Source organism: Elephas maximus, chromosome 1 (assembly GCF_024166365.1).
Source record: "Elephas maximus indicus isolate mEleMax1 chromosome 1, mEleMax1 primary haplotype, whole genome shotgun sequence".
Taxonomy (NCBI): Eukaryota; Metazoa; Chordata; class Mammalia; order Proboscidea; family Elephantidae; genus Elephas; species Elephas maximus.
In genome coordinates this window covers 20,814,174-20,885,651 of record NC_064819.1, presented here as the reverse complement: position 1 = coordinate 20,885,651, position 71,478 = coordinate 20,814,174, and the positions used below count along the sequence as shown (strand labels likewise).

Below are 71,478 nucleotides of genomic sequence, written 5' to 3'. Positions count from 1 at the left end.
GAACCAGGGCTCAAGCCATGAGTCACCTAAAATCTCAGAAATCTCAGTTTCTTCATCTGCAAAATGGGAATAATATTTCTGTCCTGAAATTTTTCTATCAACCGAATGAGATACTGAATGGGGAAGCACTTTGTAATACCTAATGTTCTAAATCCTTACGGTTTTCACTGGCCAGTTTTTTCAGAAGTAGAGCACCAAGTCCTTCCTCTCCATCTGTCTTAGTCTGGAAGCTCTGCCTAAACCCATTCACCATGGGTGACCCTGATGATATTTGAAATCCCTGGAGAAGGACATCATGCTTGGTAGAGTACAGGGTTAGCGGAGAAGAGGAAGACCATCAATGAGATGGACTGACACAGTGGCTGCAACCATGGACTCAAAAAGAGCAGCCATTGTAAGGATGGCACAGGACTGGGCAACGTTTCCTTCTGTTGTTCATTGGGTTGCTGTGACTCAAAACCGAATTGACAGCACCTAACAACAGCAGCAGCAATATTCTGAACAGGTTGAGGGGCTGTGGTTATTATTAGTAATACCACTTATCAGAGTGTGCTTTCTCCGACTAGTGCCCTTAACTGGCCAAGCTTCTGGGAGTAACTCTTGTTCATTGCATTGAGCCTGGCAAGCCCTATTCTCCCTGCACCCTTCTTCTCTCCACCTACAATCTGGACGCTCTTCCCACCATCTGTCCCTCAGCACTTGTTTCCAGGCACTCAGGTGCCTCTATGTAGGAAAGGCTCTGGGAAGGGTTCCTTGAGGCCCTTCCCCTTGATCCCCTTCCGCTCAGGCAACTAAAGCTCAGACAGGGAACTTGCATGAAGTCACAAAGGGACTCCACCAGGAAGAGAAATGTTTCATTCGCTTCTGTCTTAAAAGCCTTCATTCTTGGTGAGCTGTATCTTCACTTGTAGAGACGTCTGAGAGAAACCACACCTTGAGCTTAATCAGCCACCCCTTCACAATTGGCTCACCTTTAACTGACATCCAGTGGGCAGCAAGGCTCTCAGGAAAGAAAGGGCCTGAGTCTCCTTGCAGGTGGTGACAGGGCACAGATTACCTCCCAGCCTTTACTCTGGGACAAGGGAGGAGGGGGTGTCCGAACCATATCTGGTGGGCATATGACAAGAATGGTACCCCTGGTAGGATCAAGCCTGGAGAGAAGCCAGAAGGAAAAAAATCACCCATCAGGAAAATTCCTCCACAGAGTCACCTGGGACAGTTGCTCCTGGAACTCCTAGTAACAACTTTCCACCTGGCAAGGAGGTCTCATATCCATACTAGGCAGAGCCTCGGGGAAGCATCTACTCCCATTCTCAACTTACGGATGAGGAAACTGAGGCTCAAAGAGAAGAAGGGAATTATATTTCTAGGTTCGGAGCCAGTCTTCAACCTGCATTTCAGGGGTTCCATCTATGTCTATGTACAATGATGCCTGGAACACAGTAGGCCTTCAGTAAATGTTAGCTGACAGAGTGGAAGAAAAACCCACAGTGGTGCTGTGGAAAGGTTAGGACATTCATAATTTAGAATCCAAATATCTGTTGTCTGAATGGAAGAAAAAAGCAGGACAAGGGCGTGGAGACACTATAACCTTGTAAAGTAACGCACTCACTAGTCTAGGCCAATCCGTCATGAGCTAGTTACAGACTGCTAGGTGCGCACACGGCACAGCGGTGGTTCGGTGGGAGAGGTCTTGCCTGTTACGTAGGTCCAAATCCCAGCCAGTGCACCCCATGTGCAGCCATCACCCCTTTGTCAGCGGAGGCTTGCATGTTGCTATGATGCTGAACAGGTTTCAGCAGAGCTTCCAGACTAAGACAGACTAGGAAGAAAGGCCTGACGATCTCCTTCTGGAAATCAGCCACTGAAAACCCTATGGAGCACAACTGTCTGATCCACAACCAATCATGAGATGGCACAGGATCAGGCAGCATTTCCTACCGTTGTGCATGGGGTCACCATGAAACAGGCTGACTCAGTGGCAATGAACAACAAACAAGCATGCGTAAGAACTACACCAGGCCCTGGGTTCTTGGCTTCATTTCACTCTCTGCTCCGACGCAGACTCATGAAGCATTCCATATTTTTTTTGGAGCCCTGGTGGCACAGTGGTTAAGAGCTTGGATGCTAACCAAAAGGTCGGCGGTTCAAATGTTCCAACCGCTCCTTGGAAACTCTATGGGGCAGTTCTACTCTGTCCTAGAAGTTCACTATGAGTCTGAATCGACTCAATGGCTATGGGTTTTCTTACTCTTACACCACTCCTGATTTTCAAGATGTCCGCCTCCACACCCCTGCCCCGTAGCTGTATCACCGCCATATTGTATCTATTTCGTTGCAGCCACACCCCTCTCCAGGGATGGGTTGCATTTGCCCTTGTCATTGCTCAAGGACAGAATCCTTCCTTCTTCAGGCCTTTCCCTCTTTCATGAATGCATCCAGCCATTCAGTAATTCATCAAACATTTTGTTGGTGCTGTTGTTAATTGCTAGGGACTTGAACTTACTGAACACGAATATGCCAGACAATACTAGTATCATTTCACATGAAAAAAATTACTGAAAAGGACACAGTGTGTTAGGTCTTTCATAAAAAGTCAAGATCCTAAAATGAAATCATGTCCAAGCAACAAGGCCAGCAGTAAAAAGTTTGAGTTTTTATTAATGTATTATTATGATTTATTAATTATATTCCTGTCTCGAATTTTCCCTCAGTCCCCAGGATGGAATCAATAAATGGCAACATTTTTTCCGTCTGAGGTTTTTAAAGCACAGTACAAAAGCCGGGGGTTTTAATTTCACATGCATTAGTTTCTGGGTCTTGGGTCCTTTTTTTTTTTTTTTCCTTTTCCCTTAAAGCAGATAAATGAGGTTCTAAACTTAGGATAATAAGGCTTAACAGTGAGGCGCTTTTTAAAAAGTGAATCATTTCTCAGTTCTCCTTTGCTAATCTCTCTTGGTAACATTAATTATGAGTTTGTGCGGCGTGCCCCAAGGCGAGCACCGCTTTCCCAGGACAATTAAAGTTGCTTAATTATTAAAAACTGTGTGTGCTGCTCCCCAGAGAGAAAGAGGCAGCCAGGCCCGGCTCCCACAGCCCCCCACAGGACTGACCGGACACTCTGTGGGAAACTGGGCTTCTTTCCCTCGCCATTGTCTTTCAATATAATCTATGAAAATCCCCTCCGCCCGCCACAGCCATCCCCTCCCACCCCAGGATGAATGATTTAAAGGCCAGTCCTGGCTAATTCCAGCCTGCAGGCTTCTCACCACCTCAGGGCTTGGACTCTAGCTTCGCCATACCCTGACGGAAGAGGCCCTTGGGCCAGGGAGAGGCCAGGAGAGACAATACGGCCTGGGATCTGGCACTGGAATGAGGCCCTACCGAATGGAGGGTGTTGGAAACCCCTCAGCCCATGGTTTGGAGTGGGTTTCTCTGGGTCTCGTACCTCCTCATGCCTTCTGCCTCATGGAAGCGGGGCAGGCTGCACAGAAAAGGCACCACACACATGGAAAAAGGGTGGAGGAGCTGGGGCACCATGGCTAGACTGCCTGTGTAGCAAACATTACCAAAAGTGGAGACTGACTTGTTACAGACTTTTCTCTAGGTTGAGCCCCAGGCAGAGAATGAAGAACTTGGAGGTCACCCTGGGTTCGGCTGTCAACACCACAGAGTGACCCTGGGCAAGTCATTCTCGCATCTGAGACTTACCTCCATAGTCCAAGGCAGCCTATGATCTCCACCAGCCTCCAAGTTCTGACACCTTGGTAAGTCTAACACTTCATGAAAAGGAAAACTCAAATCTTCCATTTCACTTCCTATTAGCTTCAGGGGACAAAACAGAGAGGAAGCCCTGCCCTTCCGGAGGCAACATTCTCTACTCCTATTCGTTGTCAGGTCCAGCTCCTTTGTTTTCCATGAGAGGAAGCTGAGACTGGAAAGAAGATACTGGTCCTTGAGTCTCCCAGCAAGTCACTGTGAGAGACAGGGCCCAGACCTCCTGAGCGCCAGCCGGGGGGGACTTCCATTGGCTGCTGCTATCCATCTCCTTCCTCCTCCTTTGCTTTCTCCCCTTCTGCTATATTTAGTTCCTCCCCATGCCCAGCCCTCTCCCTGGGCTCCAAGTCTCTGAGGAAGTAATGTCCAGTAGAAATATGCTGGTCACAAATGCAAGCCACAAATGTAATTTCACAGTTTCTAGTTGCTACGCTGAAAAGGGAGCTTTGGTAGTTCCGCGGTAGAATTCTCTTCTTCTGTGTAGGAGACCTGGGTTCGACTCCCAACCAATGTACCTCATGTGCAGCCATCACCCATCTGTCAGTAGAGGCTTACGTGCTGCTATGATGCTGAACAGGTTTCAGTGGAGCTTCTGGACTAAAATAAACAAGGAAGAAAGGCCTGGTGATCCACTTCTGAAAAAATCAGCCAGTGAAAAGCCTATGGATCTCAATGCCACTGATCCTGGGGATAGCATAGGGAGAAATCAAAAAACCTGTTGCCATCAAGTCGATTCCGACTCATATTGACCCCATAGGACAGGCAGCGTTTATTTCTGTTGTGCATGGGGTCACCATGAGTTGGGGGCCAACTCAACAGCAGCTAACAATAACATTTATAAAAGTAAAAAGAAATAGGTGAAATTCATTTTAATGGTATATTTTATTTAGCCAATATATCCAAAATGTTATCCTTTCAACATGTAAAAAATATAAGAAATTATTAAGATATTTCACATGCTTTTTTTAATGAAATCTTAAAAATAAGGTGAGTAGTTTACATTTACAGTATGTCTCAGTTCGGATTAGCCACATTTCAAATGCTTAAAAGCCATCTGTGACTCATGGCTACTGGACTGGACAGCGTAGTAAGGCCCCTCCCATCTCTAACTCTTGATCCCTCTTCAATATTTTCAGGGACAGAAGGGTCCCTTACATGCACACAGCTTGGCATGGGGAGGCTGGAACGTGTGTACTTAAACATGGTGGCCACTCCCCCCATATATTGACACCATGGAAAACTGTGTAGTCCAAAAAAAGGCAGCCTACAATCTCCAGGGGCCTCCATGTTCTGATACTTTGATGAGTCTAACACCTCCTGGAAAGGAAAACTCAAATTTTCCATTTTGCTTCCTATTTTCATTAGTTCATTCAGTTTATATGGAAAAAGAAAACAAGGGTACTCTTTTCCTGACTTATACGGAAAAAAAAGGAACTTGTATGTAAAGAACCCCAAGATACATCGTTAAGTGAAAAAAGGCAAGAGAGAAACCAAAAAAAAAAAAAGAACCAAACCAAACCCATTGCTGTGGAGTCGATTCCGACTCATAACAACCCCACTGTCACCGAGGAGGGCCTGGTGGATTTGAACTGCCGACCTTTCGGTTAGCAGCCATAGCCCTTAACCATTACGCCACCAGGGTTTCCTAAGACACAAACAGCATATATGAAATTCTACCACTGCAGAAGATGTATGTATTTGGCTGTACACACATAAAATACCTCTAGAAGGAGTCACAAAAAACTAAGAACTTTGGTGCGAACCAGACGGGTGGAAGGCAAGCATGGGACTTGGCCCTGCATGTACGTTTATACTTTTTAAACTTGGAAATGGGTGGACACATTACTTATTCAAAAATTAAAATGAGGACTCCAGTTAATGGGCACACCATTGGCTCATGAGGTCTTAGGTACCCTTAGGTCTTGCAGAGCACCTGTCCCCACTTCCCATCCCAGGGCATCCCATACAACCCGTTGCCGTCGAGTCGATTCTGACTCCTAACGACCCTATAGGACAGAGTAGAACTGCTCTATAGAGTTTCCAAGGAGCGCCTGGGTGGATTCGAACAGCTGACCTTTTGGTTAGCAGCTGTAGCTCTTAACCATTATGCCACCCAGGGCATCAGGAGGAGCCAATTCAGGTGTCTGTTGTTAGTGCTGCTCTACATTAGGAAGCGGGTGGGCTTGGCAGAAGCCCAGGGCAGAGAGACATGATATCAAGTGACTGTAAAGGTCTCTTTTGTTTCCGGGAAGGCAGTGGTTTCCACTCAGCATGTCCGCCCCCTTCAGTCCGCTGTCTCTGGGACCCCTTCACCACCTGCTTCCAAGGGCATCGTACCTCCCCGGGAAGAGCTTCCGGCCTTGAAGTGGGGCCGGGAGGAAGGCGCTGTCTGGGAACAGCACCATCCTCTCAGGGGTTTAACAAAGAAGGCCATTTCCAGAGGCATGATGCTACCCTGCCACCAAACCAAAAGAGCAAACCTACTGCTGTTAAGCCAGCTGCCCTGAAATACTGACATCTGCATCCTGGGCATGACACCGGGCAATGGAGCTAAGCAACCAGAGCAGAGAATGTCTGCCTGTGTGTGTCCACCTGTGTGCATCCGTGACCCAGGCGCTGGCATTCAATCACTCACTTGTTCATTTTTCTTTTGACACGTATTTGCAGAGTCCCTGCTATACTATGGTCACTGTGTTATGCCCTTGGGATAACTCCAGGACAAGACAGACCAGGTCCCTGCTCTCATGGAATTTATAGTTCAGCGGGAGAAACAGACAGTAACTAAAAAACAGTCCACACCTTCCTGTTGTGATACATGGTTTAGTCTGGGCAGCCAGGACTGGTTGCACTCATTTCTTAGACTTATTTAAGCCGAGTCTAAGAAACATATAAATCCAGAGATGATAAGATGTGACAAGTGGACTTTATATGGACAATGGCCCCAAAGACCAGACTGTTAACTGCCCTGTGTCTTTGAAGGAGCCCTGGTGGCACAGTGGTTTGGTGTCCTTGAAAAAAAACATACCTCCTTACATTTTTTTTTGAACTAAAGTTGTTTTTTTTTTTAATTTTCAAAAATAAAAACACTACAAAAAACACTTGTATTTTCTTTTTTTTTACCCAGATGATTCACCCACTGTTAACACTTCATCCTATTTGCTTCATCAATTTTCTCTCTCTCTCTCCATATTTCATAAAGGTGAAGGGCCTGAGCTCTCCACTCTGAAGGAACTAATATCAAGTTCATTCCTGGGGTGAAAGGGATGAACGCCTGCACCCTTTAATTATGTCTGCATACTTTTTTTTTTTTTACCTTATACCTTCAGGTCTTTTTTTCCCATTCACCCAATCAAGGCACCTCAGCACTGGCAGCCATCTCAGAGTGTATCTAGTCGCATGGTTGCTAAACCTGGCTGATCGTCACGTGGGAAGCTTTTCAAAATACGATTTTCAGGCTCTGAGCCCAGAAATGCTGATTCAGCAGGTCTGGGGCCTCCTCCCGGTCCAGTTATTGATTCTGCAGGTCCCACGCTCAGAGGGGTGGTCCCCTGGGGCTGGCAAGGCCTGGGGAGTGAGTCAGTTGCTTGTGCTTGGCAACCGCCCGTCCTCGGGTAAATTTATCGTTCTCATTAAGGGGATGGCTTTTAAAACCTGCTGAGAGGACCAAGACTCGTTATTGTGTTCTGTGAGCATTTGCTGGCTCCCTGAATGCAGGTCTGACTGGCCAGGAGAGGGCTTCTGGGCTGGCTCAGCTCCATCTCATCAAGAAGAAGGAATTCTCCTGGGGCGAGGAAGCATTCTCTGTGTTGGCCACGCTTGCCTTCGGGATGCTTCCCTGGAGCCACTGGGAAAGCTGACCAGCCAGAAACTTACGCCCCCCCAGGCTCTTGTGGGTCTGGGCTGTTGAAATGAGGCAGACAGAGGAGAGAGAAGCTGTGGAGAAACACCACTGACAGCCCCTCCCCTGCCCACACACCAGGCCTGGCTGAAGAGAATTGAGACCCATTGCGGTCAAGTCAATTCTGACTCATAGTGACCTTAGAGAGCGGAGTAGAACTGCCCCACAGGGTTTCCCTGGCTGTAAATTATGGAAGTGGACTGCCACATCTTTCTCTCATGGAGCTACTGGTGGATTTGAACTGCTGACCTCTTGGTTAACAGCTGAGCGCTTAACCACTACACCACCAGGGCTCCTCAGAGGGTTGAGGCCTTGGGCATTTCTTTAGGAAAACACTTTAATTTTCATTTTCAAATTTCAAGACGTGCCTGGAAATGGTAATACCCGTGTACTCCATGTACCCAAGACTTCGTTCACTCAGGCAGGATCTCATGGGCTCCTTGTAGCTGCTCTGGGATTATTCTTCCATTTTATAACTCAGCAAATGGAGCTCAGAAAGGGGGTGTGGTTCCGAACTATTTAGGATCATGTTTGTGATGTACCCTCAAACTGCACAGGCAAATTGTGTGTGTGTGTGTGTGTGTGTGTACAGCCAAGCCTCAGTGTGTGTGGATGGATGTCTTCCAACCCTTCATTCCTTGGCTTATCCAAGCCGTCGCTGATGTAGGCCGAGTTTTGTTGCTGAACCTTGAGTCTCTCTGAGTGGGGCAGGAGAGGCAGAGAAAAATCAGTGAAGCAGCCAAGTTCTGCTCCAGCTGCGCTGCCTGACAAAAGTAGCCTCTGGCCAGGCCAGCTCACTGGAGCACAGCTGTAGGCACAGGCAGGTGCAGTCAGCCTCTCAGCCTTGGGTGAGTCAGCCTCAGGCGAGCCCAAGTCAGGGAGCAGCACCTCATGCTGACAGAGTGCTCAGTTCCGTGCTCCTGACTCATTCGGCTCCTCTCAGCAGCATGCTTGGGACTTCCCCCTCTGCCTGCCCTATATGCTTCTCTCTCCCCACTCCACTCTGTGTGGCTGGTTTATTTCCTTTTACTCCAGTTACCCACACTCTGGATGGGGTCACTCCGCCCCACACTGGGGCTTCTTCTTGAGTTTCTGTGCAAACACTGGGGCCTTGCAACCCTATCCCTTCCGCCATGAAGCACTGAGATTCATAGGAGGCCAAAACTGTGTCCAATCTGGCCCCTTCCTCCTCTTCCCTGGCACTCAGTATATCCCAGGCAGATAGCAGGCACTATAGGAATGAGGAAGAGGGAGAGAAGATGGGGACCCTGGAGTGGAAGAGAAAGGACAAGGAAGAAAGGGAGGGAGGTAGGGAAGAAAGAAGACAGAAGGGAGGAAGGTAGGGAGGAAGGAAGGCTACAATAAGACTGCAATAAAATCCAGTTCTTGATTGACCCACTACATCAGGTCTCTCCCCAGGACCCATTCCAAGAAAGTCTCCTCATCAAACCCAGTTCAGAACTACTATCCTTCCCCCATGACCCATCACTCTAGTATTTCTCTTGTGAGGGAAGAGTGTGAACTAACCCAAGAGCGTGAACTAAGCCAAGAGTATGAACTAAGCTAAGACTGTGAGCAAAGCTAAGAGTGTGAACTAAGCCAAGAGTGTGAACTAAGCCAAGAGTGTGAACTAAGCCAAGGGTATGAACTAAGCCAAGAGAGTGAGCTAAGCCAAGAATGTGAACTAAGCTAAGAGTGTGAACTAAGCCAAGACTGTGAACTAAGCCAAGAGTGTGAACTAAATGCACTTTATGGAAGGTTCTCCATATGTAAGAAGCCACCCACCTAGCACACAGAATGAATAACTTATGGATTGAATGAATAAACATCTCTGAATATCCAAATCTAGCCTCTTCTCCAAGACCCAGAGCCAAAAGCCACCTCTCAATGAAGCCTTCCTAGGTTTCTATAACTGGGAGAGATCTCTCCTCCTCTGAAGCTGCACAGTATTTTGTCCATCCTCCTTCAGCTGACAAACTGCAGTTTTCCACCCTGTGGTACAGCCAATTTGTATATATAACGGGGTGAGATAAAGGAAACAGCAAAGGCTTTGGAGTCAGACTTTCCCAAGTCCAAATCACAGCTCCCCCTCTTACTAGCTGTGTGAATTTGGAGAAGTTGCTTAACCCTTCTTATCAGTTTCTTCATGTGTGAAATCAGGACAGTAACTATGTCGCAAGTTACCTGTAGGTGTTAGCAATGTGGTAGAAACTAATAAAGTTCACCAGTATCTCCAGATTTCCTTTCCTTACGACTCATGAAAGGATTACACTTCTCTGCCCCACCTGAAGCTAGGTGCAGCACTGTGACTTGCTCTGGACAACGAAATGGGAGGAGAAGTGGTGCGTTACTTCCAGGCAGAAGCAGTTAAAAGCCAGTGCACAATTTCTCATGCTCTCTTCCCCTGCTGCAGTAGATTCTAAAGACTCATGTTGAGATGGTATTATCTTAAGATGGTGAAGCACCCATCAGATTGGATCCCTGAATGGCTACCATGAACAGACTCCCTCCCCCTCCCCTAGTACTGAGAATACAGCATTTGTAAGAAATAAACCTTTATTGCTGCCAGCCACTGGGATTTGGGGATTATTTATTACCACAGCATTAGGTAACCTATCCTGACTAATCCAAGTCATAACGTATGTAGGACCCTTAGCACGTCTCTGACACATACCCAATGAAACCAATGCATAGTGTTTGATAAATATGTCATGACTGGAGGAATATATAAACAATTGAACAAATGAATGAACCAGTAAATATGTACAGACTAGAGCTACTTTCTCTAAGGAAAGTTTGTGACAACTCTACTGGATATTTTGTGGTTAATTCAAATGTCTTATGTAGAGACCGCTGGTGGTCAAATTACTCCTGTGCAATGAAATGACTGTCTTTTTATACTGTCTTTTCCTGCCTATGCAAGGGTGTAACGTCACCCATGCAACCCCCACACATCTCCCTGGATACCACCCTGCACCCTTAATCGAGGGCTGATGGGAGCTGGGGTCCCCAGCTCAGGAGTGTTTGCCATGGAAGATCCCACCTGGAGAGTCAGACTCTCAACAAAATAACCCGTGAGAGTCCCTTCAGACTCCTCACCACCCACAAGGCACAGCACATCTGGGAGAAGAGGCTGAGGACAGGGGCTCAGGTGTTCTCCCATCCTGCAAACTGAGTAGGACTTGCAGGGTGGCTCCTTACTACAACTGAGACTAGCCCAGCTGAGAATCCAGAAAGGGGCTGATATGAGCCGTCCCTACCAAGGGTATGGTGATTTGTGGCTCAGCAAGTATTTCCACCTCCAGCATCTGCTGTCATGCAGACAGAAACTTGGTGAGTTGCCTGGATTGGAATCATTATTGCCCCCATTTTACGGCAAAGAAAACTAAGGCTCAGAGCAGGGAGATGAATTTTTTAAGACACTCCATCACATGGACAGGAGATAGATTCAGTCTCTGATACCAGGAGCTTGCTTGCTCATAATTTTTCTCTGGCCATTAAAGGGAGGCTGAGAGGCTTTTCTGACTTCTTCACAGCACTTTAAGGACATCCTTTTCCTCCTGCTGATACCTACTGCTTGATGAAGCAGGCATATAGCATATGTTCACCCCAAACATCCTCAAAGACTGCTCCCCACAGTATAAGAGAGAGAGAAGAAATGCCATCCCAGAAACCACTGCAGCACCAGGGAAGAAGAGAAAAGATCTCTCTGGAAGCACTGAGCTCCTGGTCCCCCTGAAAAGGGAGGTGTGCACACCAGAGGCAGCCAGCAGCAGCAGTATAATCATAGTCACTGATGAGTGGGTTTGAGGCCATAGCGGGAACCAGCAAGTGTCAAGTCCAAAGGACAAGGTAAAGTGGAGCTGAGAGAGCAAAAGCCAAGTCACGTGGCGGAAGGGTGGGTGTAAGAACAGGCCCCGGGGAAACCTGCGGGTGCTGGGGCTCTCCCTTCTGTGGTGTTTGTGTGGGCCTGAGGACAGGCGTGGCAGCTACAGGGACCCTGAGGGCAGGGTGTTCCTGCCTGCAGTTTCCTTTTCTGGCTGATAAAGGGGTTGGCTCTATCAACCACTGGCTTGCCCCTGGCTCTGACATGAAATGGTTTTCATGAACTGAAAGCCTTTTGATTCCCCATCTCTAGACCCCTGAGGGCTGTGACTCATCCAGATTCAGAGTTAACCAACAAGCCCCCGAGAGGCCACTGCACTACCTCCTTTAGTCCTCACCATGCACTGAGGAAGCAGCTCACTTCCACCTTCCAATGAGGAGATGGAGGCTCTGAGAGGTGAAGGTATGTTCCCAAGCCCCACAACTAGTAAATGGAGAAGCCCAGATCTGAATCCAGTCCTAGCGTAGTTGTTAGGTGCCACCGAGTCGACTCCAACTCATGGAGACCTTACGCACAACAGAGCAAAATGTTGCCTGGTCCTGCACCATCTTCATAGTCATTGGTATATTTGAGCCCATAGTTGTGGCCATCGTGTCAATCCATCTCACTGAGGATGCCCTCATTCTTGCTGACCCCTCTACTTTACCAAACATGATCTCCTTTTCTAGCAACTGGTCCTTCCTGATGACATGTGCAAAGTAAGCAAGCCAAAGGAGCATTCTGGTTGTCTTTCTTCTAAGACCGATTTGTTCATTCTTCTGGTAGTCCATGGTATATTCAATATTCTTTGCCAACACCACAATTCAAATGCATCAAGTCTTCTTTGGTCTTCTTTTTTCATTGTCCAGCCTCCACATATATGTGAGATGATTGAAAAGACCATGGCTTGGGTCAGGTGCACCTTAGTCCTACCTGGCTACAAATCACAGGCTGTCTTTACTGCATCATGCTGCCCCTTCTCCCTCCCCCCTCCACGCCAGTGCAGATACACCTAGACAACAATCCACTTTTACAAGTCAGCCTCTTACAACAACAGAGAACTAAAAAGGAGCAGAGATAAGAGAGAGTTCCATCTCTCTCCTTTGCCCAAAGAGAATAAGCACTAATATAGAGTGCAATGGTGCAGAAAGTCATTTGCCCCAATACCCTTGCCAGGAAAAAAACCAGATAACCCTTATTTGCAAGTACGGTTGAATATTAACTAGCACCCAAGGGCGCTGTCCAGTTCAAGCAAGACAAAGTCCTTCCCTTTAACTCAGAAGCTCAGAACAGAGCAAAAGGAGTCTTAGCATGCACCACACCGCAACGCTTGCACACTTGAGAGGTCCCTACAAAGGAGTTCCAACAAGCTGCAGCACAAATGCACAGAGGACCGGGAGAAGCACATAAGAGCTCAACCCTCATGTCCAGCTACGAGTCTCCGAACCTGCAAGAGAACTGTTTACACTCTGTATTAGTGCACATGGTTCATATGCTTGGCTGTTAACTCAAAGGTTGGAAGTTCAAGTCCACCCAGAGATGTCTCAAAAGATAGGCCTGGCAATCTACTTCCAAAAAATCAGCCATTGAAAAACCGGTGGAGGAGGACAAATATTACATGAGATCACTTATATAAAAAGATAGAGAATGGCAAATGCATAGAGACCAAAGTTTGTTAGTGGTTACCAGGGCGGTAGAGAGGGGAAAAATGGGGGGATAATGGTGATGGAAAAATCCCATTGATTAAGGGTAGGGTTGCACAGCCGATTATTGTAATTACTGTCAATAAGTTGTATACCTGTAAAAAATTGAATTGGCAAAAGCATATGATAGATATATTTACAACAATGACAAAAAAAGAATAGCTGTTGAGGCTACTGATGTACAATCAAACACCTCATGGGATCTGGTTCCTTGGTTTTGGTGTTTAGGGTTATGGCTTCATGGGACATCCCAGTTAATTGGCCTAATAACATGTTTAGTGCTTCTGTTCTACCTCCTGGTTCATTGTGTAGTGTCTGGGGTCTTAAAAGCTTGCAAACAGCCATCCAAGGCACGACATTGGTCTTTACACACTTGGAGCAACAGAAGAAGAAGAAGAAGAAGAGTGAGAAATAGAAGGATGATATGGAATGTGTGACTAATTGCTTTCGTAAATAACTGCCTCCTTTGCCACGAGACCAGAAGAACTGGATGGTGCCCAACTACCATGGCTGAACATTTTGATCAAAGATTCTACAGAAGAATCCTGATTAAAAGGGAGCAAATGCAGAACAGAATTTCAAATTCGCATGGGCTCCAGACTTTCTGGAGCCATGGAGGCTGGATGAACCCCTGAAATTACTGTCCTGAGATAATCTTTAAGCCCTAAACCAAAAATATCCCCTGAAGTCATTTAAAACTGAGCAATAGTTTAGCTTAGCTAGTAAAAAAGATCTGCCTTGAGCATTATAGTCTCCTAAGAACTATCTGTATGGAATCAAATTGACAACAGCAACTCGAAAAATTACATGGGAACCTTAGGAGACAGTGAGTTTATGAGGGAGGAAAAATTCAGAAAAAGGGGGTGAAAATGGTTGTACAACTCCAAGAACGTAAGCAATGTCACCACATTGTACACGTAGACACTGTTGAATTGGTGTATGTTTTGCTGTGTGTATTCTCAGTGACAATAACAAAATAAATAAAATTTAGAAAGAAAAGAAAATCCCATGGAGCACAGTTCTGCTCTGACACACATGGGGTCACCATGAGTCAGAATCAACTTGACGGTAACTGAGTTTTTTTGTTTGTTTTCATTTCTTAGTGCTGCCATGACAAAGGGGGTGGCTTAAAACATCGGAAATTTCTTGTCTCACAGTTCCGGAGGCTAGAAGTCCAAACTGTGTCATGTTTCCTCTGAATTCTAGAATCTCAGGGGAAGATACTTTTGTGCCTCTCCCCATTTCTGGCCGCTCCAGGAGTTTTTTAGCTTGTATACGTATCTCCACACATTCATCCTTCCTCTGTCTGTCTCCTTGGACACAACCCACCCTGCTTCAGTATGACTTCATGTTCACATAACTAATAACATATTCAAAGACCCTATTTCCAAAGAAGGTCACCTTCACAGGTACCAGGGGTTAGGACCTCAACATACCTTTTGGGGGGGACATGATTCAGTTCACAACACACCCTGTGTCTGCTTGGATGCCAATTCTAGGAAGCAATTTCGTTTCTGCAGGAGCCTGTGCAAGGTTCTCTCTCACCCTTGCCCTCCCCGGCCGTGAGCAGGCAGAGCCCCAGTATCACGATGCCTTTGGAGAGGCAGGGGCCCCCTCTTGGCTGTTCAAGATGGGAGCCAACCCTTCCAGGTGCAGCAGAGTTTCTGTCTCTTGCTGTAGACCCTTGGGCCCTCAGTGGTATTCCTACCTCTGCCATCTGCCCATGGCAAGGAGTCATGTAGTACTGAGCCTGTGGCCATTTTTGCTGTGGACACAATGGGGTGGGATGGCGAGCAAGGCGGTGACAGATCTCAGGTGGTGCTAAATGAGCACTTCGGCCATTTCGGAAACATGACACCACCTTCTCAATCCTCAGTTACCATCAGTGGCCAACCTGTCTTTCCAACTAGGTCATAAAAATAAGTCACATAGAACAGATATATGCACACCCATGTTTACTGCAGCACTGTTCACAATAGCAAAAACATGGAAGCAACCAAGGTGCCCATCAATGGATAAATAAATTATGGTATATTCACACAATGGAATGCTACGCATCGATAAAGAACAGTGAGGAATCTGTGAAACATTTCATAACATGGAGGAACCTGGAAGGCATTATGCTGAGTGAAATTAGTCAGTTGCAAAAGGACAAATACTGTATAAGATCACTATTATAAGAACTTGAGAAATAGTTTAAACTGAGAAGAAAACATTCTTTTGTGGTTACGAGAGGAGGGAGGGAGGGACGGTGGGAGAGGCGTATTCACTAATTAGTTGGTAGATAAGAACTATTTTAGGTGAAGGGAAAGACAACACCCAACACAGGGGAGGTCAGCACAACTGGACTAAACCAAAAGCAATGAAGTTTCCTGAATAAACTGAATGCTTTGAAGGCCAGTGTAGCAGGGGCAGGGGTTTGGGGACCATGATTTCAGGGGACATCTAAGTCAATTGGCATAATCAAATCTATTAAGAAAACATTCTGCATCCCACTTTGAAGAGTGGCGTCTGGGGTCTTAAATGCTAGCAAGCAGCCATCTAAGATGCACCAATTGGTCTCAACCTACCTGGATCAAAGGAGAATGAAGAACACCAAGGACACAAGGTAATTACAAGCCCAAGAGACAGAAAAGGCCACATGAGCCAGAGACTACATCATCCTGAGACCAGAAGAATTAGATGGTGCCCGGCTACAACCGATGACTGCCCTGACAGGGAGCACAACAGAGAACCCCTGAGGTAGCAGGAGAGCAGTGGGATGCAGACCCCAAATTCTCATAAAAAGACCAGACTTAATGGTCTGACTGAGACTGGAAGGACCCCGGTGGTCATGACCCCCGGACCTTCTGTTGGCCCAGGACAGGAACCATTCCCGAAGCCAACTCTTCAGACATGGATTGGACTGGTCAATGGGTTGGAGAGGGATGCTGGTGAGGAGTGAGCTTCTTGGATCAGGTGGACACTTGAGACTATGTTGGCATCTCCTGCCTCGAGGGGAGATGAGAGGGTAGAGGGGGTTAGAACCTGGCGAAATGGACACGAAAAGAGAGAGTAGAGGGAGAGAGTGGACTGTCTCATTAGGGGGAGAGTAATTGGGAGTATGTAGCAAGGTGTGTATGTAAGTTTTTATGTGAGAGACTGACTTGGTTTGTAAACTTTCACTTAAAGCACAATAAAAATTATTAAAAAAAAAAAAAGTGACATACCTGGAAACTGACTTCCCTCCTTAACTAAACCCAGCTACTCAGTGTTATGTTAAAATCTCAGGAAGGAGAACATTGGTGTTGGCAATAAAATTCACCCATTAAAACAGATGAGGACTAATAAAGGAAAAAAAAAAGTGGGACTCTTCCTCTCAGGTAATTGACAGTGTGGGCAGGACAATAACTTCCCAGTGACGGGCACAACACAGAACAAGAACATAAAATAGACCAGGCAATGAGTCCCAAAGAAACTAAATGGGCAGCTGGACCTGTCCTGTCTGTACTCTCCAATCAAGTCACAGGACTATCTGCAGAAACATTGTCACTCTATTCACTCTCATTACACCCACGATTAATTGCCACCCTAAAACCTCAGCATCTGTGCTTATGTTGCTCTGTCTAGAAGGATTCTCTCCTTCTCTGTTTGTTCATTCCTGCGTAAGCTCGATGCCACTACTTCTATGAAGCCTCCACCAACCTATCCAGCCTGAGCTTCAGTCAGAATTGTTTCCTCCCTTGTCATCGCCTTTTTTGCACATAGTTCTCTGACAGCACCTACCACAAGGAGCTTTGGCGGTGCGATGGTTAAGCACTCCGCTGCGAATCTAATGGTTGGTAGTTAGAACCCACCCAACGCCTCCACCGGAGAAAGACCTGCCAATCTGTTCCTGTAAAGATCATAGCCTAGAAGGCCCTATTCTGCACACATGGGGTTGCCATGAGTCAGACTCAACTCGACTGCAAGTACCAACAACCAAGAACATATTTTGTAGACCCTAAGTAGCTAGCCATGAGACACTGGTAGTTCTATGGTAGAATTCTCGCCTTCTATGCGGGAGACCCAGGTTTGATTCCTGGCCAATGCACCTCATGCACAGCCACTCTCCTCCCACCCCTCGTCTGTCACTGGAGGCTTGTGTTTTGCTATGATGCTGAACAGGTTACAGCAAAGCTGCCAGACTAAGACAGGCTGGAAAGAAAGGTCTGGCAATTTACTTCCAATGAAAACCCTATGGATCGCAATGGTCTGATTTGCAACTTATCCTTGGTCTGGCACAGTAACATGCACTTTCATCCCGTTGTGCATGGGGTCGCCATGAGTTGGGGGCCGACTCAAAGACAGCTACCAACAACAACGAGGAGCCAGGACAAGTCCAGAGCACAGCGAGGAGCACGTGCTGGCCAGGTGTGACGCAAAAACATGCCCACATCTTTGTTCTCTACCCACAGCCCAATTAGACTGGAGACAGGGGTCTTCTCCCATCAACCCAATCCCTTTAAAAGCAAGAAAAAAAAAAAAAAAAACAGTGGCTTTAGGATTTTTCTTTTAAGCCCTGAACCTCTTCAGTGGAAAGAGCTGCCCTTCCGACCTGTTGATGTAATTGCCATAATTGAAGACTCCAGGCCCCCATGTGGGTGGACAGGCCCCATTCATCCATCGGGTCAGTGAAGTGTAAACCTGCTGAGTCCTTCAGATGCCCCGGCCACGGCCTCCCCGCCAGCCCCCTCCAGCCCCACAGGCTAGACCCTTCCTGGCTCTGGGAACGGTGCCTAATTAAGGGGTCTGTTCTCATCTCCATGGGGCCCACTTAACGCCTCCTGACAGTAATGAGAGTCACACGTGGGGGGAAGGACGGCCCCCCTGCTGTCCTAGTACCCTATTAAACAGCAAAGCACGCACACACACACACACACACACACACACAGGCTGTAATTCTGCGGTCATCATCGTCAAATCTGTAGAGCAGCAAGGAACCTTGAAGATCATCTGCTCCAGTTCTGAAAGAGGAAGGTACCAAAGGGGAGAAATAACTTGCCCAGGGCCACACAGTGAGTCAGTGCACCGGGACCCAGGTGTCCTGTTCCACCCCACAGCACAGGTGTCCCCAATGCAGGGTGGGGCACTTCACTGGCAGCCCCAGGGGAGCAGCTATGGGAACCAGGGTGAGGGTGGGGGGAGAAGGAGACTGAGTTCCAACTCGCTGGTCTGGAGCAGCCAGTTTTGTGAGGGAGCACCTAGACCAGGTTCCCCCAGAGCTGGGGGTTTCGGCCGTCTCCCGGACACACCTTGATCACACCACAAAGCCAACCTCAGAGTGGGACATTCACTGCTGCAGTGGACCCATGCCTAAGGCTTGCCCTCCTGGTGCAAAAAGGATCCAGCCTTGGTTTGCTCCCATGCATTCTTTGTATACCTGTGTTACCTCCTATCCACTCCCTTTATCCCTCCAGTTTCCACGGCACAGCCCCCTCTCCGGCCCACAGCCCCTGAGCACCTTAACAAACTGCTCTGCGCCCCATTCTTTTGTGCCTCCCCAACAGAGGAACTTTGCACAGTGACAGACACATAGTTGGTTCTCAGTAAATATTCATTACATATAAGAAAAATCAAGTCCATGTTTGCTCCAACTCTAAGTATGTTACTTCATTGTTTTAATCACAACTTAGCTTATACAGGAGCCCTGGTGGTGCAGAGGTTAAGAGCTCAACTGCTAACCAAAAGGTCAACACTTGGAATCCACCAGCTTTTCCTTGGAAACCCTATGGGGGCAGTTCTACTCTGTCCTAAAGGGGTTTTGGTTGGTTTGCTTAGACAGTGGGCCAGGGAAGCACCCTGGGATACAGGTAGAGTAGAAACGCTGAAAATAGCATGGACCAAATTTCAGAAATACTGGCCTGTTAAAAAAGTTAGAGAAAAGGACAGAATATTCCAGGTCCTTGGCACAGCGATGAACCCCAGGAAAGAAGCCAACAATATCCTGGATACTAACAAGATAGTCTGGAGACCCAGGCTCCTCTGGAAGCCCCCTTACTGGTGGTCCTACTCAGGGCCCTCCTTTCTCCACCTCCCAGCCCTCTGTGCATACTACCTATCAGACTGGTGGATCTCACTTACTACTTTTGTCATGTCACACTCCTGCTCAAAAGCCTTCAATGGCTCCCCCTTTCCTTCTGCACGAAATCTGCACTGCCTGCCTCTTGGGGGGCAACCTGAGTCTGGCCTGGCCTTAACTCAACCCCATATATTCTCCATGATCTCAGAGCACCCCCTCTATTTTAGCCTCCTCACTGGGCTCGGACAATGTAGGCCAGGGCACATGGATGAAGCATGACATTTGGAGCCAGGAGATCCAGGCAAGAGTCCTAGACCTACCGTTTGACTCTCTGAGCCTAGTTCCTCATCAATAAATGGGAGTGAAAATAATATCCACTTCCCAGGGTCACTGTGAGGATTAAGTGGTATAAGGATGTTAAAGTACTTCACAACCTGCAAAGGGCTAAATGAATGACAGCTGTTCATATCTAGTCATGATCGTGTCCTCCTCCAGTGCTGCCTTTGATCTCAGGACTCATTCTACTTTGTCTTCCTCCATGTCCAACATCCAGTCAAGCCCAACTCAACCTTGCTGGGTAACTCAAGTCCTCCCTGATGCCAGATTTTAGGCCTTGCCCATAAAGTGTCTTGCTTTGTTCACTGCATCTTGTACGTAGTAGCCTTAGGACTCCACACTTATCATTTATTCGTATTTTATGTAATCAAAAAAACTTAAGGATGCTTACCATTTCAAAATGAATGCACACATAATAGCAAAGCTCAAGATAAAAACTGAGGGGAAAATAAGAAAAATCGCCAAGGAAGGAAAGAAACGATGATGTTAGAAGTCTGTGTTAAGCTGGTTACACAGTTGAGCACCCTTGGGGCATCATCCTGGTTTTCCCTTCCTCAACATTTGTACAGAGGGAGAACTTGCACTCCCCAGAACACAAAGAGGAAGGTTGGAATGGCACTTTCCCATTGCTCTGCCCCTGGGGAAGAAGAGTAGCTAATTAGATGGATGAGGGCCACATTTACCAGGAGGTGGCCAACAAGTTAAAGGGCATGGTAATGCGGCCATTGCCTTCTGCTCTCTGGGTCTCATCAGAGCGGCACAGGCTTCCTGTACTTCTGTGGTAAGCCACCTCGGCTTGGAAGCACGTCTCACTGCCACCCGCCACAACCACCCACAGGGGACAGTCACCATCGTCCTGCTCTTTCTACCCCATTGGTCTTCTAGAGATGAACCTGCTTGCAGTAGCTTGAATAAGTAGTCTCAAAGTCGGCTTGGCAGAACACACAGGTCCCAAACACATTCCCCAATGCAAGAGTTAAAAGATAGCCCTGCAGTTTGGAAGCTTGCCTCGGCATCAATAAAGCTGATACTCTGATGTGCACTTGGCTAGTGATCCTTGAGTCTGTTCTTAGTCACCCCTAAAGGAAAAGAGAGATGGTGTTAGACCCCCTTGCTTCCAGTAAACATGACTGGGAACTGTGAGCTTCTTGATAAAAAACAGAAATGTGGTTACAGTTGAGAGGAATAAACCAAAAACCCACTGCCGTCGATTCCGACTCATAGCGACCCTATAGGACAGAACAGAACAGCCCCCATAGGGTTTCCAAGGAGCACCTGGGATTCAAATTGCTGACCTTTTGGCTAGCAGCCATAGCTCTTAACCACTATGTCATCAGGAATATATCCTGATATAAGGAACTTTGAGTAACATAATAGATGGTGTCCTAAAAGCTAAGGGTAAAAAAAAAAAAAAAAAAAAGGTAAGGGCGTGGTATTAATTTGTAATTCAATGTAAAGGAGCTAAAGTAAGGTTTTCCAAACCTATTGCTTTCTGTTGACCCAATCAGATACAAGGAATGGGCTTAATTCATTTTCTCAGTCACATTTTTGGCAAGAGATAAATAGCACACGATTTAGAATTAACCTCATGTACTTTCATATGGAGCCCTGGTAGCGCAATGGTTAAGAGCCTGGCTGCTAACCAAAAGGCTGGCAGTTCACATCCACCAGCCGCTCCTTGGAAACCCTATGGGACAGTTCTACTCTGTCCTATATGGTTGCTATGAGTAGGAGCCGACTCAATGGCAACAGGTTTTTGGTACTCTCATATACTCTGAGAATAAAATCTGGTGTGACCTTTTGGAAAGCAGTTTGACAATACATATTGAGAGTCATAATAACACTCCTCTCTTTAGCTAGCAAGTCCACTTCTGGGAATTTATCTTTAAAAATTAAATTTTTAAAAAGTTATATGCTTAAATCCACCACTCATCTGTCAGTTTGTTGTACTCTGGTGGCTTGCATGTTGCTATAATGCTGGAAGCTACGTCATTAGTATTTCAAATAAAAGCAGGGTCACCCATGGTGGACAGGTTTCAGTGGAGCTTCCAGATGGAGACTGACCAGGAAGAGAGGCTTGGAGATCTGCTTCTGAAAGTTGGCCAAGGAAAACGTTATGGATCACAATGGAGCACTGTCCAATTGGCTTGCTTGGGATGCATCATCAGTTCATTCACTTGTTGGAGGACGTCATGTCTGAGAGCTAGTGAAGGCGAAGGAGACCCCTGGTGAGATGGATCGGCACATGCCGGTGATCACAAGGATAACACAGGAGCAGACAATGTTTCATTCCATTGTACATAAGGTCGCCATGAGTTAGAATTGACTCAATAACAGCTATCTCTATGCTTAAATATATCTAGTAAATCGTGGTATGTAAATAACAAAAAAATATGCGGTCAATTGAAAAAAGTTGATGAAGAGTTTCTGTAGCTATAATGTTAAATGAAAAAATCAGATTATAAAATTGCATATATAGAATGATCATTAAGCATATAAAAACATGAAAGAAAGGAAGGAAAATACCAAATAATGAGAGCGGTTCTCTTTTTTTTTCACCTTTTCTGTATTTCTCTGTTGTTTTCAATAACATATATTCATTTATAATTGGAAATAAAATTAAACGAACTTTATCATTTAAAAAATACACTTTACCTGTCCATGGACCCTCATACTTTAGATACCAGCCTGGCAGACAATAGAGCTAACATTCTGTTACGAAAGGTAAGAGTCGTCATCTACCACATCAGCGAGGTGAGCTGGTGTCTCACTTTCACTCAGAAGGGAAACTCAAAGTTGCCAGGGGGCAGAACTCACATATTTCTAAACGAGGAGCTTTGGAAGCATCTTGACACATTTGGCCAGCTCAGTTTAACTGTAGGCCCTCTGAAGGCAAGAGGCAGATTCTTCTCTTTACCCCCCAACGCTTGACTAGCTTGTCATCTGTCAGGAGAGTTGTTAGGTGGATTGTTTGATCCAACGATTCGCCTACCTGGTTCACTAGGGACATCACGAACCAAATAACCAGTTACCATGGAGTAGGTTCAACTCATGGCGACCCCACGTAGATCAGAGCAGAGCTGTGCTCTGTAAGGTTTTCAATGGTGGTGATCTGCTGGAAGTAGATTACCAGGTCTTTCTCCAGAGGAGACTCTGAGTGGGTTCAAAAGGCCAACCTTTCGGTTAATAGCCGAGCACTTAACCATTTACGCCACCCAAGGACATCATACGAACTCAGTACATAGCTACTGAGTGACTGAATGAAATAGGTATCATTGAACTTCTTAACTGGGAAATACCAAAAGAATTAAAAAGTCACGCGTACGCTTTGAGGTCCAGCTGACACTCTACTTCCTCAACCTGTCCTGACCACCCTGCCTTTCTCCTTCCTCTGGCAAAAACAACCCCTCCTGCACCCTCTGCCCCCCACAGTCTTCTATAGCCTTGTACAGACCACTGCTGTACACCAGACTCATTACCCCAGCCTTGAGCTCATTTGTTTACTTGTCTAACTCCCTCACTTGACTTTGAGCCCTTGGACAAGATTTTACATTTCACTCCTTTTTTTTTTTTTTACATCTGCTGCCAAGCTTAGCAGAGTCTGGGACATATTCATTCAACATGACACATATTAGGGGCTCAGCAAATGTTCTCAAAGGAAGGACTAAGTGAACTCAGGACAAGGATATCTTGAGTACCAACCAACGGGCCATCCAGCCCTAGGCTAGTTGCCATCCCCATGGGCACCAAGGAACCACAGAAAACAACTGTGAGTCTCACCACATTTCCTTGCAATTTGTTTCCCTGTCTCTCTTCGCTTTCAGATCATATATGCCGGGAGGGTAGGGGCAGTGTCTATCTTATTCACCCAAATAACACGGCAACTCACACAGGGACGATGAAGGCATGTAACAGATTTCTGTTGAAAGAATCCATGAATGGCAAGCGAACCCCAATCCTCTGCTGTGACTTCCTTCACCTGTGGCTGCTCACCAAGCACCTCAGCGAATTACATGTAGTGTTGTGCAAACCCTGCCCCTTTGCTGTCCTTTTCGGTTTCTTTTTTATTGAAAACTAAGTACAACTGTTGGGATCTGGTGGAGATTTTCTCTCCTAGGCGAAGGATTACCTGGCAACTTGAGCCAGAGCCACAGCAGGTCCGACAAAAGGAGCCTCAAAGGAAAATGTTACTCCTCCCACAAGCAGGTGGCTGAGCAGCGGGGGACAGAAACAATTCATCCCAGCGAGCCTCAGAACTCCACGTGTGTCTTTTTACCTCTTGATACCAGTGGTTTCCTCAGGAAAGACAGGTTGAAACAGCAAAAGAAAGGAGATTCCCTAAAATGTTGAGACAAAATCAGTTACATTTTACAAAAACACATTATAGACTGTCCCTTGCTCAGCTCTACATAACCCAAGCTCTTCATTTACACAACAATTTATAAATACGAGGAACCCACGGCCTCTCCCCCAAGGCCACGCATCTTTGCTCATTTGCTCTCACCGTTGTTAGTAAGTAAAACTGCCCCATAGGGTTTCCAAGGAGTGGCTGGTGGATTCAAACTGCCGACCTTTTGATTAGTAGCTGAGCTCTTAACCACTGGGCCACCAGAGCATCCATTTTGCTGTCGCAGACTAAAAAGCATTCTAAAACAGTCATTCTCCAACTCCTGTGCACAGAGGCTCAGCAGGCAGATCCCCCGGGCCCATTCCAGAGACTCTGATTCAGTAGTTTTGGACAGGGACTCAAGAATCTGCATTTTAACAAGCTCCACCAGGTAATTCTGATGTAAGCTGCCTAAGGGCTATACTTTGAAAATCAATATTCTAGTCCAATAATAAAACTCTTCTTGCTCCTCCAGGCCACTGGCTGAACTCCCCCCTTCCCCTGACTCTCTTGGCCCCGTGAGCAGACTTCTCAAGCCAAGTCACGCTAATGTCACTGATCATTGCTCCTTCATGGCAAGGAACAGTGCCATGGCCTGTATTTCCTCAGGACATCACCCAGTGTCTGGCCTATAAAAAAAAAAAACTAAACAGAAATCCACTGCCACCAAGTTGATTCTGACTCATAGCGACCCTTTAGGACAGAACAGAAGTGCCCCATAGGGTTTCCAAAGAGCAGCTGGTGGATTCGAAATGCCGACCTTTTGGTATAGCAGCATTCAAAACACGTCTGTTGAACTAATGAATGAATAAGTGAATGAATGAGCAAATAAGTCACATCACCATAGAATAATTTCCTTCTCTTCAGTTTTCCCCCAATTCTTCCAACTCTAACCTGAGGACACTATCACTTGCTGTTCAAGATTATTTTCCATTCTCCTTGTCTTTGTGGGACTTCTTCCAAAGTCATTGAAGCCAGCACCAGGCCATGAAAAGTGGTCCCGCAAATACAACCAAAGGGAAACACTCTGGTCATCTGCTAAAGCCCAGAGAAGATCATTTGCTAGTCAAAGACATGCAAAAGCATTGCTAATCCGCTACTTTGGTTCCAGAACTTTCCCTTCCATTGCAGGAAAGCCCCAGTCAGCCAGGTCGTATTTGCAGGGTTGCCGGGGCAGAAGGTTGGTTCCTTTCCACATCTGTGCTAAGTGAACCTTTGGGCTGGAAATCCAGGTAGAGAGGTTAATACTGAATTAAAATGCAACAAGCCCCTTCATGCCTTCCCCATTCATATCTTCCATTCTTAAGGCTGTAGGGGGGTGGAGGAAAGACCCCTTCCCGCCTCAGGCAAGACAGCCCCGGGCTTAAGCAGACCCTTAAGCTGCTGTCATTCACTGTGTTGTAAGCCCAGTGACAAAGATCAGGTTAGGTGTTCGGAACAGTATGATGTAAGGCGGCTCTGTGATGAAAGCGTAGCTGACAGACAGTGCAAGCTGACACCATGAGAACAGCTTGGTGTATGAGGTCATTGGGTCCAACAGGTAGACCGCCTTGTTTTCTTAGCCCTGACATCTGATGCCCCGCCAGTTATTCAATAACCAGAAACAAGGCAGGTCCTCCAAATTCCTGGATCTCCATGGGGCCAGCGGGGGAGGGGCCAGGCTTCCCAGCTGCCAGCCTGCAGGTTGGCTCAAGGGCATCTGAGGAGAAGCCAGGTCTGGACTGATGGCACAAAAAGCCAAAGGGACGTTCAGAACCAAGTGGCATCATCTCTGCGGAGAGGTGGAAAATGACCCATCTAGGTCATCCAATCACAGCCCACTCCTGGAGCGGAACGCGAAACTCACCCTCCCCCCCAACACTGAACAAATGTTCAAATGCTCGGGTTAAACGAAGCAGCCGCTCGGTAAATTTGCTTGCAACAAAAAATTGGAGGTGGGGTGGGGGGTGGTTGGCGGAGCAATTTTCTCTGTAGGACTTTTTGATTGTTTCTTGGTTTATTTATTTCACTGGCCAATATATGCCACACATAGGACCCCACAGATTTTCCAGCTTTAAATACATGAAATGGTTTGATGAGAGACTGTGTTTGATGCTTCAAAATCTAAGTTCAGGCCAAACATATTTTCCTGTGAACGTTTCAGAGAAGTTAAAGCAGAAAGAAGTAGCTTTTCTTTTTAAGCCTCATATTGGGGGCGGGGGAGTGAGCTGACGACTCCAACAGCTGCAATGAGCGCTGCTCAGGAGGAGCACACAGCCTCCATAGCCCCCGTCAGCCCTGGGAAGCCCTTTTAGCATCAGCAAAGCTATCGATACACCAGTGAGTCCTCCCAAAGACAAACGAGCCATTCACTTCTCAATTATTTCAGCGAGTATTTGTGAGGCACCTACTCAGTGTCCTATATATGTTGGTTGTCGGTATGAGAGAGAAGGCGAGGTCCCTGTTTTTGGTGAGGAGTATTAGGTTATTAGAAGAAACTATAACCACCTCCGCCGTCCCCCTCCCCCTCAAAAAAAAAGCCCACTGTCCTCAATTCGATTCCAACTCATAGTGATCTTATAGGACAGAGCAGAACTGTCCCATAGGGTTTCCAAGGCTGTAAATCTTTACAGAAGCAGGCTGCCATTATTTTTCTCCCATGGAGTGGCTGGTGGGTTCGAACCGCTGACCTTTCAGTTAGCAGCCAAGTGCTTTAACCACTGTGCCACCTCGGCTCCACAGACGACACTATGCAGTGGTATAATTCTTTGTCTCCAGCTCACTCAACTCAAGTATGAACAGCTGGAGGGTCAAGAACCCTGCCCCCCACAGCCTTGAAACCATGTCCCAAACACTCACAGTTTGGGAACTGGGTTGCCAAGAGCCTTTGGGAAGAGAGAAACAAGCACACAAATGATTTAAAACAAACAAAAAACCACCAGTGTGTTCCATGTCAGATGAGACAGTCCAAAACCAGGAAGGCATGAGAGAAAATTATAAGATTTTGGAGCTGACGAGGACCTTTGAGAGCATCTTAGTTTGGGCTTTTCGAACTTGAACGCAAAAATCAATGGACCACCATCTTGGAATAAAATCTAATGAGGACATGCAGTTCATGGACAAGCAAAAGCCAAGCTGTTCCTGTTACCAAGCCCTAGAAGGTGGGTCCTTGTCTGGCATGCTCAAACTTGCCAATCATCTGGACACTGGTCTTTCAGAAAAAGAAAATGACTTTATTGCAACGTGCAGAGCAAGGAGCCAGGAGGAAGTTCCTCAGAGCTAACACGGAAGCAAGGCTTATATGTGATTTGGGCAGTAAGATGGCAGCCGTACAGGTGTACCGGGGAGGGAAAATTCTAGAAGGCAGCCAGGAGACAGGAGGTGACGTTCTTGCCAGACCTCCCACTTCAGTATAGGGTCCGGGTGATGATTTTCCTCCTGATTTATTCCTCCTGTTGCTGCATCCTCTGTGAAGGTCAATTTAGTAGTCACAGCTGGCCCTTCTGCACATGCCGGGCAGGCCAATTCTGGCTTGGGCTAGTTTAAAGACCCATGGAAATTTACTGGCATTTGTAGGGTCCGGTTACATTCCAATTGAAGGATGAATGGGCTTGTAAGAGCCTCTCCTGCCCAGCACCATCTTCAGGCCCTGACCCCGCATGCCCTGAAGAAATTCGTGGAGGCACAGTTTGAAAACCATTGGACACCCTAGGGAAAATGAGCTCAGGGAGCAACAGCGACTACCTTCTTCAGAGCCATACACCATGAGTCTAAGGCAGAGGCAGTACTGGAACCTGGGTCCTTTACCAGCCCAGTGGTACTGCAGCTACCACTAGGCTTCCTAATCCCAGTTCTATTCTCTGCTTCCTTACTCTGTAGCTACGGTAAAGCCTTCTAATCTACTGAAGACTGACTCCACTCTCACAACAGCCCTTCCGCCCATCCCTCTCTGGAAAATTAAGCTCAATGAGATACAAACTGGAAGTTTTTTCCTCATAAATTTGCTTTGATTCCATCTTTTTCTGATCCAAAAAACTGACAGAGACAGAATGAGTTGGGGGATTGGGAAGAATGCATCGACTTCTGAAAGGAAACCAGCCCCCAAGGGTATCTCCAACTCAGTTTGGGATAGTTTAAAGAAATCTGTACTCAACAACACCGGATGCCCAGGTTTCTTAGCCCAACCAACTCAACCCCTCAACCCTGGGAGAACCTTCCAAGGACACAGGGTCGCCTCGTGAGGTGCCCTGTCCACATCAGAGGTCAGTGTGGCCTCCATCCATTAAAATTACTCTTCAAAGACTCACTGCAACCTTCGAGGAAGGAGACACTGGGGTCACTTTCTTGCCAGTCAAAGAAAGGGTGTTAGCTTAGAGAAATTTCCAGAGAGTGCTGCCTCTTGGAGTAATGATAGCCTTGAAGTTTCTATTCAAGGCATCTGAGTTCAAGTCCAGGCTCTGGTGCAGCTGGGGAACTTGGGAGTGATCTCCTGATTGCTCTTGAGCTTGTCTTGTACCTGTAAACGGAGGGTTTAGTCAATGCTCATTCAACAAACATTTGTTGAGCACCTACTATATGCCAGGCGGAGCCCCGGTGGTACAATGGTTAAGAGCTTGGCTGCTAACCAACAGGTCGGCAGTTGGAATTCACCAGCCACTCGTTGGAAACCCTATGAGGCAGTTCTACTCTGTCCTGTAGGGTCATTATGAGTCAGAATCAGCTCAACGGCAATGGGTTTGGTTTGCTTTTGGTATGTGCCAGGTACAGCACAGAACTGTGGTAAATTTTGCCCTCCCCGACCTCAAAGGCTATTATGAGGATCATACTATAAGGGATATGGAAGTAGTTTCCAAAGGGAGACATTTCTTTCCTTGGCACCTCCTTCTCTCCTCTATGAGTGATTTTATACCAAAACAGTATGATTGGCTCTCATTTTTTCATGATCCTCCATCATACCACCCATTCTTCAGGCTAAATCGGTACCTGAAAAACCATGATCCATGCAAATAGGCATTCTTTAATTTTCCTCAAAAAGTGGTGAATGGCAGCACCCAGCTACCACTACTGACTGCTCTGAACAGGGCCACAAATAGATGAACCCTGATAGAATGGGAGAAAAACTCAGAACAGAACTCAAATTCTTAAAAAGTCCAGACTTGCTGGATCAGTTGAGACCAGAGGACTCCCTGAGACTATACTCTATAAGCCTTGAGCTGAAACTATCCCGAGACCATCTTTTAATGAAAATAACAATGCGCCACACAAAACAAAGGATACTGCCCATGAGCACGGTACTCTATTAAAGGTCAACAACTACTGTAAAGATGAGACGATAAGAGGGTAGGGAAACTAGAGTACTGGAAACGGAACAAACAGAATGCCATGAAAGAGAATGTTGACCCACTGTGCAAAATGTAATAACATCACCGAACAAACTGCATGGAAATTGTCAAATGGAAATCTAATTTACTATGTAAACTTTCACTGAAAACACAATAAAATGTCATTTCAAAATAATACTAAAAGCTGAATGGCAGGGACTTTACTTTATTTTCCCTATGACCCTAGCCATGGAAAGCACAATACACTCAATAAATAGATGAATGAATAAATGGGAAATTTTCCCCCAAAGAGGAAAATGAGTAAAATGAGGCTTTTCCTATTCATTTATTTTACCCATCTCCCATAGAACATCTTCTGTAATACTCTCTCAACTAGCGTGAATGACTCAAGGTTTTGTGTTTCCCTTTCTGGCTTTTGGGAACCCTGGTGGCGTAGTGGTTAAGAGTTTGGCTGCTAACTAAAAGACTGGCAGTTCTAATCCACCAGCTGCTCCTTGGAAACCTGATGAGGCAGTTCTACTCTGTCCTTTTGGGTCACTACCACTCAGAATCGACCCAATGGCAACTGGTTTACTGGTTTTTTCTCTGGCTTTAGCATGAAAACCCTTCAGTCTAGCGGATGTTGCGTATTATCCGGCAGCCAGAGCAGACTGGAAGCGCTCAGTCTTCTGGCGTCTTCCTATTACACCAGGGACACACAAAGGGACGGGGCGATGTGTATGTCCTTCACCACCCTCCATGCTAACTGCCAGGGCCAAGAGAAATATTTCCATCCAGGCTTTCTCTCCTTTTCTTTCTTCTTTTAAGCTGCTTCTAGTGATAAAAGCTGAAGCAAATTGAGATTGGCAGCTCTGTGGTCTTCAAGCAATAGGGAAAGTACTAGAGAGCATGTGAACCATACGTTTTAAAACTTAAAAAAAAAAAAATCTAATCTTGCCTCACTAAAAACAACATCATGTCACTGTAATCGGCAGGGGGAAAGGCTTGAAAGTTGCTGGCTGTGGTCCAGCAGAGTTCAGGGGTTATGTTGGCTGAGCTGAATTCCCACGGGAAAGGTAGACAGAAAGTGCTGGCTTTCAGGTGAGCCCCTGACGTCTGGCAGGTACAAGGAGGAGTGGGGAAGGACAATAAAGCTCCCCCTAAAATCTCTCTGTACTCTCCGGCATTGCTGCCACATCAGCCCTCCCCTCTTTTCTCCCACCTGCCCTTCTTCCTGGTGGAGCTTTGAACTGTGCAACTCTCTCTGGCTGACTAACTCTGAGGGCGAGACAAGATAGCAGCCAACTAGGGAAATCTCAATGAAAATGAATTTCCCTGTGAGGGCATAGACCCAGAGCCCAGGAGGATGACACCAAATGCCCCCCTAAATCCACTCTTTGCACTCTCATCTCTCTGTGGCCTGAGCCAAAGACAACAACAAAAATGGCGGTCTGGTCATGCTGCAGCGAGCTGTTCCGCATGGTTTACCCCGGGAAGTGCAGCGCTGGGGGCTGGTTTTCACAGCACCTCAGCTTACCGCAGATTGGTAGTTACCGCCTGCTACCAGCCATTGATTATTGATTAGCAGTCCCTGGATGGGTATGAAAGGGATGGGAAGATGACCACTCCTGGGGGAGAGCTTAGGAAATGGGGCCCACAAATGGAAGACTTGCTTTTCAGGGTCTACCCTTCTGTGCTGCTTGAAATTTTAACCAGATGCATTTTTTAAAAGCATTGGGCAGAGAAAGGGGCAGAAACGTTATTTTTATATTGAAAGAAATCTGGAAATCTGTGGAACGTAATGCAAAATGTATACAGATGAATAAGAGGAAAAATAACATTTGTGTTCAGTCAACAAAAATGTATTGTTTATTGTATGCTATGTATCAACAAGCTGAACCCCTACTGATGAAGCACTTGGTGCTGGTTCCTCTGTTTAAGGGACCCTGAGGCTGCAGGGATGTTTGAGGCAGTGTCTGCCTCCAGGACTGCACACATGTTGCAGAGTCTAGTTAGTGTCACTGACCAAGAGGACAGGTGTTGAGAGAGCTGGACTCGGGGGTGGTGGGCCGGGCCTTGGAGGATGGGAAGGAGCCGGATTGGCAGAGGGCTCTGAGGGATGGGAAATGGTGTGAGCAAAGGTTGGCGGTGGGTTGGCCTGACCAGAAGAGAAGTGCGGTGGGGGGCAAGTGGAAGGAAGGTGGACTCAGATTCTAGAAAGGTTCTATGAGGGCCCACAGAGTTCAGACTCCACACGGCTAGCCAATGCTGCTCAACTTGATCCTGAAGCCCCTCTTCAGGGCAGAAGAGAGAGGACACATGCCTTGGGGGTGCTGACGGTGGCCTGAAACTGGTGACCACAAGAAAGACCTTTCTTATTACTCTTAGTTCTCCTTTCAAAACACATCCAAAATTCAACCATTTCTTACCACCTTCTTGCTACCATTATGGTCTGCTATGGATTAAATTATGTCTCCACCCCCTAACATATGGATTGAAGTCCTGACCCCTATACCTGTAAATGTGATCCTGTTTGGAAACAGGGTTTTCTTTGTTGTGTTAATTAGGCAATTAATTAATTTAGTAGGGTGGGTTCTAAACCTAATTGCTCCTCAGTTATAAAAAAGAGCAGAATAAAGACAAACATAGACAGGGAGAAGAGGCAGGCAGACTATGAAGACAGAAGCATCTACAAGGATTGCTAGAAGCCACTAGAAGCTGAAATAGATGAGAAAGTGCCTCCTCCTAGAACCGCACCCTGAATTTGAACCTCTAGCCTCTTGAACTGTGAGAAAATAAATTACTGTTCTTTAACTTGTAATGTTTGTGTTATAGTAGCGCCAGATAACTAGGACACGGTCCAAGCTGGACTAATGTGACAGTTTCCTAGCTGGTCTCCCTGCTTCCATCCTTGCCTACCTCCAGTTCATTCTCCCCAGAGCAGCCCAAGTGAGCTTTTAAAAATATGAATCAGATCATGGGACCCCTCAGAGCAACAGCCAGGTCCTTACAATGAGCCCCCAGCCCTGCATCATCTGGCTCTGTCTCTGTTTGGGATTCCGCTGCCTCTTTTCTCACTTTGCCTCCCTCATTCCTGCTTCTAGCATGCAGGCTCGGCCCTGCCTCAGAGCCTTGGCACTGTCTGTTTGCTCTCTCTAGACAGCTTTCCCACATAGCTACATGCTCACTCCCTCATCTCCTTCAAGTCTTCTCTCTCAGGCCTCCCCTTACCATGCAATTTAGATCTATACCCTCCTAGGCACCTGCCTTCTCCCTTTCCTTGCTTTTTTCTCTCTAGAGTACTAGTACCTGGTAGCACAAATGGTTAAGTGCTGCTAACCAAAAGGTTGGCAGTTCAAAGCTCCCCAGCAGCTCCTCAGCAGAAAGACCTTGTGATAGGCTCCCGTAAAGATTACAGCCTAGAAAATTCTATGAGGCAGTTCTACTCTGTCACCTGTGTTCACGATGAGTGGAAATCAACCTGACTGCACCTAACACTAAAAACAACACAGTACTTGTCACCTTTTAATATATGATCTAATCCCGTTTTTCATTTTGCTTATTGTCTATCTTCCTCAGCTAACATGCAGGCTCCAAAAAAACATGGGTTTTATATTGCTGCTTTATTAAAATGTAACATCAAGTGTCATGGATTGAATTATGTTCCCCTAAAAACGTGTGTACTAACTTGGTTAGGCAATGATTTCCAGGATTCTGTGGTCGTCCTCCATTTTGTGATCGTAATTTTATGTTAAAGAGGGTTAAGGTGGGATTGTAATACCCTCACCAGGTCACATCCCTGATCCAATATAAAGGGAGTTTCCCTGGGGTGTCCTTCACCACCTTTTATCTCTCAAGAGATGAAAGGGAAGCAAGCAGAGAGTTGGTGACCTCATACCACCAAGAAAGCAGTGCCGGAAGCAGAGCGCGTCCTTTGGACCTGAGGTTCCTACGCTGAGATGCTTCCAGACTAAGGGAAGACTGATGACAAGGACCTTCCTCCAGAGCAGCAGAGAGACAGAGCCTTCCTTTCTAGCCGACGCCCTGAATTCGGACTTCTAGCTTACCGGACTGTGAGAGAATCAACTTTTTGTTAAAGCCATCCACTTGTATTTCTGTAACAGCAGCACTAGATGACTAAGACATCAAGCAACCCTTTCTTAAGAAGTGTTCCAAGTAATAAATGTAAAAGGAATGAAGGAAATAGAAATTCACCATGAGAACACCACAGTAATAATTGCCGCAGGCAAGATCCTTCAGTGGATTCTAAAATTAGTGGGCAAATGTAAGGAGAAACAGACTACCCGTTCAAAAATCACTTGCATGGACTTCTCAGGAAATGTATGTTGGAAAACAGATGAACTGATATGAAAAGCAAGATGTTTGTGGTTTTGGTTAGACTGAACTTTATATATAAAAACTCCACCTCTTCTTCTGCCAAGTGGAACACTTTGTAATTTCGCTTTGTGCTGCCCCAACTCCAGTTGCTATTCTTCAATAAAACTCTTGGCTCTTAACGACAACAACAAAAAAGAAACAGAATATCTACATGGTCTCAAAGTATCTCCCCCAAATATTTAGAGAAAAACAGTAACTTTATAGTGCACAATCCTAGAATAAACCACCTGTGTTAGTTTCCTAGACTGACTGTAACAAAATACCACAAAGTATGTGATTTAAAAGGACGGAAATTTATTTTTTCAATTCTGAAGGCTAGAAGTCTGAATCCAGGTTGTCAGCAAGGCCATGCTCTCTCCAAAGGTTCTAGGGGAACATCCTTCCTTTTCTCTCCCAGCTTCTGTAGCCCCAGGCATTCCTTGGCTTGCAGCCGCAGCATCACTCCATCTCCGCCTGTCTTCCCATGGCATCTTCCCTGTTTCCCTGCCTTTTCTCCTCTTTTATGTGGACACCAATCAGATTGGATTAAGACTCACTCCACTGTAGTATGACCTCCTGTTAACTGATACCATCTTCAAAGACCCTATTTCCAAACAAGGTCACATTCGCTGATATAGGGGGTTAGGACTTGCATACATCTTTTGGGAGGGCACAATTTAATCTATAACCAAAAACCCAAGGCTACTACTATTGAGTTGATTCAGCTCATGGTGACCTCATGTGTTACAAAGTACAGCTGTTCTCTATAGGGTTTTCTTGGCTATAAGCTTTATGGAAGCAGATCTCTAGGCCTTTCTTCCATGGTGCCACTGGGTGGGTTTGAACTGCCAACCTTTAGGTAAGTACCAAAAAAAACAAACCTATTGCCATCGAGTCAATTCTGACATAGTGACCCTATAGGATAGAGTAGAACTGCCCCATATGGTTTCCAAGGAGCCACTAGTGGACTCAAACTGCCGATCTTTTGGTTAACAGCTGAGCTCTTAACCAGTGTGCTACCAGGGCGCCTTAGCTTAGTAGTCAAATGCAAACTGTGCCAAGTAGGGACATTCAATCCACAGTACCATCTGAACCAAGTTGATCAAGGTTAACACCACAGGTGACATACACCAACACCATATACCCCTGATATGATGCTCTGAGAAGGGCACATCACCTCAACATACTCATGAGAAAACATCTCACAAACCCAAACTGAGCAACAGTCTCCCCAATAACTAGTACTCTATTATGGATTAAATTGTGTTCCCCCAAAATACGTGTTAGAATCCTAACCCCTATACCTTGGATGTAATCCTATTTGGGAACCGGGTTTTATTTGCTATGTTAATGAGGCCACGTCCGTGTAGAGTGTATCTTAAACCTGCTCACTTCTGAGATATAAATAGAGCAGATTAGGCACAGGGAAGCAAACACAAACACAGGAAAAGATACATGCTGTGTAAACACTGCCCAGGAATCAAGGAATGCCAGGTCTACAGAGACTGAAAGAGGTCTTCTCCCAGAGCCAGTGCCATGAATTCAGGCTTCTAGCCTCCTCAACTGTGAGAAGAAAAATTTCTATTCTTCCAAACCACCTACTTGTGATATTTTTGTTACAACCACAGTAAGAAATTAAGACACACTGTAAAAGTGTTCAGATCATAAAAGACAAGGAAAAACTGAAGAACTTTCAGAGGGGGTAGGAACTAGGGAGACATGACAACCAAATGCAATATGGGATCCCGAGTTGGATCCTGCAACAGAAGAAAGAACAGTAGTAGTATAATGCTGTGTCTCTCTGCACTGCACATGCAGACAGGCTGTGCCTCCAACTTCCAGGCAGCCATTGGAATGCAGAGAATGAGACACACACAACCACTGGCATCAACCATTCCATGGGTGCTACGATCCTTTGGGATCAAGCAGGACATCCGCGATAACCTACACAGTGTTGGCAAAGTGGAAGCCATTATTATTATTTATAGAAAGCAAATAGTAAGCAATAACAACAGATTCGCAAAGGGGAAACATTTAGTCTTCCCCCAAATTATCCACGTTCATTCTCAAGTAGCTGAGCAGACACACCACGGTTCAGGTCAGACGCCACCTACATGTCACTGGTGCCCCCAGCTACCACCATGTTGCTTGGGGCGACTGCATGGCTCCTGAGGCTTCTGTTCTACTGCTGGGCCTCGCTGGTCTCTGCTGCCGTCTCCTGCCACAATGCCCAGGCCCATACTGCCCAGTGTGGGGGGGGGGCATGCAACCCCTGCATGGGGCACACTCAGGCCTCTCTTGCCCTACACAAACAAGTGTTGCAGCTCTTTTAGCTCCACTGGCAAGCCTCCTGCCCAGAGGCATCTGGCTCTGCCCTGCAGTAGGAGGACCCTTGCACAGGATCCTCTCAGGCAACCCCTGCACAAGACATATTCAGGCCTCTGCCCTGCACTGGCAAGTGTTAAAGCTTTTTGAGTTTCCTCCCCAAAGGTGCTCAGTTTTTGCTCTGTGGACTGGCAAGCCCACTGTAGCTGCCTTGCTCCGTGGACCGTCAAGACCACTGCCACTGCTTCTTGCCATCTTGTGCTGTTTTCAGTGTTACAGCTCTCTTCTGGGTCTAGGAGGTTCTCACTGCAGAGATCCTGGATACAAAGGATATGCTCTGCTCCAGACTCTTCTTGATGGTAACGAGGTTCCCCCAAACCTCTGTGGGACTGGCCCTTAAATAAGCCTACTCCTTGTCAATTTCAAGGCATGGTCCTCCCAGCAGGACCAAAAGCTGACCAATCCCCTCGATAGACAATAAGTCATTCAATTTGCACAGTCCCAGCCAATCACTTTGTGGGAGTTACGAGACCATGGCTAGAAAGGCCATATCAAAGTGATTCATTGCACCACAAGTAAAAAAAGTGGTGCTATAAAAATGAAGTCTGCAGTTTGGTTAATAGTGGTGTAACAAGGTTATTTTCTTAGTTTTAATGATGATTCTGTGGTTATAGAAGATGGTAACAAAAGGGAAAGCTGAATAAAGGATCTATGAAAACTCTCCGTACTATTTTTGCAACTTTTCTGTAAGTCTAAAATTATCTCAAGATAAAACTTTTTTTTAAGAAGGATCATCAGGGGTAACTATAAGTTTGTCATTCTTGGACTAATGGAACACAGCTACCATAGCCTATACCAGACTGAGCCCAGCACAACTAGATGGTGCCTGACTACCACCACTGACCGCTCTGGCAAGGACCACAATAGAGGGTCCCAGACAGAGCTGGAGCAAAATGTAGAACAAAACTCTAACTCACAAAAAAAGACCAGACTTACTGGTCTGATGGAGACTGGAGAAGCTCTGAGAGTATGATCCCTGGACACCCTTTTAGCTCAGTTATGAAGTCACTCCTGAGGTTCACCCTTCATCCAAAAATTAGACAGGCCCTAAAACAAACAATAATACACGTAGCTCAACCACATATATGAGCTAAATGGGCACACCAGCCCAGGGGCAAGGACAAGATGGCAGGAAGGGACAGGAAAACTGGACGAATGGAAATGAGGAACCCAAGGTTGGGGGGTGGGTGCTGAAACATCATGGTTGGCAACCAATATCACAAAACAATATGTGTATTAATTGTTTAACGAGAAACTAATTTGCTCTGTAAACCTTCATCTAAAGCCCAATAAAAAAATTTTTTTTTTTTTTTTTTGGTCTAGACTTTTGGAGCAAAGAGGAAATAAATCTAGGAGTTATTATTAAAAGTGGAATTATGAAATATTATCTAGCCATAAGGAGAAATGAAGTACTGATAGCCACTATAACATGGGTGAACCTGAAAAACATTACACTGAGCAAAATAAATCACATAAAAGGACAAATACCACATGATCCCACTTACATGAAATATCTACAGAAGGCAAATGCATTGAGATGAAAATTTATTAGTGGGTGGGACATGAAAATGAAGAGGTATTGCTTAAGGGGTCCTGAATTTCTGTTAAAGGTGATGAAAAAATCTGGAAACATAGTGGTGGTGGCTAGACAACATGGTGAACGTAATTAACGTAACTGAGCTGTACACATAGAAAGGGCTGAAACGGCAAATGTTTTCTTATATATATCTCACCATAATAAAATTTTTTACAAAGAAGTTGGAGTTAGGGAAGAAGGGTCTACCCAGTTAGGCGCTCAAGCTACAAACCTAGGTGTCATGTTTTGACTTCTTCTCCATTGTGGTTCAATCCAGTCACCAAGTCCAGTCACATCTATTAATCTCTGGAATGCACCCTTCTTTCCAGGCCCCCTATCTTTTCATCTGGGTTACTGCTGAAGCCTTGCTTGCATACGGTGAAAACAGCAGCAGGCAGAGAGTGCTCCTCTAGGGAAGAAGTGCCATATAAGACACGAAGTGCCATATAAGACATGTAAAGAGAATCTCTCGCAAAGGACTGGCATGGAGAGGCCAGGGTGGTGGGAGAGAAAACAGACACACAGTGACATGGAAACCAGGGCAACTGTAGCCTTAAGCCTATCAGCAAGTGAAAGGAAGAATCTATACAACTCAAAAGCCTCAGTCTTAGTCATTCTACAGACCCTTTATTCTGTGAGAGAAATCAGTAGGCCCCATATGGGGGTACCAAAGACCCCCAAGTTATATCCAGTTTTGATTCAAAGGACTCAGCATATTTGGGTGCTATTTTTATCTCCCCCTTTCATTTATTGTCTCAGGGTAAACACTTGTGATTCATAAATGCCTTGAGAGTGAATCAGTGTTCTCCTGTTCAACTCCGTGGAGGCCACATCAAACAATAGCCCACAAGGTAGTATTAATCATTAAATAGAAGCATATATGAACACTCCGGCCAGGGAGCCATTTTTCTTTTCTTTCTTTTTTTTTTTTTTTGAAGAAAATTAACAAAGAGCAAACCTTAACTTTGATCTATTTAGAAAACATTTTTTTTTTAAAACCATTAAAGACTTAGTCAATTTTAAGGCTAAAAGGGCAAATATTTAAGCTGAGGCGAGGCTCCTTCCTTTGGGTTGCCTTTCAGCCATTAAACAAAGCCTTGGATTTCAAATTGTAAGCCCTCAATTTCCCACGTTCACAAGCCCAAGAAAAATGGATGTTCTCACCCATGGTTGGTACACGCAAGAGCCCATGGGAGAACAGCTATGCCAGAGCCATTGACCGAGTATAAACGGACAGGGGGGGAATCCCAGAGCACATCTGTTTCTAAGAAGACACCAAACCAAAAAACACATTGCCGTTGAGTCGATTCTGACTCAGGGCGACCCTATTGGATAGGGGCGAACTTCCGCATAGAGCGGCTGGTGGGCTCGAACTGCCGACTTTTGGTTCACAGCTGAACGCTTAACCGCTGTGCCACCAGGGCTCCAAGAAGAAACCAGGTCATGTCAAATATATCTTAAGTACAACCATCATGAGGGCATCACCTTCCACAGATAAGTGCTAAACATTGGTGATTTTTTAAGTAATATTTCTTCTCACTTTCCTTCTGGAAGCACCTCAGATGAAAAGACAGGTCAAAGGACAGATAAGCCATCTAGCACATGCAATTACAGGCTCACAGAACCAGGAGGACCGTGCATCCCAGTTCACACCAGTCGTCCTGGCTTAACTGTTCATAGCAAGTACCCCCTTTCACTCTCAAAAGCATTGCAGTTTGGACCATAAAATACATGGTCACTATCTTAGACATCTAGTGCTGTTATAACAGAGATACCATAAGTGGATGACTTTAACAAAGAGAAATTTAATTCCTCACAGTAAAATAGGCTAGAAGTCCAAATTCAGGGCGTTGGCTCCAGAGGAAGGCTTTCTCTCTCTGTTGGCTCTGGAGGAAGGTCCTTGTCCTCAGTCTTCCCCTGGTTGAGGAGCTTCTCAGGCTCAGGGACCCTGGGTCCAAAGGACATGCTCTGCTCCCGGTGCTGCTTTTTTGGTGGTATGAGATCCCCATGTCTCTCTGCTCTCTTCTCTCTTTTACATCTCAAACGAGATTGGCTTAAGACACTACCTACCTAACCTTGTAGACCTCATCAATATAACTGCTGCTAATCCAACTTACTACATCACAGCGATAGGACTTACAACATGTAGGGAAATCACATCGGAAGATAAAATGGTAGACAATCAGACAAGGGGATCACGACCTAGCCAAGTTGACAGATACTTTTGGGGGGACACAATTCCATCCATGACAGTCACCCACAGAAAATACTGGAGTCCTGGACATGCGTCTTCCCCACCAGTCTTATCCTGCATGAGGGAGACTGAGATCCAGAGACAGCCTGCGTGTGTTTACTCTTATGGATTACGTGTCCCTCTGCAGCCCTTTCCCATGCCTTCCTGTCTCCTGGGGGCGGGGGGTCACCCACACATCCTGTGTGTCACGCCCATGCTGCTTGCCCTCGCCACCATCCAGAACTCTCCTCTCTGTGAGCCTGAGACTCATTTCAATTATTCAGGCAGGGTCACACCAAGCTCCGCATCTGTCCACAAAGCAAGCAGCAACTGCAGTACGTGGTAGGCAAAGGCTCTCTTCCCGGGCAAAGAAGGAGGAGCCAGATAATTTCTCCAGGTTCCTCCTGGCCCCAGAGCCTGAGACTCATAAAAGACTGGTTGAAGCTTTTGGTTTGACAAATATATTGGGTCCAATTTACCACGGGTCTCTGGTGGTACAAATGGCACTTGGCTGCTAACCGGAAGGTTAGAGGTTTGAGTCAGCCCAGAAGTGCCTTGGAAGAAAGGTCTGATAATTGACTTCTGAAAAATCAGCCGTTGAAAATCCCACGGAGCACAGTTCTACTCTGACACACATGCGGTTGCCATGAATCGGAATCAACTCAACAACAACCGGTTCAGGTGGTGGGGCAGTGGTGGTTCGCCGGTAGAATTCTTGCCTTTCCTGTGGGCAAGACCCAGGTTCAGTTCCCAGCCAACGCACCTCAAGCTTGTCTGTCAGTGGAGGCTTATGTGTTGCTACGATGCTGAACAAGTTTTACAGAGCTTCCAGGCTAAGACAGACTAGGAAGAAAGGCCTGGCGATCTACTTCTGAAAAATCAGCCAATGAAAACCCTATGGAACACAACAGTCAGATGCCGTCATGCAAGGGCTTGCTGTGAGTTGGGGACCATCTCCGCAGCAGCTAACAATAGCAAGAGCCATTTGCCACGGGGCCTGTCCATTCATTCCTTTGAGAATATTACATCTTAGGAATTTTTTAGATGAATGGGGGTCTACTTTGCATGTCAAAGATACATATATAGTAATAATAAAAGGAGCTAAAGACTTAGATTGCATTTATAATATGCCAGGCATCATTTTAAGCACATTACATATATTAACCCTCAGAACAATTCTATAAGATAAAAAAAAATTTTTTTTTTTTACTGTGAATACTGCCCCATTTAACAGGTGAGTAAACTGAGGCACAGAATGGTTATGCCACATGACTGCAAAGTGAACAAGCTGAAACCTGCATCAAGGTAGTCTGGCTCTAGAGTCTTTGCTTTTAGCCACCCTACTATCCTGTTTTTCCTGAGCATATCTGTAGATACACATACACTCAGCATTCCTAACAGGATAATCACCAAGTCAGTCAAATCTCAGCTGTAAAACACTTGAAGTTCACAGAGGAAGGTGCTATTTAAATATAAGGGGCCATTACACCTCCACTTTATGGTCCCCGTATCAGTATCACTCAGCATCGTAAAACAACAGGTGTGTTGGGGAGTTCTTTTTGTGTGCTGCGTTTACATGTATTTAACCCCGGTGTGTCTGGGCAGGATTGCTATTTACTTCTCAGTTATACAGAATCTTCCATGAGAGGCTGGCATGAAAACAGAGGTATGACAGAAGGGAAAAGGGTAAGTGGTAGTTCTACCTCAGGGCTATTTGCTAGGTTTGTGCACCACCTGGCTGATCACCTGTCCGGCTCACCTGTCTCAGGTGTCCTTCTCAATTTCTTTTGCAGTTTTCCAGAGAGACCAGGAATCTTCCCACTGGGCTTTTCTCCCTTTCTTGTCTGCTGCCCAGTGGTGGTACCTGCCTGCTTAAATCTTACTTATTAACTATACGTAGATATGGCAGACCGCGATTGCAGTAGAATCGTTTGGGAGATTGGTATCTCGCTTCTTCCCACGTACCTTACCCTGGGAATGGCTTTGTACTCGCATATTGCCATGTGGTGGTTTGTCTTTAATAACCATCAATAAAGATAGGCCTGTGAAAACACGGAGAGCCACAGACTCCTCCAAAGGCACCGGATTGCACCCAAGTAGAGCTGTCTGCAGCGGTATCCTGGCTGCCTGGAAGGGGATCCCCAGGAATGGTCAAAACAAGCCCACCCCTTTGATTCTAATGAAAATTTAGAAAAATAGGATGACCTCCGAGGATTCCACTGAGTCGCCAATAAATATATTTCTTCAAGTCCAAGCTCATTTATGCATTTGTTCTCCAAATATTTGGGGGTGCCCACTTTGTGGAAGGCATTGTCCTAGACACTCTGAGGAATTTTGTGGCCTCTTCGTTGGAAAATCAATAGAGATGAAAAATGTGGGAGGTAAAGGGGAAATCTGTATAATATAAGCCTAGGATGTCACCATTTTCCACAGATGCATAGCATTTGAGTAACAGGCAAGGATGAAGGTAACTGTCAAAGAAGGTGTGTAATTCTGTCTTGCACATAGTAGGTGCTCAATAATACTGAATTGGATTAAGTTCAACAAGTGATTGGACGCTGGATGGTTGTCACCCCTGACTATATGGTCTGACTCTCATCAACACTGGTTCACTCAATACCAAGAAAACAAGCTGGGACTCCGCCCCTCCACTCCAGACGACAGGTAGTTCTAGATACCAAGTCTCCATCTGTCCCAGGTGCCAGGTGAGGAGGGTGTAGAGGGCTGAATAGTTACCCAGGACAAGGAGATCAAATACTTGAGTACTGGGTCCCTACGTGACTGTGGGAGCCTCTTGAGATAAAAGCCTCAGCTGGATACGTTTATGATACGCCCACAGCTTGGCAATCTCCTCTGGGAGCTGGCAACACTCTGGGACTTTAATCGAGAGACCTCTCATCAGGTCAGGCAAGCCCTCCACACACCAGCATGTTACAACAGAGCTGGTCCTCCCGGGTTCCTCTCAGATTTCAGTCAGGGCTGGTCTGCTGAAGTCGAACCCTGCCAAAGGAAAGACTTCCTTTCCCTACCCAACATAATGTCTATGCATGGTGGTGGGGTGAGGGAACCCAAAACAAACGTCATTCCATTGCCCACAGTGGTCTAGGAACAAGGGAGATAAGGCCTTCCCTGTAGCTCCAAGATTCAGTGTGCTCGCTTTCCTCTTTGTTTGGATTCCCCACCACCTCCTCTCTTGGGCCGCCACCAGGGGCAGGTTAACCAGTAAGCAAGGTACGCGCGGGCTTAACTCTGTCTACGTACTCATCTGTAGTGCATGATTTCACGTGGGTTTCACCACATCTCTGAAACTGTGTACTGCAGATTAGTAAGTACAAGTAAACCCATGTGTACCTTACTTGTTGGGTAATCTGTCCCTGACTGCCTCCCTCAGACTGGCTCCAGAGCAAGTTGCAGTCCCCTCATTCTACCACCCTTGCCATCATGTCAGCCAAGCCCCTGGCTCTTCCCAGTATGTGGGATTTTATGTTATGCCTATGGGAATACAGATAGCTTAGAACAAAGCAACTAACTGTGAGGAGACGTGACACAGGTAACAGAATTCTATGAAGGCCTTCAGTCACAGACCTGATCTCCCTTCCTGAGATCTTCCCAGGAAGCCTCTCTGAAGGGGCTGGATGCTGACTACTCAGCTCTATCCTCAGCTCAGGAAACTATGGCCATAGCCTTTCCGTGTCCTTCCCAGAAGCCGCGCAGTCATCTTCTTGCTGAGTGGGATTTCTTCCCTCACCTCTCTCTCCCTCCCGGCTTCCCTCTGTGAGAAAAGACCTTCCCTCCTTGGTCCTCCAAAGGTGTGTCCTCTAGACTATTGGCATTCTGGACCAAATGGACAAACATCCTCTCCCTCGTCCCCTCTGCCTCCTCAGCTTCTAGAAATCTTACTCTTGCCCATGGCTCCCTGTGAAAAAGGAAAGTTGGTTCTCTTCTGGCCTCTGAGCTTCCTGCTGTCTTGTCTTTCTAGAGATACTATTTTCCAGAAAGTCCCTGTGTGGTGCAAATGGTTAAGTGCTCGACTACTAGCCAAAAAGTTGGCAGTTCGAACATACCCAGAGGTGCCTCTGAAGAAGGGCCTGGAGATCTGCTTCCAAAAGGTCACAGCGTTGAAAACTCCATGGAGCAGCTCTACTCTGTAAGACACAGGGCTGCCATGAGTTGGAATCGATTGGACAACAATGGGTTTGGTTTAATTTGGGTTCATTTTCCAGAAAGCCTGTCTATTCTGTATCCTGTACTTCCAACAGCTCACGGCCCAGTCAAATGTCTCCTCCTCTGCCCACATGAATCCTCTCTCTCTCCCTCCCTCCCTCCTGGGCCTCCTACCAGAAACCTTCCAGTCTAGGTCAGGAGGCTATCTTAGACAGCAAAACGCTGTAAGGAACTAGAAAGTGCCTTGCCAACAGTCCAATGCTACAAGGTAGAACAGCTACCTCCAACTTTGTGGAAAAGATCAGAGGGTCCCAACTATCCTAGAGCCCACCAGAGTCTGGAGCTGCAGCTGTGGCAGCTGCCTGGACCATCTTTTCTTGTTCCCTTAGCCTGACATCTAAAAGGAAAATATATATTTCATAGGCAAACACCATCTATCAATCATGTAGAAAATCAATTACCTTTCTCACCTCTCCATCTCCTACATGTGAAGTCTGCCAGCAGTTTGATGTCTTCATGCTCCAGTGCCTCCCCTGTATTCCTCATGGCCAGCCTTCTCCGGTCCTGAGATGAAAGCCTAGTACTGATGGGGCACAGGTTTATGAACTGGAATAATTTTCTGCCCCCACCTTCCATTTACAGCAGAAATAAGGGAAACAGGTCAACAATTATAAGAAATAAAGCACGACATGCACTTGGTTTGCTTTGGTTGACTGAGAGGCAGGCTGCCCCCTCCGTGTGGCCCCTGATCTCTCCCGTGGGCTGGTGGGCTCGAACTGCTGACCTTTCAGCTAGCAGCAGAGTGCTTTTAACTACTGCCCTGCCAGGGCTCCTGATAATGGTGGCACGGCATGAAAAACGGAATCAACGTCACAGTATTGTAAATGTGGAAGTTACTGTGCCGGCAAATGTTTTGGTGTGTATATTCTCACCATACACACAAATGTGGTATACGTTCATCTCACATCCCTAAGTTTTATCCAAATATTTTTTTCTGACTAGCTGAGATTTGTTTTTTTTTTTTTTTAATTTTTGGAGAAACTTGGTCTGATGTCACAATTTGAGCAGCCAGTAGCAAGCCAAACAAACATATGCCCTGGATTTGAAGGGGCTAGGCTCTGCCCCACACTCCTGAGTCTTCCTGAGGCCGCTGGGCCTGCCCCGACATGCTCCGGCCCCAGCGCAGCTCTGAGGCTTCCCAGGACAAGGGCACAAGCTGCAGCCCTGTGATGGCCCAGGAATGGCCTCCTTCATCCTGGGGCTTGTCAGCTTGCCCCACTGCCGCCTGCTCCGAGGTTAGCAAAAAGCACTTTTATAGCCCTCCCACCGCCAGCCAAATGTTGAGTTAGGCCATTCCAGGGCGCCCCACCCCCACCCCACTGGGAAAGGCTTTCTTGGCAAAGGTCCTCTTTCAGAGCCCATTCGAAAAGCGCACATTCCCTTGGTGTCACTGGCTCCAGTCAAGTGTTCCAAAGGGCGGGGGAGCCTGAAGGAGGGATGTGGCGGAAAGCGTTACAGACTAGTTATTAGCCGATGCTGAAAGCTTCTGTTTTCCACCTTCATTCTCAGTTTTCAGTTCAAGGTCCTAGCTTGTTCCAGAACCCACTAGACACTTTGTTCATTAGCAGCACCTTCTTTTATCAAGTACAGAATTCAGAATTGCAGCTGTTTCTAATGTCACTGCATGGCAACCTGGGCTCTGGCTCCAAGCATCCCTGGATCCTCTTCTCCAGGTAGGCACTCTGCCTTCTTGCCTAGCTCCTTCTCCATCTAAAAGCTGAGTGCAGATGAATAAACATATGCACACCCATGTTCACTGCATCACTATTCATAACAGCAAAAAGATGGAAACAACCTAAGTGCTCATCAAAGGATGATTGGATAAACACACTGTGACATAAACACACAATGGAATACTATGCAACAATAAAGAATAACGACAAATCTGCGAAACATCTCACAGCATGGATAAATCTGGAGGACATCATGCTGAGTGAAATAAGTCAATCATAAAAGGTCAAATTTTATATGAGACCAATATTATAAAAATACAAGGACAGGTTTACACACAGAAAAAAAAAAAATTCTTTGATGGTTTTCCAGGGATGGGAGGGAGAGGGAGGGAAAATTACTAACTAGATAGAACGCCTGTTAATATTGGTGAGGGGAAAGATAATACACAATAAGGGGGAAGTCAGCACAACATAACCAAGGCAAAGGAAGACACTGAGAACTACGGTAATAACATAGACGGCCCTGCAATAATTGTATTAACAAATAATAATTTACAAATGGATACATAGATGGGTATGCTAAAGAGGTGTGGGAGGGTATAAGGGAGTACGCCCACCTGCAGATACAGGTTTGGTGGTAGATATTTCTACATACATACTTGTAGATGCTCCATGTATATTAATATGGACAATAGAGCACAGAAGGGGCATAGTCATGGAAACTTCTTGGACATAACCAAATACCTCCTGGGACAAAGTTCCTTGGCTTGAAGGTTAAGGACTATAGACACAGGGGACATCTATGTCAACTGGCACGACACAGTTCATAAAGACAATGTTCTGCATCCTACTTTGGTGAGGAGCTTCTGCGGTCTTAAAAGCTTGCGAGCCGCCATCTAAGATACAACTACCGGTCTCTTCCTATCTGGAGCAAAGGAGAGTGAAGAAAACCAAAGACTTAAGGGAGCAATTAGCCCAAAGGACAAACGGACCACATGAACCACAGCCTACACAACCCCGAGACCAGAAGAACTAGACGGTGCCCAGCTACCACTACTGACTGCTCTGACTAGGATCACAACACAGAGTCCAGGACAGAGAGGGAGAAAAATGAACAAAAAAATCAAAATCACTAAAAGACCAGACTTACTGGTCTGACAGAGACTGGAAGAACCCCCAAGACTATGGCCCTGTCGTGGATTGACTTGTGTCCCCTCACAATATGTGTCAACTTGGCTGGGCCATGATTCTTAGTGGTTTGGCAGTTATGTAAATATGTAATCATCCCCTATGATGTGATCTGTGTGACCAGCCAATCAGTTGTAAGGGGATTAGGGTGGGATGCAATACCCTTAACTCAAGTCACAGCCCTGATCCATATAAGGGGAGTTTCCCTGGGGTGTGGCCTGCATCACCTTTTATCTCACAAGAGATACAAGGAGAGAGAAGCAAGCACAGAGGGAAGGGCCTACTACCACCAAGAAAGAAGTGCCAGGAGCGGAGCACTGTCATTTGGACCCAGAGTCCCTGTGCTGAGAACCTCCTAGACCCAGGGGAAGACTGATGCCAAGACACAGGGGGATCTCCAAGGAATGTCAGGCCTACAGAAAGGAGACAAGGACCCTCTCCCAGAGTCAACAGAGAGCGAGCCTTCCCCTAGAGCTAGTGCCGTGAATTTAGACTTCTAGCCTCCTGAACTGTGAGAAAATAAATTTGTCTGTTAAAGCCATCCACTTGTGGTATTTCTGTCATAGCAGCACTAGATAACCAAGACTGGCCCTAAGACACCCTTCTGACCTGGAACTGAAGCCATTCCAGGAGACCACTTTCAGCCAAACAATAAACAGGTCCATAAAATAAACCATAACCCCTGAAAGGAACATGTTCCTTAAAACAATCAATTATAGGAGATTAGAAGGACAACATTTGCCCAAAAGCAAAGAAGAGAGGCAGGAAGGGGTAGAAAATCCAGATGAAAGGAAACGGGAAACCCAGGGCAGAAATGTGGAGTGCTGACCCATTGTGGGGAATACAACCAATGTCATGGGGCATTTTATGTACAAACTATCGAATGGGAAACTAATTTGCTCTGGAAACTTTCACCTAAGGCACAATAAAAAAAAATTGGACACAGGGCAGCTCAAGTGCCTTGGAATTTAAATAAATAAACAAAAGTTGCAAAAATTCTAAGTTCTTTATTAACATGTCTATTTAAATCCAGGCTTTGATGGCACTTCCAAGTCTGTAATCCTTGCCCTAAATCCACCCAGGAACCAAAGCTCTGTGGTATGGGAGAAAGCACACCAGGCTGGCTTCTGGTCCTGGCTCTGGCCTTCCATCGCTGTGGACCCTCAAGTAAGTCCCTTCCCCTCTCTGGGGCTTAAAGTACCCACTTGTAAGAGGAAATTTTCTGATCAGTTTTCCTTAACCCTTTTTGGCTTTAAGATTCTACTGAAAATTATGGGCCCTATCCTCAGAGGGGAAAAAAATGCATTCGTTCATTCATTTGAAAAGCACTTATTCAGCTGCTACTAAATAAGCATGCATACACACGATTCTGAATTCAACTTTGGGGGCTTTAAAGCCTGGCCGGGTGGTGCAAGCGGTTTGTGTTGGACTGCTAACCAAAAGGTTGGTGGTTCGAACCCACCCAACAGCCCCGCAAAAGAAAGGCCTAGTGATCTAATTCTGGAAAGATTACAGCCTAGAAAACCCCATGGAGCAGTTCTATAACACGTGGGGTCAGCATGAGTCAGAAACAACTGGATGCAACAGGTTTGGTTGTATTTGGTTTTCTTAATGGGCCCCCAGGAAGTTTATCCAGAGCCCTGGTGGCACAATGGCTAAGAGCTCAGCTGCTAACCAAAAGGTCAGCAGTTCGAACGTACCAGCTGCTCCTTAGAAACCCTATGGGGTAGTTCTACTCTGTTCTATAGGGTTGCTATAAGTCAGAATCGACTCAAAGGCAAAGGACTTTTTTTTTTTTGGATGTTCATCCATGAACCACAGGTGAGAAACCCTGGCTAAGAATTCTACTGTGATGAGCACACAAATACTCTTATCTAGAAGGACCGTAGCAACAATTCTAGCAAAGGATCATAAAACTACCGTCAGGCTGATGCCAAAGACCAGAGGCAGAAAGGCAGTCATTATGAAGGTGAACTCTGGCTTCCCTCCCCTTCCCGGTGCCCCCACCCCACATGCTTGACATCAGCCTGGAATGTGCTGTTTCTGGGCACAGGGACTGCCGGGAGCTGGCTGCAGCCCGGGGGAGTCTGACGATCACGTCTCTTCTATCTTGGCCTTTATTTTTCTCACGGTCTCTGAAAGGGCTGCGATCAGGTGATATGTGTGGGACTGCTCCCTGTACAGGTGCGGAGCAGGTAGTGAGGGGAGGAGAAAATCCGCCCTGGGTGTACTCACTCAAGGCGCTTTCAATAGCCTTCTCAGGATCGCTCTTGGCAGGGCAGTGACCATGTCTCTGGCAGGCTGTGGGGAATCTGAGTGTGAGAAAGTCAGTCAAGCGGAGGAAAAGGGGGAAAAAAAAAAGCTTCGCGTCCTCAGGCAAAATACCTTGTTTTCTTCTCCTCTCACTCTCTCTCCTTTCTGTAGCTTTACACCAAACCCACAAATCATTCAGATACCTAGGCGACAATAGGGAATCTCGCTGGAGATGCAGTTATTTGTTTTATGGTTTAAAAGCGAACAGGTGACGCAATAAGACAAGGAAAATCACCCTTCATGGGGGAGGCAGGCAAACACAGGAGCCCCTGGCTGTATTTACTGGGCATGATACAGTGAGAAAGGTTTGTCGTGTTTGCTGTACTCAAGGGAAGATCAAAGACGTGACCCCCCACGATGATGAAAAGGGTTCGATTTTTTTTTTTGGGGGGGGGGTCTGGGAGGAGAAGGATGACTGAAAAATAAAGACTGCTTCCATCTGAGAACAGTCTTCCAAACCCCAAAGTCTTTCCTTGGGCTTACTTCTCCATTTCAGATTCCGCGGAGAGAGCGTCCACTTGATCCTACGTTCACTGCCCAGTGTAAAGATACTAAACAATATTCTCTTGGCACATTCCCAAGAAACCTTCTTCTAGGATGGTAAAGTTTTTTTTTTTTTTTTTTCTGGCTCAGATGCAAATCATGGGTATTTTTTGGTTACTTGAACTCTCTGTGCCTCTATCTATAATGGACATTTAAAAAAAAAAGTTACTCATTTTTCCAGCCCAAGCACACCTAGGGTGGCAATAAATAAGTTGCTGATTAACTATTTGATCTATCAGGCTGCTTTAGTGAGACCCCAACTTGACTATATTCAACAAACATTCTCCACGCACCTTCAGGGTGCCAAGCCCCAAGGCGATGACACAGCCAGTGATGAATAAGGCTCCTAAGCTAGAAGGAACAGGGGGTGGCATATGGGGCTAGTAAATGAGGGCCCAACAGCAGACAGCAGTCAATGTCATAGCAGAGTTTAGGGGAAGAAGTCACTTGCTCTGCTGGACTTGGGGGAACCTGGAAAGGGTTAGCATGCTTCCCTGGGAAGGGTTTAGTTCCTTGGAAGAATCTGGGTCAGTACATTTGTGCTGATTTTTTTAAGTCAGTCATTGAGTAGGAACATCTTAGGGAGCTTGCAAAATTTATTGGGGCAACAGCAGAAAGCGGGGTAGCTTCACAGGCTAATTACCTTTCACCGAGAGGATCTCAAACACACAGGAAAAGCCCACTTTTTTCCAATGTAGCAGAGAGTTTTCACTGCCACTTTTCCATCTGTTTAAAACAGGAAGAAAAAGTCCTACCCCCATGGCCCCAGGATGCAGGTCAACAAAGGGGGCATTGTTCATCATTTCTTCAGAACATGATAGGGCACAACCCACTCTGCAGCGTGTGAAGAAAAAACAAAAAATCCCCGAGAGTTGCCCAAGGGGCAAGAGTGAGTAAACCAAGCCTGTGATGAGGTAAAGACTTGGCTGCAGACTTGAAGGCTCTCCTGGAAGGTGGAAATGAGGTCTGGAAGGTAAATACAGTCAGAACCACAATGATTCCTTATTTATACGCTGGGGTTGTAGGGGAACTGGAAACCTGCTGTTAAAGGGAAGGCAGGTTTCTGCGGACCTCGGATCACTGGGCAATGCAGTCAACGCCCAGGTGAGCTGGTTCTAGGCAGGTGCTTCCGGATCAGAGTCATCTGCCTCTTAGGAACTGCTGGCAACTCCTAAACGGCCTTCCTGCCTCCAAACCCTGCACTCCGCTTTCCACACTTCTGCTGGAGCCATCCTTCTGAACAAGAATCCTGATGCCCCTTCTCTGCTCAGGACAGCTCTCCATCATTTAAAGATAAGGTCCAAAGTCTTTTAGTGAGGAGTAAGTGTCCTGAGACATGGCCTCAAACCTTCTCCTCCAGCCCCTTGTTATACTCCTGCCTATGATACAGCCCGGGCTCCAGACCACATTCCCTGAATACCAAAAACCAAACCAAACCCACTGCCATCAAGTCGATTCCGAATCATAGCTACCATACAGGAGAGTAGAACTGCCCCATAGGGTTTCCAAGACCAGAATCTTCATGGAAGCAGACTGCCACATCTTTCTCTAGTGGAGCAGCTGGTAGGTTAAAACTGCAGGCCTTTTGGTTAGCAGCTCAGAGCTTAACCACTGCGCCACCAGGTCCTTGTTCCGTGAATAAAGACCTCAAATCCAGGGTCTGGGCCTTATTGCCATTGGCACTTCCATCCTCCCCAACCCTATGACTCACCACTACTTATTTTCCTATCCTATCCATTTCCCACATCTACCTGTTTTCCAAGGTGTAAAGCAAGGCCATCTCCTACAGGAAGTTTTCCAAGACAGCCAAAAAAAAAAAAGAAACCCACTGTCTTCGAGTTGATTCTCATAGTGACCCTATAGGACAGAGGAGAACTGCCCCATTGGGTGTCCAAGGAGCAGCTGGTGGATTCGAATTGCTGACCTTTTGGTTAGTAGCTGAGCTCTTAACTACCGTCCCAATCAGGGCTCCAAAGATATCCAAAGTTATGACCAATTTAATTCTCCTGAATCTTCATAGTATTTTACCTCTATTTCAGCATATAACTCTCTTGAACCTCGGATCTACCAGATGCACACCCTGGAAAATCAATAGATATCAGCTGCATGCATGAATATACGTTTATACGTTGTTGCTAGGTGCCCTCGAGTCAACTTCCACTCAGAGCAACCTCCCCATGTGACAGAGTAGAACTGTCCCACAGGCTTTTTTGGGCTGGGATCTTTATGGAAGCGGATCACCAAGTCTTTCTCCTGAGAAGCCACTGGCTGGGTTCCAACCACCAACCTTTCTCTGTGCAAAATGTTTAACCCTTTGTGCCACGAGGGCTCTTTATATGCGTTTATATATATACGCGTATATATATGTGTGTACACGACTACGTCTGCCAGGCTGTGGGTTTCCTGAGGGCAAGAGCTGTCAATAACTCGTATTCGTGCCTGTATCCCCCCAAAATACAGCAACAATATTGTTATTCATACAGGTGTGGTTTGGTGCTTCTTTTAGGTTCTCCTGGTCTCCCAAGAAGTCCCTGAGTGGTGCAAATGGTTTGTTGTCCACTAATAACCTAAAGATTGGTGGTCTGAATCTACCTAGCAGCACCACAGAAGACAGGCCTGGTAATCTGCAAGAAAATCCTATGGAACACAGTTCTACTCTCTAACACATGAGGTCGCCATAAGTAGGAATTGACTCCATGGCAACAGGCTTGGTCTCTCCAATGAACAAAAGCTCGAGTCCCCACTCAGAAAACCAGGGTCGGTCTGTTTCCGAAGTTGACTGTAAACTCCTTGCGGGTTGCCACCGTATAATCCCAGGGTTTAACACGGTGTGTGGCACAGAGCGTGTGCTCCCTCCACTACGAAAGAGAAGGGCTTGCCCAAGGTCACCCAGACTCAGGAACCGCCGAATCTCACCCGGGAGGAGATCTGGTGAAACCATTCACAACATTATCTCAGTGGGGAGCTCGGAGGAAGGAAGGAATGAAGTGTCTGAGCAATGCATGCCAGGCCTCCGGCGGCCTCGGGGCTGGGGGAAGGGCTGGGAGGGCGGGGGGCGACTTCCAACAGGACGCTCGGCTCCCCCGCAGCCGAGGGAGCCGCGCGCCGACTGCCCGGGCGCCGGGAAGTGCGGACCGGGCCGGGGGCGCGGGGCCCGGCGACCCGGGCAGACGGGCGGGAGAGACGCAGGGGTGGCTGCCGGCCGCTCGGCCGGGGCAGTGCGCGCCGCCCGCCCCGCGCGGCAAATCCCCCAGGGAGGCCGCCGCCAGAGCCCTGGCGCTCCCGGCCCGGCGCCCGCCACGTGGCACCCGGCGGCGGCGGCGGCGGCTCCTCCCGGCGCGCGGCCCAGCCAGCCGGCAGCACGCAGCCGCCCGCGCCGCCCGCCTCCTCCCGGCCGCCCGCCGGCGGCCTCCCGGGCGCAGCGAGGGGGAGCCGCCCGCCCGGCGGCCCTGGGCCGGGGGAAGGGGCGGACGGCGCGAAGCCGCTTTAACCGCAGCCGCCGAGGGGAGGCAAGAAGCTGACCCGGCCGCTTCCTAAGTGCGGTCAGGCATCCCGTGACCGCGGCGGGCGCCGGGGGCCCCGCGGGCGGAGGGGGCAGGGCCGGGCGAGGAGCAAAGCGGGAGGCCCCCGCCCCTCCCGCGGGCTGTTGCGAGTGCGGCTTTCGGCCGGGTTAAAACCCCAAGCCCGAAACTGGGGTGAAGGGTGGACGGGGGGGCTGGATAATTCCCCCTCTCCGTGACGGGGCGTGCGCTCCCCGTCCGGAAGGGCTGACCTTGGCCGGGAAGGGGGTGGGGGAACAAGCGCCGGGGCTCAGCTCCCAGCCCGCCGCCCCCTCGGATTCCAGGCCCGGCGGGGGCTGGAGGAGGGGGCCCCCGGACACACACACACACACACACACACCCCACACGCAGCGCGCGCCAATGAGCCCGGGCCAGGCACAGGGGGCGGGGTTTTCCCAGGCTCGAGCACAGCAGCTGCTATTTACCTTCTTGGCTTCTCCCAGGGACCAGGAACCAGCCCCCGCGCTCGGCCGCCCGCCGCCGCCCCCCGCCGCCCCCCGCCTCCCTGCCCCCGGGGCGCGCGCGCGCGCACACACACACACACACACACGTACGCACGCACACACACATCCTCCCGGCTCGGCCGCAGCCGCGGCGGCAATAAAACATCCTGGCACGTGCTCCGGCTCCAGGCGCGCCCTCGCCGGCCGGCTGATGTCAAACTGCAGCTCGGCTGGTGCAACTCTTAAAGGGCCCGCGCGCGCCGGGAGCCAAGGACTGCCCCAGCCGCCCGCGGGGTGGGAAGGAGAGAGGCGCTGCAGCCGGGTCTGCCACCTCTATTTGCTGCAGAACCGAGAGCCAGCGGGTGGGAAGGGAAAGGGTGGCGAGGAGGCGCGTGAGTCTCTGCCATCAACCCCCCCCCCCTTGTTCATCTTTCATTTGAAATTCCATTTCCTTTCTGCCCAGTTGGAAATTTATTCTGATTGTTTCGTAGGAAAGCATGGGGTTCGAGGGCCCAACCCCAGGAGAATAATTGGGGACGGGATGGGGGGGCATTAAAGAACTGCCTTGTTCGGAAAAAACTTGTGTAAGGTGGAAGGCATTTTTTCTTTTTTCTGCATGCAAATGCCGGCTTCACACTGGATTGGCTTTCACCTCCCCCCCCGAATGTATAGAGAAGTCTGAGCGGGAAATCCCTTAGATGTTTCAGTAATTCACACCCGTACACGCGTTCCCCCTTTTAACTGCTGCTAGTAATTTTTATCTCTGCTTTTCAAAAAATACTTTTTAAATAAGCTTCTTATACAGTGGAAGAAGCTCTATTAAACATAGAAAAGAGAAATAATAGAGCAAAGACCCTAGCACCAAAAGAAATAGACTAGACCAAAGCCAGTGCGGAAAAATGTTTAATGCAAAGCTTGGCGGCGAGAGTACCAAAGGGTTAAAATCCTTTTGATTGACGTTGTAGCCTCTGGTGCCCCGGGCTCAGGCGCGCGCCATTGGTCGCCAGGCCTTGCGCCTCGCGGCCAATGGGGGGGCGCGGTCCACGAGCGGTGCCGCGTGTCTCCTCCTCCCATTGGCTGAAAGTTACTGTGGGAAAGAAAGTTTGGGAAGTTTCACACGAGCCGTTCGCGTGCAGTCCCAGATATATATAGAGGCCGCCAGGGCTGAGTGGGATCACACAGGATCCGGAGCTGGTGCTGATAACAGCGGAATTCCCCCTTTACCTCTCTCCTTGGTCCTGGAATAACTCTACTGCTCACCAAGTAGCCATAAAATATTAAAATAAACCCTCAGCATTTGTTCAGTAGTTTTGTGAAAGTCTCAAATAAAAGAGACATAAACAAAGAATTTTATGTGAAGGAGTCAAAATATATAATTCTCTAGGGATTTAAAAAAAACAAAAACGAAAATGCCAGCTGATATAATGGAGAAAAATTCCTCGTCCCCGGTGGCTGCCACCCCAGCCAGTGTCAACACGACACCGGATAAACCAAAGACAGCATCTGAGCACAGAAAGGTAAGACCAGTACCCGTATCTCTCCGGAGCCCCAAGAAATGGGTTGATGAGGGGACCCTTCTCCCTTAAAATTTCGGGGTGAAAAGGCAGTTCCCTTGGGAACTCAGGTTTTGTTTTTTATTTTTTTGCAGTCATCAAAGCCTATCATGGAGAAAAGACGAAGAGCAAGAATAAATGAAAGTCTGAGCCAGCTGAAAACACTCATTTTGGATGCTCTTAAGAAAGACGTAAGTGAGGAAATGCTGCTTTTATTTCTTTTTTTTTTAATTAAAAAACATATACTATTTCTCAGCGGCTGAGAATGAAACCCGCTTGCCGGCGGGATCTTCTCCGCCAACGCTGCGTTCTCCGAGGCGGGAGAGCAGGGTCGGGGATATTGGCGCGGTGGCAGTGGGTGGGACTCCAGCCTCCGAGGCCGCTGGCAGGGGTCTCACTTTCCTCCCCTCGCCTCCTCTGTGCAGAGTTCGCGGCATTCCAAGCTCGAGAAGGCGGACATCCTGGAAATGACAGTGAAGCACCTCCGGAACCTGCAGCGGGCGCAGATGACGGGTGAGGGCGGCTTGCCGCGTCCCCTCTGCAGGCGTCCCTCTGGTCCCGCGGTGATTTCTTCCAGACTTCCGCCCGCGGTTGTGAGAGGCATTCAGCTACATTTTACTGCCTTGGCTCAGGCTAGCGTTCCCACGGTCTGGGGCTTATTTATAGCCACAACTCCCAAGTTGTTACTGTTCGGAAAAGGGAGGGAGGTAGAGAGGTTACAGCCGTGAGGGTGGCGGGCGGCTCGGGTGTAGGGGAAGCTGGTGGGGGCGGGAGGATTTAGGACCGCAGCGGTTTTGAGCTGCACGGAGTCTGGGAGCCTTCTGGTTTAGCACCCTCCCTTCCCCAATTTACAGATGGGGAAATGAGGCTCGGGTGACGGAGGGGCGCATTGTCCAAGGTCACTCCACGCGCGCGAGGGAGGGGGCAGATCTGGGACTGCGGTGCGTTTAAATGGAGCAAAAGGGAGTGGAGAGAGAGACTCTGCTTTAATCGCCTCGCCTGTGTGGCGAGGTGACTGGTTTTTCTAAATCCACCCCCAGCCAGAGGCAGTTCCGCGGGCCCGCGGTCAGGGAGGCGCGCCGCGGGGACCTCCCAGGGCGGGAGGAGGTGGCTCCGGGGCTGGGGCCGTTCGGTGACCCGCCTGTCTCCTTCTGACCCGCAGCCGCGCTAAGCACAGACCCGAGCGTATTGGGGAAGTACCGCGCCGGCTTCAGTGAGTGCATGAACGAGGTGACCCGCTTCCTGTCCACGTGCGAGGGCGTTAACACCGAGGTGCGCACCCGGCTGCTCGGCCACCTGGCCAACTGCATGACCCAGATCAACGCCATGACCTACCCCGGGCAGCCGCACCCCGCCTTGCAGGCGCCGCCGCCGCCCCCGCCAGGCCCCGGGGGCCCCCAGCACGCGCCATTCGCGCCGCCGCCGCTAGTGCCCATCCCCGGGGGTGCGGCGCCCCCTCCCGGCGGCGCTCCCTGCAAGCTGGGAAGCCCGGCCGGCGAGGCGGCCAAGGTATTCGGCGGCTTCCAGGTTGTGCCGGCTCCTGACGGCCAGTTTGCTTTCCTCATCCCCAACGGGGCCTTTGCTCACAGCGGCCCGGTCATCCCCGTCTACACGAGCAACAGCGGGACCTCCGTGGGCCCCAATGCAGTGTCGCCTTCCAGCGGCCCCTCGCTCACGGCCGACTCCATGTGGAGGCCGTGGCGGAACTGAGCGGCTCAGACCACCCCTCCCCCTAAACTCCCCAACCCACCTTTTTTCCCTCCGGACACTAAACAGGGACTTGGACCTTGGGAGAGAAGACGACTTTCATGATTAAGTGGTTACTTCGGTTTTTTAATTTCTAAAAGGTTACTTTTTTGTAGAGAGCTGTTTTAAGTGGCTGACCATGCACTATATTTGTATATATTTTATATGTTCATATTGGATTGCGCCTTTGTATTATAAAAGTTAAGATGACATTTCGTTTTTTACACGAGATTTCTTTTTTATGTGATGCCAAAGATGTTTGAAGATGCTCTTAAAATGTCTTCCTTTTGGGAAGTTTATTTGAGAAAATATAATAAAAGAAAAAAGAGTGCAGGTTTTTTTGTCTTAGAATTGACTATTTCAGAATATGTAAAGAGGCCCTAGGCAGAATTTGAATTACATGTAATCTGGGGTTTTTTCTTAATGTAATCGGCTCTTTTGTTATTAAAAACAACTTTTTATAAAAATCTTATCAAACCTCTTACCAATCCTCCATGAGCTAGAAGACTCAATTCCACTGAATTTACAAGAACTCACGAGATATGGCTTCTCTGATCAATTCGTGGTTTCTTCAAGGATATACATTTTTTAAAAGTTGCAGTTGAGCAAGTCAGTTCAGCCCTGGCTCTCACACTAGCTCCTTCTGAGGAAGGCTAAGTGCCACTGAGTTCATGGTCCACTGCACGTTAAGGGTGGCACCTGGTGGCGCAGTGGCTAAGAACTCAGGCTCCTAATCAAAAGGTAGGCGTTTGGAATCCATCAGCCACTCCTTGGAAACCCTGTGGGGCAATTGTACTCGGTCCTAAAGGGTCGCTGTCAGAACCGACTCCATGGCAATGGGTCTGCAGCGCTACTGCCTCGGGTAGCTTACCAATATCCAAAGTAAAAACACTCTACCGCAGCCTCCCGGGTCGGGGACTTCATTAATTAGTTCACCCTTTAATGGCAGCTCCCTTGCACAGGCATCCGAAAATCTGAAATGCCTCTCTGCACCCTCTTCAAGCAAGCTGAGAAGGTCAACAGATTCCCTCTGCCAAGGGACAGCTAGTTAGACTCCCAAGTGGAGCCGGAACCCAGATGATTAACACCAGACATGTGTTTTTGATAAGTTTCTGTGCTTGGCTCTAATAGAGAAAGCATGTGGGGCCGGGCTGGCAGGCACACAGGCCATCTTCCCCTTTGAATACAAACAGCCAACGACCCCTTCCCTTGGTCATGCCCCATTTCCAGGCAAGATGTGGGCTCCAGATAGAAGCAAAAGGGTTGTCTCGGGTTTCAGCTCACATAACCCTCCTTAACAAGCCCTAACTCAAAGCGGACAGCTTTAAACTGTGCCAGGATCTGCAGGGAATTTCTTCCAAATCCCGTCACAAAGGCTTGTCAGATTTTGTCAGATTTGGCCAGGTGTTTGACTGCATCCAGGTGTTGGGGAAATGAAAACCACGAGCCCTGCGAGACCAGACACATCAGCCGCGCTGTGGGTCTGGCGGGCGCGCCCTCCTCCCGCACCGCTGGCCAGTACTCCTCCCCGCCCTCGCCCCTCCCGCCGGCCTCCTCCCACGCCCCCCTCCCTTCTCTTCTCAGAATGGCTTCTGGGAGGAGAAGGATGAGGCGGGAGAGATCAATCTTTGAAGCCTTCCTAACAAAGATAAAGCCAACGATTTTCTGTCTTGTTTCAAAAGCTTTACCTCTCCCCCGCCTTGCTCGGGCCTTTCCCACAGGCCAGTGTGGAGAGCAGCAGCTCTACCACTGGAATGATCTAGAAGACAGCAGTCAGTTTTCTATCCAAATACCTTCGGACCCAGCTTCAGCCGCAGAGAGGTTTAAAAGATGCATTTTTGAATCTGCTCCCACTTGCTTCATTTTGTGTACGCGGAAGGTGTGTAATCACCTCCCTCCCTCCAAAAGAAATACACTCACTTCTTGTATCATTTTTTGGAGTTTTCCCTCTTGTTTAAATACAAACATCCTAACAATTGCTCCATTAAGACACCCAACCCTAGCTCAAATGCTTGATTTGATAAGCCTGACCTCTGGCCCCACCACGAGTTCTTAACAGTCCTGGGAGAAGTATTTGAGGCACCAGGTTTCCAGTTTTATAAAGTAATTCCCTTACATTTATGTCCTTAAAATAGTGCAGTCTCCACACAACCGAAGGTTAAATCCCTCCCTAGGCTGAAAGGGAAAAACCGAAAAGGTGCATTTTCATTAATATCACCGAAATCACATAAATATCTTCCTCAGAGAAAAACAAATTGAAGGAAAATTAAACATTTGTCTATTTGCATATAATTGGTAGTTCGAAAAGACAATTTTATTCTCCCTGAAATTTGGGTTTAGAGTTTTAGGAGAGGCATTTGTTCCTGTACAATATGGCAAGGGGCATGGGGATGGAGACATTAGAACTTTTAGGTTCTTGTCCTGGTTTTGCTACAAAACTCACCATGTGACCTTGGATAAGTCATTTCCCTTCCTTGGGACCCGGTTCTGTGGCTAAAACGAGTGGGTTTGTTTCTAAGGCTCTGCGCCTTGTCTCTGCAGTCAGTAGCAGGGGGAGGGGCAAAATTTCAAAAACTTCAATCCTGCCTGCCCCCCACAGGTCCCTCGGGCTGGCCTAATTATCCGGCTCCGGGCACGCCCAGCGCTGCGAATCTCGCCCGGAGATAAGGCACAGCTCGGCGCTGCGGGCGCGAGCCGCCGGCATGGGCTGCCACTTGCATTAACTTATCAATGGAGACCTTTCGGGGCCCCGGCCTCCCACTGTTGCCCGCAGCATCCGGAGGGAGAAAGGCGCCAATCTGGAAGGGGGACCCTGCTGGGTAAAGACAAGAGCCTTCTCTAAGTGGTGCGTTAAGCGCCACACGGAGGCGCGCCCTATTCCACCCCCACGTGTTTCTGGAGTGGGGACCCAGTGGGGTTAAATTGGACCCCCTCATCGTCACCACCATCCCGGGAAACCTGTCATTAAAGTCAATTAACTTTTCCCACACCCCTTGGCCGGTAACAATCCGCCGCTAGCTTCCTCCCCGGCTCCTAAATGCAACCAGATGGGCGGACGAGCTGCCCCCACCGCGCGCCCGCCGCTCGGCCCGGGGGTTCCAGGGACGCCGCCGCCCGGGACCCGCAGCCCGGGCGGGATCGGGGCAGGGCGGCCACGCCGGGCCGGCCCCGGCGGCCCTGCGGCCAAGGTAGTTTGCTTAGCAGGCCCGGCTGCTTTCTGGCAGGAAATGAATAGCTCCCAGATGAGCTCAGGCAACCTGAGAGGTCGTGAGAATGGCGCGAACCCCCGCCTGTGCAGCCGGCAGCCTGCCAGGCCGCGGGGGGAGCGGGCGGCGGCGGCGGCGGCGGGAGGCCGGGAGGCCCGGAGGCCCGGCGGGCGGGCGGGCGGGCGGCGGGGGGAGGAGCGGGGAGGGAGCCGCTGACACACGAGCCCGCGCCCGCTCCCGCTGACAGGCAGGCAGCCGCCCGCGCCCGCCGCCTCCCCCGCTTTCCCCGCCCCAGGCCCCAGCGCCTCCCAAGCAGCAGGCCCAAGCCGCAGAAATGCGGCCGCCCGGCCCCGCCGGGGCCTGGAGGTGGGGCCGCCTGCCAGTGTTTTTCCAGTTCCCCCGGTAGCTCCAGGCCTCATTTAGAAGCCGGGGAAACTGGGCCGAGGCCAGTGTCAGGGCACCAGGGGCCCTCCCGGCCTGCGGAGCGCGGCCAGGCCTCAGGCCAGGCCAGGCCAGGGGTGGGCAGAGGTGGGGGCGGGCGGGGCAAGGGCGTCTCAGCCCACAGTCGGCCCAGAAAAGACAGGGCCACCCGACAGCAACCCTGAACTCCTCGCCGAGTTCACCTCCCTTCTGACAACTCTGAGCGCCTACTATGTGCCCAGCAGGCCCACTGCAAGCACTAAAAAGATAATAATTCCCACACGGCCCCTGCCTGGCAATGCTGGGTATTTGGCCAGCGAGATAGACAAACGCGCAAGTGACTCATCCTAGGCATAGTGTGTTTGTTGCCAAAAATGAAGTTTAAACAAAGGGCACCCAGAACAGAGAGATTAATTCTGATTCCAGAGGAAACCAGGGAGGTTTTTCAGAGACCTGGCACTGGAAGCCGAGAGGTGAAAATAAGTAGGAGTTTAACAGAGAGACAGGAATGCAAGGTGAGGGAAAATGCAGACAGAGGTCAGATTTGGGGGAAATGGCAGGAAGTCTGCCATGGTGGTATTTAAATTTTCATATATATAAATGGCTTAGAGTTAAAAAAAAAAAGAGGGCCAAGTTTGTCTGCTTCAGCTTACAGTTGATTGCAGTATATATATAGCCCAGGAGCTAAAAATCACATGCTCTGGCTCAGGAGGCTTAGCTTTTAAAAGTCTCAGGTTTGTGACCTTAGGCAAGTAACCTCTCTGCACCTCAGTTTTGTAACTCTGCACCTCATTTATAACTTACCAAACCTGTTGCCATCCAGTCAATTCCAACTCATGGTGACCCTCTAAGACAGAGTAGAACTGCCTCACAGGGTTTCCAAGGAGCGGCTGGTTGGACCCTAACCACTGGACTACCAGGCTCCATTTGTAACTTAGGACTCATAAAATAGCAGTTGCCATGGAGTAGACTTCCAACTCATGAGGACCCCACATGTGCTAGAGTTGAACTGTGCTCCACAGGGTTTTCAGGGGCTGATTTTTCAGAAGTAGATCACCAGGCCTTTCTTTCTAGGCACCTCTCGTTGTGCCACCAACCTTTCAGTTAGCTGCCGTGTGCGCTAACCATCTGCACCATGCAGGGACTCCTAGGGCTCATTTATTGTTGTTGTTAGTTTCCTCGGAGTTAATTCCGACTCATGTCAACCCTGTGTGTAGAGTAGAGCTGTGTCTTTTCGATATCTTTGAGGCATCTCTGGGTGGGTTTGAACCACCAACCTTCCAGCTAGTAGGCCAGTGCTTAATTGCTTGTTCCAGGGACTCCTTCCTAGGGCTCATAAGGGCAACTATTTCATACGGCTGTGAAAAATCCAGTGAGTTAAGACATGTCAAGCACTTAAATGGTGTTGGTCACATAGCCATCAGTGCTCGTCAGCTATTATTTTGGAACAACCACAATGAGGGTTGCTCACCAATCAAGGAAGTAAGACCTGGCCTTTGCCCAGCAGTTTCATGATCTGCTTGTTATTGCACCAGGCCCCATGAGAAAGGACCACGGCTTCTTCCTTAGTTTCCGCATTTCATATATTCATTATTGAAGCAGGCACTATGGGTATAAAAAGAGAAGAAAGGCATGTAACCATAAAGCTTACAATCTAACAGGCGAGACAGACAGGTGGAAAAATGAATTACTCTGTGGTAAGTGCCACAAAGAGAAGCAGTGTTGAGCGGTGGTATAAAGGATGGTAGCAAGTCGTAACACATAACTTTATTGTTCTTTGTATTATGATTAATCTGTGTGAATTTTTGTGCCCACAGTAACTGCTGGCACAGTAAACACTAGTCACAGTCCACCTAAGAAAGTCATTGTCGAATGGTTAATCAAGATGAATCATTTTATAAATACTAATATATTCCGAGTGACCACAGCCAACTTGACGTGGTTGGTGAAAGGGCTGGACTTGGAGTCTAGGAATTTGGGTCCTGATTCCAAATCAGCCACAATCTGTCAGATACAAAGCAAGTCCTTTTTTTGTCTCTGGGCTTCAGTTTCCTCACCAGGAAGGCCAGGAGGCTAGATCTGAAGTCCTGAAGTCCTTTTCAATTCCACAGTGCCTTTACAATTTGACACATTATAGTTAGCAACAACCTGTAGTAGGCACATTAAAGAACTTTCAGTGAAGGTCCTGGGATGATTTTACAACCAAGTGTGGGGTCCCTGGGTGGTGCAGATGCTTTCCCTCGACTACCAGTGGCACCATGGAAGAAAAGCCTGGCAAGCTACTTCTGTAAAGGTTACAGCCAAGAAAACCCTATGGAGCAGTTCTACTCTGCAACTCATAGGTTGCCATGACTCAGAATGGATCCAACCACCACAGGTTATTTTCACCTGCAGGTAAAGATGTGGAAACTGAGACCTGAAGGATAGGCATTGTAGTTCCACTGTGAAAAGAAAATTGGCCATGAGTTCAATTTTTGGAGAGACCTGCTGTCATGGATTGAATCGTGTCCCCCAAAATATCAGTCAGGTTAGTTAGATCGCGATTCCCAGGATCGTCTGATTGTCTACCATTTTGTTAACTGGTAAGATTTCCCTATGTGTTGTAAATCTTATCACTATGCAGTTAATGAGATGGATTATCGGCAGTTATATTAATGAGATCTACAAGATTAGATAGCGTCTTAAACCAATTTCTTTTGAGATATAAAAGAGAGAAGTGAGCGCAGAGAGATGGGGGATGTCATAGCACCAAGAACACAGTGCTGGGAGCAGAGCATGTCCTTTGGACCCAGGGTTCCTGCACAGAGAAGCTCCTAGTCCAGGGGAAGATCGATGACAAGGACCTTCCTCCATAGCCAACAGAGGGAGAAAGCCTTCCTCTCCCTGGAGCTGACACCCTGAATTTGAACTTCTAGCCTACTAGACTGTGAGAGGATAAATTTCTCTTTGTTGAAGATATCCACTTGTGGTATTTCTGTTACAGCAGAACTAGATAACTAAGATACCCGATGAGTTAGTGAGAATTGTCCCCACTGCATGACACAACAAAGGAAGACCTCATTTGACAGGATTTGCTCACGTATCCACTACTGAGCCCCTACCCTTTGCTGTGACATCAAAAAAAAAAATTCCCGACCCTTTTCCCTTTCCCACTTCTTTTCTGAAAAGGGAATTGTGATCTGTTGATTTTCAGGACTCTTTCCATTTAGGAAACATATTTCCCCCAAATGGCTAGAGTTTTTCCACCAGTACACTCACCGAATGAAGTAAACTCACTGCATTAGTCTGGCTAAGCAAGAATGTCAGTCTGAATTAGTGAAAACCTGAATTTTAAATACCCAATAAGAAGAAAAGCAGTAAAATTTGCAAATACTCGTAGTGAGTTGAATTCACAGTTTACAAAAGCATTTGTTTTCCTAAAATTAAAAAACTAGTATGTTAATATTAAAGCCTTTTAAAGAATATATTCTCTTAAGCAAGTTAAACATGGCTCTTGAAATAGTATTTATATTATAAATCTTTCTTTATTGTAAGATTAAGAGGAGTCATCAGCCCAGCCCAAGTAAATGACTGGAGCCTAAATTAATAATGAGGCTTTACTGTAGCTATTCTTTCTATGCCCGGATATGTTTCCAGTTCTAATTTGCCTTTAGTTAAGCAGGAGTCAATGCATTGTTTCCTTAGAATTGCAAGTATAATTCACAGATAGTAATGTTATTTAAGGAGCAGTCCCTGGGTGATACAAACAGTTAATACACTTGGCTCAACGAAAGGCTGGAGGCTAGCGTCTACCCAGAGGCACTTAGGAAGAAAGGCCTGGCAATCTACTTCCAAAAGATCAAAGGCATTGAAAACCCTGTGGAGCTCAGCTCTGCTCTAACACACGTGGGGTCACCATGAATCAGAACAGACTTGCCGGGAACTGGCTTTTTATTTGTAACTTACTTTTTTTTTTTTTTTTCCCAAAATGTTATCTGCTTTCTTTATAACTTTGCTAGTTTAGTCATCAATGTGAAGCATGAAATTTATAAATTCTGTTTATAAAAAAAAAACTCCAGCCTACAGGAAAAATATTGTGATTGAACAAATACTACCACCCAAAACTTGGTATTTTCTGTTACATAGTTTCTCATCCATCAGCTTTCTCCTAGCTATATGGTCATAAAATTCGTCTCTACTGCACCAAAATGTAAAATACGCATCTTATTCCTCAACAGGGTCAAGAGAAGCAGTTGCCATATATGACATTTTAAAAAAAAAACAAAAACCAAACCCACTGCCGTCGAGTCAATTCCGACTCATAGCGACCCTATAGGACAGAGCAGAACTGCCCCATAGAGTTTCCAAGGAGCGCCTGGTGGATTCAAACTGCCGACGCTTTGGTTACAAGCCATAGCACTTAACCACCACGCCACCAGGGCTTCCGTATGACATTTAGGTTGTATTAACAGTTACTGGAATAGTTTCACAGGATGAGGTAAGGAAACATCTGATATAAGCTTTTCACTTAATTCTTCCCCTTTTTTCATAGGTAAACTCGAACGCGTTTAAGGTTTGTTTTTCGTTTTAGAGAATGCCCAGTAGAGATTGGGGATGGGGGCAAAACGCTAGAAGGAAGCCTTCCCACACCCCAGATTTGTGAAGAACAGATACTTTTGAGCACAAAAAGCTAGCCTTCCTGTATTCTGTCCCATAATTAACCCATAGGATGGTTTTCATACAAATAAAATCTTTCAGGATTAAATATATATTTCCCGTAAAACTCTGCATAAAAAGTAATTGTGGAATTAGCCATTTATGCCTTGCAGGGGAGAAACAACCTCCCCAAGCCCATGAAACTCAAGTCTCTTGTGTGTTATTTCCCTTTCGTTTGTTTTAGAGAAGGGGGGTAAGGCAAGGTGGTGCAGCGTGAATAGAAAACCCAGAGCAGACTGCCACATCATTCTCCTGTACAGGGGCTGGTGGGTTCGAACCACCAACCTTTGGTTTAGCAGCTGGGTGCTTTAACTACTGCACCACCAGGCCTCCTGCCTGGATAGGAAAGGGAACATAATATAGGATCATCAAGAGAACTCTGAAACTATTTTGGCGTGACCTGTTTGAGATTTCACTTTAAGCTCAAAACAGGGATTATCCATTCACAGAAGAGATATTTTAAAACAACTTAATGCCGGAAACAGTTCAAAAAGAATAACTTAAAATGCCGCTCCTGCCTCAGATACTCGCACAGCTTCTGTATCGAAAATCTAAGGCTAGAGTCATATTTACATACATACATACATACGTACATACATACACTGCTTTAAAAATAGAAGCTTGTCTTCGAACAGTCGAACAATCGATTGTCTTAAGATGTAGCAATCAGTTACTAACTAGATGTTGGACTGAATTCAACTTCATTTTCAAAAAGCCAAGCGTCCACGCTCAGGTACAACCTCTAGCCATGGGTCCAGATCCGGGCTTTGTTTCCCCTCCTCCGGCCGCACTCCTCAGCCTTCCCTCTGTACTCTCTGGAACCCTGTTGTGTGTTAAATAAATGCCCCTCTGCCTGCAGGCTCTATGAACCCCCTCATTACTTGGTTCTGCCTTTGTTTCCAGCCTGCTGGATTATGAATATTCATTTTCACAAGCCCCGAGTATGAGCAGAGGTGCAGGGGGTGGTGTGGGTACCTGGACTCCAGAGCGTGGGCACCTGGGGGGGGGAGTGTGGGCACCTGGGCTGGAGAGTGAGGACAGGTCTCTAACTCTGCACAGCCTTCCCAAACCATTGTTCTTCCTCAGATAAAAACCTGTCCTCCTTTGAGGCCAATGCCATCAGCTCTCCTGCTCTGTTCTCCTGCTTCTTGTCGTCTCCTGACTTTTTCCCTCGACGTTATCTTCACCTGTTCGTCCTTTCCTCCATTCTCAGGGGCTGTGCTTTGGACCCCATCCCTGTCCTCTTCATCAGTGATGTGGCCCACAAAACGTCTTTTATGCCTGAATTTTCAACCTCCCTTACCTATTTCACCTGGTTCCCCTAGCATATAAAAACCCTCTCATTTCTCTATAGGCCTTAAAAGCCACCTTCTTCTACCCTGCACCTACCTCTCTTCCTGCGACTGCTCTGCTCCCTCTCATCAAGACCTCCCGGATCTCACTCCTGCCCTCACTGCTTCCCTTCCCTTTTGTTCCCTCCCAGGCAGCCAGGCCTTTGTGCCTGCTCTCTGCTGACAGCCTCTGGCCAGGCCAAGTCTGAACACACCCAATGGACTCAGCTGCCCTAGGTGTCACCACAGGGGAAGCAGCATGTCTCAAACTCAACACATGGCCCCATCCCTGCACGCATGGCCCCATCACTGCATATTGCCTATTGCTGCCTTCCCAGTCTTAATGCTTCTCCCTCAACCCACCACCTATCTTGCCCTCACATCTCACAGGTCACCAGGCGCCACCAGGCCTCCCTGGCTTATGACCCTCAACCCCTACTGTTGTCGCCTTCGTGCAGGAGTTTCCAGGTTTTTGCTTTCACCTCCCTGCAGACTGACCTCCTCCTCTTCAGCCTTGTCTCCCTCTGCCCATTTGCTGTGCTATAGTTGCCCCTCCAGACAACCATGTCTCCTATTGCAGCTACGACTGGATAAACTGGCATGATTTGTTCCTGGCTGACAGTCCTGCCTCATTCCCTGGAAGAAAGTTCACCCACCAGAGCAGCCAACTCACCTATTTTCAGGGCCTCAAGCCTAGCATGATCTCTCTGGCTTCTATTCCTTTCACACACTGACCCGGGGCCTGAATTCCACTTCTCTACACAGAATCCTCCCACAGTACATGTCCTTCAAGACATGGGCATGTTCGCCTTCTTCAGACCCCTATTCTGATGCCTCCCAGTTCTCTGCTCTAACCCCTCCCTGTGCATCCAACACCACACTGACCATACTGGCTTGTGAGTGTTAATCTGGCTTCCAACCCAGACTATGCACCCCGTGCAGGCAAAGAACTATGTGTTTTTCCTGTACCCTCAGCATGTGGCTCAGTGCCTGGTATACAGGAGTCATTCAGGAAGCTGTATATTACTGGTATAATATAGAACAGAATGACATGAGGCATTGGTGGTACAGAGGTGGAATTCTCACCTTCCATGCAGGAGACACGTGTTCGATCCCCTACCAAGGTACCTCAAGCTCAGCTACCACCCATCTGTCGGTGGAGGCTTGTGTGTTGCCGTGATGCTGATTAGCTTTCAGGGGAGCTTCCAGACTAAGATGAACTAGGAAGAAAGGCCTGGCAACATACTTCTGAAAATCATCAAATGAAAACTCTATGGATCGCAATTGTCTGATCCACAACCAATCATGGGGGTGGCAGAGGACTGTGCAATGTTTCCTTCCATTGTACACAGTGTCACCATGATTTGGGGACTGACTCACCTCAGCTAACAACCACCAAAACCCAACAGTAGGATGATAGTAATCATAATAACTGACATTCGAATAATACTTTAAGGGTCGCAAAATGCTTTCACAAATATCATCTCATTTGATCCCCAAAGCATAATCCAGGTAGGTAAGTACAACTAGTATTGTTATTCCTACGTCAGATATGGAAAATTAGGCTCAAAGAGGGTAAGTGATTTGGCCAAGGTGACAGTAGAAAGTGGTAGAGCTAGGGCCCTGGACCCCTCATCTTCCGGCTGTGAGCCATGCTATCCTTGTTTTCTGTTGAACAAGACTGAGCTCCACTCTCTAAAGCTGGTCCCCGTGGTTGCATGAACACCCTTCCCTGCTGACTGCCAAGGGCAAAAGAACCTAGATTCAATCTCTGTGGTCAATGTGTTTTTGCTATATGTATTACCAGAACCAACTTGAACAGCTGTCTGGTACAGTGAATTATTTAATATGGCCCTTCTAGCCAGTCTTTGTGACTTCCACACAAAGATTGGGTGGGACTATATAAATAAGGAGTATGGAACCTGTGATCATTAAGGTTATTTGTCGAGTTGGCTGGGCCATGATTTTCAGTGGTTTGGCAGTTATGTAATGATGTAATTTGGCAGTTATGTAATAATGTAGTCATCCTCCTATGGTGACTGGATGTAATTATCCTCTGTTTTGTGATATGTTGTAAATCCTAGCCTCTATGCCTATGGTCATGGTCCCATTTGGAAGTGAGAAGTCTCTTACGTTAATGAGGCAGGATAAGGTGAGATGAATCTTGAGTTACCACCTTACTAGAGGGTATGACTAAAGTCACCACCTTTACCACCCTTATTCAAGTCAGGCCCTTACTTGAGTCATACCTTTTATCTTACAAGAGATAAAAGGACAGAGAAGCAAACAGGGTGGGGGGACTTCAATACCATCAAGAAAGAAGACCTAGAAGTGGAGCGTGTCCTTTGGACCCAGGATCTCTGAGCTGACAACCTCCTAGACCCAGGAGACAGAGAGCTGTAATACCAGAGACAGCGTAAGATGGTGCGTGTAGCAGCAAGTGCAGCAGAGAACAGGCAACAGCAGAACCAGGACACCAGCATGAGATGGTGCAGGCAGGCTTCCTGACCCATGGCGAGAGGTGGCTACAATGGTGTACTGACCCACAGAGCAAGAGAGCTGAGCGCCTTCGGGCTGAGGCTTACTGCTGGAGTGGGGTGCCCTCGGGCACTTACTGTCAGAGCTAAAGAGATTTGTAAGACTTGCCCTAGCAGGTCAGAGGCTGGACAAGGTACTGAGGCTGAGGGCTAGAGAGAGAGGCCTGCCTGCAGGCCCAGCTGGGAGGAGCCGTCCTGATCAAAGAACTGTATCCTGAGTCCTTTCTGATCCTGAATCATAACGTGCTACATCCCTAATGGAAACCCTGGTGGCGTAGTGGCCAACCAAAAGGTCAACAGTGCGAATCCACCAGGCACTCCTTGGAAACCCTATGGGGCAGGTCTACTCTGTCCTATAGGGTCGTTATGAGTTAGAATCGATGCGACAGCGGTGGGTTTTGGGTTTTACTTCCTTAATAAACCCCATAAACATGAGCATTATCTGTGAGTTCTGTGTGGCCATGGCAATGAATTTTCAAACCCTGCAGAGATGGAGAGTGCCATGGGAGGGACAGTTGGTGTCGGAATTGCTAAAAACGTTGGAGAGAAGAGGCAGGTTTGACCTCTGCCTCAGAGGAATCAACCTTGGGCTGATGCTGATGGCTATTCTCCTCTCTCCCCGTCGTGAAGTTAGAGGCGGTCAGATGTTGCCATTTTTTACAGGCTGGGATTCTGTTCTCACCCCATTGTGCTCCCTTAGACCTATAACTAACACCTCTCAAGGATTAGAAACTGCAGGTGCCTCCTCTCCTGTATCCCAACTGGCATAAGAATTTATCCAATCAAAGGGTTTTGTTTTTTTTTTTTAAACAGATGAATGAATCTCAGCAAAAAATGAATTACCAGAAAATTTTCAGACTTCAAAATTATACAGAGTAGGTGAGAAAAGAAATCCTAAACTTTAAGAAATAAGAACAGTATCAGATTTTGAAGATCTGATTTGAGTCGTCTGTTAATGGGTGAATGAGTCCCACTGTGGCCCTGAGGAGCCAGTGGGTGAAGCACATAGGGTGTAACAAGTGATCCCAAAGCACCAGGAGTGGGTGAGGCCACACCAGAAAAGGCACAAATACAGCGTGGCTGTTTGTGACCAGATCAATACGGCCTCTGTAAGCCCAGTAGTCCCTAGCCACAAAGCAGTTGCTAACTTTCCAGATATAATTTGTTTGGGCTTTTCTTTCCTGTCTGTGACTGCCGGTGTTTTACATTCCAGTTTTGTGGTAGATCAAAATGAGCGTTTCTTAAATGAAAGGTTTCTTTAGAAGAGACCCTACGGCTACTTCAGGTCACCTTCAGCTCAGGATGAGGCGGCATCCAACAAGGGCGTGGGTCACCGGGCTGCAGATGGCTCCTAGTCAGGTCTGACTAGCCATTCATTCACCAGAGATGTGTGCAGCGCCTAGTCTATGCCAGGCACTGTTCCAGGCACCAGGGTTTCTGAAACGAGCAAGACAGGCACGGCCGAGGCTCTTACGGAACTCACAAGCCACAGGGAGAAGAGAAAACAAATGAAGGGGAGAGTGTCCGCTCATAATAAAAACTATGAAGGAACTAAAATAAGATGTTGTGATAGAAGGTGACTGAAGTGGGAGCCACCAGTGGCTGTTGAGTCCAACTCCTGGCAAACCTATGTGTGCAGATTGTAACTGCTGCCTAGGGTTTTCAAGGCTCTGACCCTTCGGAAGCAGATTGCCAGGCCTTTCTTCTGAGGTGCCTCTGGATGAGTCCGAACCACTCACCTTTGGGTTAATAGTTGAGCACATCACTGTTTGTGCCACCCAGGGACTCCTAAATTGGGAGAGGGAGCCTAGTTCATAATGGATTTTCAGGGAGGGGAGCGTGGTGGTGCAGTGGTTAAGAGCTCAGCTGCTAACCAAAAGATCAGCAGTTTGAATCCACTAGGCGCTCCTTGGAAGCCCTATGGGGCAGTTCTACTCTGTCCTATAGGGTCGCTATGAGTCAGAATCAACTAGATGGCAACAGGTTTTTGTCTTTTTTTGGTTCAGGGAAGGCCTCAGTGAGGGGGTGACTTCTGAAGCCAGGAAGGTCAGGAAAGCACCATTGCCCTCAAGTTGATTCTGACTCATAGTGACCCTATAGGACAGAGTAGAACTGCCCCGTATGATTTACAAGAAGCTTCTGGTAGATTCGAACTGCCACCAGGGTTTC

At 47.5% G+C, this 71,478-nt stretch overlaps 1 protein-coding gene and 1 long non-coding RNA gene across 12 annotated transcripts; one reads left to right on the top strand and one right to left on the bottom strand.

Moving 5' to 3' along the window:
* Positions 1-18,069: 18,069 nt before the first annotated feature.
* On the bottom strand, positions 18,070-53,848 carry LOC126073445 (uncharacterized). Of its 11 annotated transcripts, none has more exons than XR_007516766.1 (8): positions 53,804-53,848; positions 49,198-49,274; positions 44,503-44,624; positions 43,942-44,022; positions 24,124-28,501; positions 23,749-23,957; positions 21,684-21,822; positions 18,070-20,698 (listed from the first exon to the last, which is right to left on the bottom strand). It is a non-coding gene; the product is annotated as an uncharacterized LOC126073445 (long non-coding RNA). The 11 variants fall into 11 exon arrangements; XR_007516761.1 differs by having other exon boundaries at positions 49,198-49,418; positions 53,804-53,829; XR_007516758.1 differs by lacking the exon at positions 53,804-53,848 and adding an exon at positions 49,348-53,119.
* Positions 53,849-54,980: 1,132 nt separating this feature from the next.
* HES1 (hes family bHLH transcription factor 1) lies at positions 54,981-57,548 on the top strand. Its single transcript, XM_049880102.1, has 4 exons — positions 54,981-55,338; positions 55,470-55,565; positions 55,800-55,887; positions 56,537-57,548. Exons 1-4 carry the CDS (start codon positions 55,231-55,233, stop codon positions 57,082-57,084), a joined length of 840 nt encoding a protein of 279 aa, XP_049736059.1. The 5' UTR covers positions 54,981-55,230; the 3' UTR covers positions 57,085-57,548.
* Positions 57,549-71,478: the final 13,930 nt, after the last annotated feature.

Coding starts and splice junctions, on each gene's coding strand:
- HES1 (XM_049880102.1), top strand. CDS start 55,231: ATGCCAGCTGATATAATGGAGAAAAATTCCTCGTCCCCGGTGGCTGCC. Junction 55,339..55,469: donor CAGCATCTGAGCACAGAAAG/GTAAGACCAGTA, acceptor ATTTTTTTGCAG/TCATCAAAGCCTATCATGGA. Junction 55,888..56,536: donor GCAGCGGGCGCAGATGACGG/GTGAGGGCGGCT, acceptor TCTGACCCGCAG/CCGCGCTAAGCACAGACCCG.